Source organism: Phragmites australis, chromosome 3 (assembly GCF_958298935.1).
Source record: "Phragmites australis chromosome 3, lpPhrAust1.1, whole genome shotgun sequence".
Lineage (NCBI taxonomy): Eukaryota > Viridiplantae > Streptophyta > Magnoliopsida > Poales > Poaceae > Phragmites > Phragmites australis.
The window spans coordinates 17,697,716-17,766,557 of record NC_084923.1 but is presented as its reverse complement, the minus strand read 5'-3'; the positions used below and the strand labels follow the sequence as shown (position 1 = coordinate 17,766,557).

The following is a 68,842-nucleotide window of genomic DNA, read 5'->3' as shown; positions in this document are numbered from 1 at the left end:
GAAGCCTTCGGAGTGCTGACGAATCTGCTGGGTAGCCTCGGGCTGGGGGTGATCGAGCCTAAGGATGGCCGCACCGCCCAAGCCTAGGCTTACAACCTCCGGGTCCTTGCGGAGCACTTCTCTGCCACCCTGGCAATGAGGGGGGTGGAGGACCTTTCGCAAGCGGTGAGGACAACCACGGAGTACATCTTCCGGTGCTACCGCAGCCGTGACCCTAACTTCAACCTGGACTTGGTCCAGGAAGGGGCCATGGTTGCCGGTCCAGAAGCCGAGGAGAGACTTCAGTGGGAGTGCTAGGGGGCGGTGGACTACGTGACATCCATCTTCCAGGTGGAGGCCACGGAGGAGTAAAAAACTCGATTGTAACCTTTGTTATGTAACTTTTTTTGAAAGGAGCCCCCACGCCTTTGTTTCCTAACAAGATTGTGTCGTTGTGGTCGTAGAGTTCCCGAAGTGTCCGAGCCTTCCACCTGAACCGATCCGCCACCCACGCCGATTGTCCCGTAGACCTCATTGAATCCCCGACCACATCCGTCGACCACTCTTCCGACCGACAATCCTTGAAGGTGGTAGCCAGATGTGTGCGGGGGTCTGTGGCCGAGCGGGCGAGTATTTCGAGCAACCTTCAAGGTGCGTTGCACCGACCACTCGCACCGCATGATGGTCCTAGGTTACACCAGTAGGATTTGTCCGGCTGACACTGGTGTGGCTTGAGCTCTGTTTTTTACTAGCCTACCGAGAGGGGTTACTCAGGGTGAAGAGGGATCTGGAACAGGCGAACAGGGAAAGCGCCTAGCAGAGCGAGGAGTTCTACGACCACCTTCGCTGCTGTGGGGGAAGATTTCTATGCGATGCGAAAGGAACTCGAACGACTAACAAGGAGAGTGACGAGCAATGAGTGGCGTTCTACAACCAACTTAACCGAGCCTTCACCCCTTTCGGCTCATAGCTTCAGTCCACCGGTGTCCAGGTCCGTCCGACCCCAGGGAACACTGTGTCCGGTCATGTCGAGTGGTTTCTGGCGGCCTCCGAGGAGGCAGGTGGCCTTGAGCAGAGGATTTGCGAGACCGTTGAAGACCATCTTTTCGAGGTCAGAGTCTCTGGTGCCTGCATGGCCCTTGCCTGTGTCAGCGACCACATCCTCGACCTGGACCTCTTCCTGGCAGTCGGTGCTAGTTTTGAAGGTACTCGGATGACTACGGAGGAACTCGACGCCCGGGCTGATTCATTTTTGTATGTCGTTTGTTCCTGTCTATGGACCGTCCGGTTCGACCCTCTCAAGGGTATTTTTGGGTCCTAGGAGGAATGTTGTAGGCTTGTCTGGAACCAGCCCGCGGGCTTTGTAATGACAGGCTTTTGACCCATATGTGGGTCTTCTCTATGTTTGGATGATGAATAGCCTTCGGAGTGCCAGTATCGATTAGTGACGATCGCATTAAGCCGCTCGCGAGCCACATTCCTGTGCTGAGGGAGACCCTTAGCATGATGAGCCTTTCGGTGGCGACCAGCGCTCGACCCGATTTAGCACGTGTAGCAATGTGGTCGTTAACCCTCGGGCGCTTTTACCCTATCATCGTGCGAGCGGGTTAGCTTTTGATCTCGTCCCATCAATACGAGCGATCGGGCTAAACAAATCTCGGAACTTGGCGGGAAACCGTGTTTGTCCATAGAGCCCTGCAATATAAAGAGCTTGGTTACTTTAATTTGGAAAAACTTAAAAGTCATGTCCACGCTCGTCCGGAAGGTCCTGCAAAATAGCTAAACAGGCTTGTCTCCGACCAGCCACATACATAGAGCCGGCGCACCGCGAGTTGTATGATCGGCGGCCGACCACCCCGGCCAACCCGACTGTGTGAGGCCGGAAAACTGGAGGTCGTCAGTGACCTACGACCAGTTTCGCGTGTAGTGGTCACAGCCGTACCTAAGGTTAGGAGTTTATGGCTGCTTGGGGCTTTAGAGAACGGTCCCACGACGTCCAGCTCCCAAACAGCGAAAAGCCGAGAGAGTGGTATGTTTTGCAGTGCTCGTGCTGGTAGGTTGGTATTCTGGTCGTGGTGCTAGCAAGACCCGCACCTTTTCACATGCTCGCAAACATCCTGGAGGGCGGTGGGAGGTCCGGCCTCCACGTCTTCCTCCGAGGGTGTTAGAGAGCGTTGTGCTCCCCCCATCCTGAGCGATGTACTTCAGTAAAGGGTCATTGCACCCTTGGTGATAGAGGCGTCCCTCTACCAAGAAGGATTCTCGTGGCTAGCCTGCGTGACCTTTTCTACTGACACATCATCGTCAGGGGTTGCTTGATTCTGAAGGTAGTCCGAGATCTGATCCGTCCAGGTCATACCCGAATCGAGTAGGGCGACCACATAATGGCCACCCAAGGTCGACGGTACCGAGGGAGGCATTGCCTCCAAAGGTGTTGCCTCTGGTGTTCTGTTTCTATTAAATATTTGTGAAACACAAGGTAATAGAACTATGACATCTACTACATATTTGCAGATTATCCACCATTACTATGAGGTCTACATTTTGTCATCTTGACTTAATGATTACCTTCAACGTGTTCTTCCAAATATTCTATTTAGCATAACACAAGGTAATAGGAAGATAGGCATCTACTAATAAATGTCAGATTATGCCTCCTACTACTGTGAGATCTACACCACATTTAGTGATTATCTTTAATGTGTTAGCTACATAATTTGATGTCTACACTATGTACTTCAAGTCTCAACTTGACTTTACAAATTTTGCATCATTATTACAACATTACTATGTTAATTTTTAATTTACCTACAGTAAATTAATCAAATATATGGTCAAAACTATTTAGGATACAATAACCGGTAAAGAGTTCGATGAACTCGCGCTTGATGGTCACAATTATCCAACATGGGCAATGAACATTAAGGTCATTCTTGCGTCCTGTGAAATAGTAGCGGCACGAACATCTCCCTAAGAGGTAGAACCACCGCTATCAGATCAAGTTAAATATGGAGCTTTATACATAATAAGACACCATATCCATTTAGATCTCAAATCTGAGTATCTGATGGAAGAGAATACGAGCACTCTATGGCTACCTCTCAAAATAAGATATGAGCAGTAGAAGACAATCATTTTGCCTAATGCAAGTCATAAATAGACACATGTCCGACTTCAAGACTTTATGTTTGTCAGAGATTATAATCATGTTAAACAACATTTTTTGTGAAAAATAACTTACAGATGTAAAAAAGATAGAGAAACTTTATCTTCTATACTTCTCGTTGATACGATCTAACAACAACAATATCGTGCAAGAGAATACAAAATTTATTCTGACTTAATACATGTATTACTTCAGGTTAAAAAGCATGATAAACTTCATCTAATGAATCATCTTCAGCGTTCAATCGACACTGCTCCTTTACTTGAAGTACATGCTAATGTCCAGAACAATAAGTTCGATGGCTCTCTTAGAATCCATCCAAAGAACCTCAATGGTAAACACAAAGACAACAATAAGAAGAAGCCCTATGCACCAAATCAGGGTCAAAGCATTTCCAAACTTGACAAATATAATGTTTGTCACAAGTGTGGATGCTACAAGCACTCCACTAAGAAATGCTGCACCCTAAGACATTTAGTTGATCTGTATTTAGAATTTGTGGGACATAACTGACCTGATTAAGAACAAAGATTTGAAGCACACTTCAATCTTCAAACTAACTCCACCAAGGAGGCTAGTTGTTCACAACAAATTCCACAAGAACTAAGTAACAATCAGACTCTTCTGCAACCAGAAAATTCTATGAGCACGGAAAACATAATTGTCGAATTTGCTTCACATAACCTGTTTAGAGATCTTAAATAGTTTCCAAATTCCTTATATACCATGTTACTACATACCATTAAGTGTTGTAATACAATATTGTAAAAGCACTTATGATACTAAATAAGGTTTGTATGTATTTTATATATCTGATAAAGAATTTTATATCAAATTCTTCAATTCTATATATAGATTGTTACAGGAGTTAATCAGATGGAAGAGGAAATGTGCCTTGTGGACAAATGTACCACAAACTCTATACTATAGGGAACGAAAATATTTCCAAACTCTACTAAGAGACAAGGTAATATTTTAACAATCGCTAAGTGCGATGCAATGATTGTTAACTCTGATCGTGCCATAATCACTCTCCTTATGGGTACACAAGTCATAATCGAAGATGCTCTATTGTATCCCAATTCAACCCGTACCTTACTAAGTTATTGAGATATCTGTTAGAATGGTTTCCATATTAAAACCATGATAACGACAAAGAGTATTTTCTCCTCTTAACAAAAAATAATAGATATGGTAAGTTTCTCTATATATCATCTGGATTGTACTACACATACATCAAATCACATAGCACATGTTGCGTACAAAATAAATTTTCTATCTTGATCAGAACAAGATTTGGCATGATTGCCTTGGTTACTGTACCTTAGAGATGATAAGAAAAAATATTAACAATTCTATTGGTTACAGTATCAATTCCCAAATCTTCATATTTGTGTGCACCGCATGTGTTACGGGGAATTTAATTTTAAGATCCTATTACTTTAAAATTCATAATGTGCCACCTATTTTCTTGAACGCATTCAAGAACATATATGTGGCTATATTCAACAATATTATGGACCATCTAGATACTCTACTATGATGATTGATGTACCTATAAAATAGTCTCATATGTGTCCCTTATACATAAGGCACTATACTTTTGTCAAACTCATTGCTCAAATAATTAAAATTAGAGCAAAATATCCTGGACGCAGAATTAAATCCATTCATATGGATAATGTCGTTTCTTAATGTGCATTCAATTATTGTTTGGTTTTTAGGCACTACTGCATTAAGTGCCTTATGTGCATATTTATAATGGTCTAGCTGAATATCTCATCAAGAGAATCAATTTATTTGTATGAACAACTAAAGAATTGCAATTTGCCAACATCTTGTTGGTGACATATGACTTTACACACCGTATAATTAAACCAAGTTCATCCAACTGCAATCATACGACTCCCTCTATTGCAATTAATACGTGGAAATTTGGCCTCAACCAAGTATTTTTCATCTGCAAATCAGTTACGTTCTACACGTACCGATATATCATCACCGTACATCATATATAAAAGGGCATTTAGGATCTATATGAGATATAATTATCCATCAATTATATAATACCTCGAGTTCATCACACAAGACTTATTCATTTTTGGTATGCTCATAACATTTTGAGGACAATTCTAGGTATCATGGGTACCACAAAGAATACCAGGCATCATAAGAGAATGTCACACATTCACATTCATTCCTCAGATCTACGTACTCAAGAATCTGAACTCCAAGTTCATATAATCATAAATTTACAACATATTATACGTAACCTGCTATGTGTATTTAATGACAACAAAAGTGTCATCAAATCCTACATTCCTACTAAGAATGTGCTAAAAAGAGTGGAGGTACCAAACAAAACCACTCAACTCCCTAATCAAAATAAGATGAGAAGAAGTACGACCGCAAATGATAAAGCTTCTTGCAAGCTATCGTGGAAACAAAGGAATCACTCCTCCACAACAGTAAATACAAATCAACATCAAGTTAATAAACACCTTATGGATATTTACTATCCAAATGACTAGCACAAATGTGTACACAAATTCAGGTGATGGGTCATGGGAACATCCTAACTCTATTGTTTTGGAAAATACACGGAGTTAAATAGGATAATATTTCCATAAATTATATTGATTCCATAGAATCAATCAATACCAAAGACTACAAATTATTGATATATATTTCTCCTTAAAATAGTCATACATCTTCAATTGGATCCTAACCAAAAGTCCTAGGCAGAGTGCTTCATCACTCAACTTGGTCAAAACAAATATGGTAATTAAGGAGAATCGCTTTCTCTTAACAAAACAATGGGTTTTCATTTCATAAGGTGGTAAAATAGCGAGGCTTGTAGCACATGGGTTCATGCATAGATCCAGCATACATTACAATGCTACATATCTTATGGTATGTGCAGAAATTATATTCTCATATTCAATATCATTGATAGATTAAATTAATTGGATATATTCAGACATACAAGTCCCTAATGGACTTCATATTCTAAATCTAAATACAAATCATAATATATATTGTGTAAGTCATTTCATGACTTCAAACAATTAAGTTGACTATGGTATAACTGACTAAATAAGTTCCTTCCACATAATGGTTACTCTAACTACAACGATTGCATATGTGTGTTCATAATGAAATCCTAATTGGATTTTTTATCATCTCTAAACCATACACGACAAAGTATGTAATCATCTTATGACGGAATTTGAGATGAATGATTTGTTTACAATCAAATTTCGCTTAAGTCTACAACTTAAGCATATTCCTTCAGGAATATTTATCCATCAGTCATCATATCTAAATAATATTAAATAATCATATCCATCAAAACTTATGATCATTCAATCTCTGTATATGAATCAAGATCCATTCATACCTTAGTGACATCAAAGCGCTCATGTATCTTACAAATTATAAGAAGCTTGATATTCTATTTGCAGATAACTTACTAGCTTAAATAGCGTAGCTCTAACAACACCATTAGGTGTGATTCAAAAAGGATATTCGTAGATATCTTTATGGCACCAAATATCTAGATTTTTTTGTCAGAAAAATCAAGATATGACCATAGTGGGATGTCCAGATACTGGATATATAACTGACCCCATAACGGCAAATCACAGATTGATTTCATAGTGATATAACCTTCTTATAGGAGTCATTAAAATAGATTTCAGCGGCTAATTCCACACATCATTTTAAAATATCACATACATATGTATGACTTTGCAAAATGATCAACCACATACAATATTCATGTTGTATTGATTCCATTGAATCATCAACTATTATCTACAAAGATAATACTACTTGTGTTGCTCAGATACAAACATGTTACATAAAGAGCAATATAACAAAACATATTACCTCTAAATTGTTCTATCCACATGAATTACAAAATAATAGGGAGATACAGATCTTGTAAACTAAATCTTGCAATAATCTTACAGATTTATTCTCAAATTCCTTACCAACTTGAACTTTCTAATATGTCTATGGTATTAGTATATGACGACTTCGAGATTTATAAGGATCAGGGGAGTCTTCTGAATTTTAACATGTTCATGCATTACATTGTAATCTTTTTCCTATATGAGTTTTACTCACCAGATTTCTCATAAAATATTTTAATGAGATAATATCTACATAAAAATATATATTATATTTCCTATTTTCCCTTCCAGAGTTTTTAAAGGATATATCAAAGATATATTTGATCCACATATCATACCTATTGTTCTCTAAACTCGCTTATAAGTTTCCGTTTCAAGGTTTTCTCATATGAGTTTTTAACGAGACAATATCTACCTTATTTCTTTTATTTTACCAAGAGGTTTTCAAATGTTTTAATATGATCTATAGATCATAATTATTGTTCTCTAAGTTTACCAATAAGTTTTTTCTATCTAGGCTTCTTATATGAGCTTCAATGAAACAATAACCAATATATGCCATATCATTTTCTCCTTATATGTTCTCATTAGATTTTTAAAGGAGTTTTAATCACATATCAATATATTATTTTCTCTTCATATTTTTCCACAGTGCTTTAGAGTAGTTTTCAACAAAAAATTTATAACTGGAATAATTGATCAATTGAGTATTATGAATAGACACCTTCTAGTGTTAGTCATGTGATAAAAAAGATGAACTATCAAGAGTTATATCTTTTAGAAAGAGATCTCCTTAATAAATTATCATATCTTTTCAATATATATAAGTATATAAACACCCTCGTAAATCAATATAAACCATCACTCTCTGTTTCCTACTTTATCTCTCTAAGAATAACACGATTGTAGCTGGAGGAACAGGCCGCCCGGGCCTGGTTGGCTGCTCCCATTTATATGTTCCCATTCTTTTGCTGCTCGTACGGGCAGAAACTTTTTTGAGAGGTATCATATTTGCCATGGTAGTCGTACTGTAGTTGTCCACCCATAAACCACTTGACTCTTGGATGTGCTAATTAAGCCTCAAAATACGCTATTCATTGCATCGTAGAGTGCAACTATATGTTCACGTATGTCCATAAATTAGCTTTTGCCCCTAGAAACACATTTCTTATAGTGTAGATAGTAATTGAGAGAGACAATAGAGTAGCAAATAAATTCTTGTATTCATTGATTATAGTGTTTACATATTTATACATGATGAAAAGACATGATGAGAGGACATATGTATTGGGAAGACATATCTTCTCAATAGACACAACTCTTGGTAATTGATCACATGGTTATATCTAAAAGTGTCTATTCATAACACTCCCTCTTGATCAATTATCTTGAATGTAAACTTCTTGTTATAACTTCTCCAAAAATCCTGTTGGAAAAATATGAGGAGAAAGTAATATATTGATATGCCATTAAAACTCTTTTAAAACCCAATGGGAAAATATAAGGAGAAAATGACATATCATATATTGGTTATTGCCTCATTGGAAAAACTCATTTTGGTGAGCTTAGAGAACAATAATTATAATATATGGATTATATTAAAACCTTCGAAAACCTCTTGGAAAAATAGGAGTAATACTAGTGATATGCTGTTAAAACTCCTTTAAAACCCAGTGAAAAAATAAGGAGAAAATGGTACATCATATATTGATTATTGTCTCTTTGTAAACTCATATGAGAAAACCTTTAAAAGGAAAAACTCATAAGAGAGTTTAGAGAACAATAGATATATCTTTGATATCTCCTTTAAAAACCTCGAAAGGAAAAATAAGGGATATAACACATGATCTTGTGTAGATATTGCCTCATTAAAAACCTTATATGAGAAACCGTATAGGAAAATCTCATAAAGGAAAAGAGCGCAATATGAACAGGTTATTTCTTAGGGATAAACTCCCCCTGAACCTTGAAAATCTCGCAGTTGTCGCATACCAATTCCGTGAATGCATTTTGGAATGCGAAAGTTGGTAAGGACTTAGTGAATAGATATACGAGATTATCACATGATTTAGTTTGCAAGATTTCTATCTCTCTATTACGATGATAGAACAATTTAGGAGCAATATATTTAGTTATACTGCTCTTTATGTAACATGTTTGCATTTGAGCAATGTATGCAAAATTATCTTCACAGATAATTATTGGTGATTCAATGTAACCAACACCACATGATAGTTGTATGTGGTTTATCATTCTGCAAAGCCATACACTTATATGTGATGTTTCAGAATGATAGGTGGAAGTAGCCACCGAAATCTATTTTGATGACTCCTATGATATGGCTATATCACTATGAAATCAGTTTGTGATCTGGCGTTATGGGGATCAATTATATATTCAGAATCTGGATATCTCACTATGGTCATATCTTGATTTTTCTGATAGAAAATCTAGATGTTTGGTGCCATAAAGATATATTTGGATATCATCTTCGACTCCCGCCTATTGGTGTTGTTGGAGTTACGCTATTTAAGCTAGCAAGTTATCTACAAATACAATATCAGACCTATTGTGATTTGAAAGATACATGAGCGCATTGATGGCACTAAGATATAAAACTTCAGGTTCAATATCTTTTCATTGTCAACCTAATGTATGGATGGATCTTGATTCATATTTAAGGATTGAATGACCATAAGTATTTTGATGGATATGATTGTCCAATATCATTTGGATATTGGTGGACTGATGGATAAATATTCCTGAAGCAATATGTTCAAGTTGTAGACTTAAGCAAAATTTGGTTTTAACCCAATCATTCATCTCAATTTCCATCATAAGATGATTACATACTTTGTCATGTGTGGTTTGGAGATGATACAAAATTCAATTGGAATTTAATTATGAACACACATATGCAATCGTTGTGGTTGGAGTAACCCTTACGTGGAAGGAACTCATTTAGTCAGTTGTACCACAATTAACTTAACTGTCTGAAAGTCATGGAGAGACTTTAAGCTGTACACAATATATATTACGATTTGTATTTAGATTCAGAATATGAAGTCAATTAGGGACTTATATGTCCGAATCTATCCAATTCATTTGATCTGCCAATGATAATGAATATGAGAACATAATTTCTACACATACCATAGGGTATGTAGCATCATAATTGATGTCGGGTATCTACGTAAACCCATGTGCTACAAGCCTCGCTATTTCACCACCTTATGAATTAAAAATCCATTTTGCTTCCGTAGGGAAGATATTAGAGGTGTAGGTATTACTTTTTGTGAATACCTCTCTTTTGTGAGCGAGTGCAATTATACCTCAATTGCTTCCTTCTATTTGGTCCAGTCCGAGTACTTGAGGCACCCTGCCATGGCCATGGACTTTGGCCTGGATCCAATTGAAAATCTTCTGCAATTTTCGAGGAGAAATATTTATCGATAATTTGTAGTCTTTGATATTGATTGATTCGATAGAATCAATATAGTTTGTGGAAATATTATCCAATTTAAGTCCATGTATTTTCCAAAACAATGGAGTTAGGGTGTTCCCATGACCCGGCGCATGGATTTGTGTACACATTTGTGCTGGGTATTTGGATGTTGAATATCCATAGGTGTTTGGATAGTGAATATCCATAAGGTGTCTGTCAACTTGATGTTGATTTGCATTTACAGTTTTGGATGAGTGATCCCTCTGTTTCCGCGGTAGCTTCCAAGAAGTTTTATCCTTTATGACCGTACTTGTCCCCCCTCTTATTTTGATTTGGGAGTTGAGTAGTTTTGATTGGTACCTCCACTCTTTTCGGTACATTACTAGTAGAAATATAGGATTTGGTGACATCTTTGTTGTCAGTAAATGCATATTGGCAGGTTATTTGCAATATGTTGCAAATACAAGATTGTCTGAATAATGATTCAGATCTCAGATACGTGGATATGAGGACTGAATGTGAATGTGTGTGACATTCTCTTATGATTCGTGGTATTCTTTGTGGTATTAATCTCCCCCTAATGCCTGGAATTATCCTCAAAATGTTATGAGTATACATGCAACGAATATGTCCTCTGTGAAGGACTTAAGGTATTATATGATTGACAGATAATTATACCTCATATAGATCGCCAATGCCGTACAGTGGTGATATCGGTACGTGCATAACGTAACCGATTCACAGATAGGAAATACTTAGTTGAGGCCAAATTTCTACGTATTAACTGCAACGGAGGGAGCCGTATGATTGCAGTTGGATGAATTTGGTATAATGATGCGGTGTGTAAAGCCGCATGTCACCAACAAGATGTTGGCCAATTACAATTCTTTGGTCGGTCAGGCAAATGATTTGATTCTCTTGATGAGAGATTCAGCTAGACCATTTTGAATGTGCACATGTGGTACTTAATGCAGTAGTGCCCAAAACCAAACAATAATTGAATGCACATTAAGGAACAGCATTATCCATGTGAATGGATTTGATCCTGCGTTCAGGATTATTTGCTCTATTTTGATCATTTGAGCAATGAGTTTGGCGTAAGTGTGGTGCCTTATGTATAAGGTACACATTCGGGACTATTTTGTAGATGCATCAATCAGCATTGTAGACTACCTAGATGGTCCATAAAATTGCTGAATAGAGCCACATGTATGTTCTTGAATGTGTTAAAAAATTAGGTGGCACATTATGAATTTTAAGGTAAAATGACCTTAAAATTAAATTCCCTGTGGCACATGCGGTGCACATAAATCTGAAGATTTTGGGAATATTATGACCAATAGAATTGTTAGTAATTTTTCTCATCATATCTAAGGTAGAGTGACCAAGACAATCATGCCAAGTCTTGATTTGATCAAGATAGAAAAATTATTTTGTACGTAATATATGGTACAAGATTTGATGTATGTATAGTACAATCCATATGGTATATAGGGAAGCTTGCCATATCCGTCAATTAAGAGAAGAAATTCCTCTTTTGTTGTCATCATGGGTTTCGATATAAAAACCATTCTGACGGATATCTGTGTAGCTTATAAGATACGGGCTGAATCGAGATACTCTAGAGTATCATCGATTTTGACTTGAGTACCCACAGGGAGAGTAATTATGGCACGACCAGAGCTAAAAATCACTACATCACATCCAGCGATTGTCAAAATATTTCCTTGTCTCTTAGTAAGAGTTTAAAAATATTTTGATATCCCTAAGTATAGAGTTAGTGGTACATATGTCCACAAAGCACATATCTTCTACCATCGGATTGATTCCCGTAGTAATCTATATATAGATTTAAAGAATTTGATATGAAATTCTTTATCAGATATATAGAATACATATATACTTTATTGTAGTATCATAGTGCTGATACAATATTGTATTACAATATTTAATGGGACGTAGATAACATGGTATCTAAGGAATTGGGAGACTATGTAAGATCTCCAAACATGTCGTGCGAAGCAAATTCGACAAACATATTTTTCGTGCTCATGGAATCTTCTGGTTGCAAAAGAGTTTGGTTATTACTTGGTTCTTGTAGAACTTGTTGAGAACAACTATCCTCCTTGGTGGAGTCAGTTTGAAGATTCTAGTGTGCTTCAAATTTTTGTCCATGAGCATGTCGGTTACGTCCCACAGATTGCAAATACAGATAAATAAAATGTCTTGGGTGCGACATTTCTTAGTGGAGTGCTTGTAGCATCCATACTTGCGACAAACAATAGATTTGTCAAGTTTGGAAATGTCTTTCCCCTGTTCCGGTGCATATAGCTTCTGCTTCCTATTGCGTTTGTGTTTACCATTGAAGTTCTTTGGATAGCGTCTAAAAGAGCCATCAAACTTGTTGTTATTCTGGACATTATTATGTACTTCAGGTAAAGAAGCAGCGCCGATTGGACGCTAATGATGATTCCTTAGAAGTAGTTCATTATACTTTTCAGTCTGAAGTAATACATGTATTAAATCAGAATAAACATGGTATTCTCTTGCACGGTATTGTTGCTGTAAGATCCTATCAGCGGGAAGCATAATGGCTCTATCTTTTCCGCATCTGTAGGTTCTTGTTCGCAGAAACGCAATTTTGAGCAGATTTTATGAACAACATGGTTGTAATTTCTGACGGACTTAAAGTCTTGGAGTCGGATATGTGTTCATTCATGACTTGCATCGGGCAGAATGACTGTCTTTTTGCTGTTCACATATACTTTTGAGAACTAGCCATAAGTGCTCAGATTCTCTTCCATCAGATACTTAGATTTTGAGATCTTGATGGATATGGTGCTTTATGTATAATGCACCATATTTAATATGATCTGGTAGCGGTGGATCTCCCTTTTGGGAAGTTGGTAGTGCCGCTATTATTCTGCGGGATACAAGACTGACCTTGACGTCCATTGCCCATGTTGGATAATTGTGACCATCAAGCGCGAGTTCATCGAACTCTTGACCGGTCATTGTATCGTACACGGATTTTGACCATAGATTTGATTATTTTTTACAATAGGTAAATTAAAAATCATTATGGTAATGTTGTAATAATAATGCAAAATTTGTAAAGTAAAGTTGAGACTTGAATTACATAGTGTAGATCTCAAATTATGTAGCTAACACGTTGAAGATAATCACCATATGTGGTGTATATCTCACAGTAGTAGGATGCATAATCTGACATTTGTCAGTAGATGCCTATGTTCCTATTGCCTTATGTTATGCAAATCTTGTGTTAACACTTTAAAGGTAATCACCAAAATGGTGTAGACCTTTATTTAATTCATATTCAAATTAGGTACACACGTTGAGGATAGTCATTGTGTGCTAAACATAATGTAGATCCCACAGTAGTATTTAGGTATTACCTTGTGTATGGCCAATATGAGATATGAATCAAGGTAATCATCTGAAAAGGTGTAGATCTTTGTTTCAAATTGAACATTGGGTACGCACTTTAAGGATAGTCACTATGTGTTAGACATAGTATAGATCCTGTAGTAGTATTAGAGTACTACCCAGTGCATGGCCAATATGCAAAGGTTTGGAATATCGTGTTATATCAAGTGGAAGAGGTAGTCACCTGATTTGCATTAATAATCAGGAGAAGAATGAGAAGAATATGCGGTCTCAAACGCAGTCAAGGTTGAAAGTATGGCATCAATGAGTACCTGATGGCCTTCGTGCCTCTGTTCTAGATGGCCGGAATCGATTTCTTCTCTGTGTTGATGCAGATGAACGCCTTGTAGAGCGTGAGTGCATCGCCTTTGTAGCACAATATATATTGTCTGTCTGTGATGAACAGCGAAGATACGCACGAGGGCACCTGAGGATTGATGTCTGTGATGAACGGCGAAGATACGCACGAGGGCACCTGAGGATTGATCGCAGCAGAAGACGATGTAGTTCATAAGGAGAGTGGAATCACAGCCCATCTCGATGTCCATCTCTGTTCTTGCTGTTGGTGTTCTTCTATTGTAGCCGATGTCTCGGTGGAGAACATTCGTGCTGATAACGTGTTGTAGTGTAGATAGTAATTAAGAGAGACAATAGAGTAGCAAATGAACTCTTGTATTCATTGATCATGATGTTTACATATTTATACATGGTGAAAAGATATGATAAGAGAACATGTTTATTGGGAAGACATCTCTTCTCAATAGACACAACTATTAGTAATTGATCATATGATTATACCTAAAAGTGTCTATTCATACCAACATCTAAGTTAACTACAACACGGATTATTCCTTTGTTCTAAATATCTCATTTTTATCAGGCAGAACTCATGACGAACTTAGCTATACTGTACTGATACAGAGGATCGGAGACCTTTATCAAACTAATACCCGGTTAACTAAAAGACGCGTGCAATAATCCTTGTTCAGCCCAAATCGCAATGGTACAAAAGTGCTTCAAGAGTTGCGTGATGATTTCCAAAATTCTTTCGACGAGTAATTCGGTGTAACTCTGTCGTTCTAACCAGGAAGGGAAACTGGGCAAGTATGAAACAGTTCCGTGAGACAACACTGCAGGAATCTTATCCATAAAACATAACGGCTCAGATATCCGCCACCCAGAATAACACACTGGTTTTTACACTAGTAGGACCGCATTGATGCAACCATCATTCTCTGGATTGTTGGTAACTTGGGCATATTTACCTGCGTCATGACAAACAATGGTTGTTGAAACTGAGAAGGTAAAGCATAATAAACAGATCAGTCCAATGATATCTTACCCCAAACAACTTTTCCAGCCGGGGTCACAAGACCAAGTTCACTCACATTAACCTGAAAGTGGAAGACCACAATTAATCTCTAAGAGAGAGATGACTCTGTGAACTAGGTATATGCCACTGAAGAAAAATTATGAGAACATGATCACTTTAGTGGCATAGTGATGCTTGAAGTAAGCAAAACACACAACATACCTCGATGATGGTACCCTTTGTAATAACACCAAGCGATGTATACATTGGACCGTTGGGGTTTTTCTTTACTGAGATAATGTCAAGGTTAAAGGTGCACTTCAATTCAGGATGGGTCACATGAGCTTTGGTGAAACGCAAGCCAGTTGGCCGTATGAACCGCTCATACTTTGGAGGCTTCCTTGTAAATCCAGGTCCAACAAATGTCGCTTTGGTGACCATTCTCTTCCATTGCTTTGCTGCATATGAAAATAAGTTCACAGACATTATTTAGTTGGCTATGACCATAATTTCCACAACATTGTTTTTTTTTTAGATTTTCGTGTTGGTTCGGTGTGTCAAAGTCCAAACAAAAATTGATTGCATGGCTGTACCTGAAGAAACGATTGTACTTGAACCGTTGCCTACCATAATTCTCAAATTCACTAGGAAAAAATAGCACTCTGGCCACATAAAGAGAGGTCTCCTACCATGTTTAGTGTAGACATTACAGGCCAAAATGAACATGCATTATTGTCAATTTAGTGAATCAATATTTGCACATAGGAATTTTGTCCTTGCAGAATGCACTTAATTGAGAAAAGGAATGGTACGGAATACATGCACATGCTCAGAAAGATAAGAAACAAACTTTGCAAAAGTTACTCTACATATCATGATTTATGTTCCAATTTCCACAACATAATTTGCAAATATTGAGCAAAGTTCATCAATCGCGAGAACCATTCTGCCAATACTTACTTTTCCGTTTGCCAGTCCGAAGGACTTTGAACATCTCTTCTTCTGCCACAGGTCTAACCTGAAGAGACATTAATTGTAATTGCATTCAAGTAAATAAAGGAAATTGCAGACTGCTTGTGTACCTCTTCTAATAACATCAAGACCTTTAAGATTTTATATAAGACTATCTTGATATACATCCAAGAGTTAGTTATATTGTTTAGAAAACTGACCTTTGGCAAAGGAACATCCCATTTTCCAGCTTTTTCCTTCCTTTTTTGCTTTATAGTGTTACTAAGAACCTGCATGCCATGAAACAAAAGCGATCAGGTATCTCATAACAATCAATGAATAGGAAGAACTCCTTAAAAGGCGAATATAAGAGGACAGCAAGGATGGAGCAATTACTTTTGCCCGTTGTGTCTGATCACGATCAAGTAGATACGGCGGGAGAGCTCCTTCCTGAACATCCTCAACTTTGTTCCTCGTAGTTGACTCATCGTGCATTTTCAGGCTGCAGAGAATGAGTCGCACATAAGCGCATCAGGTAGCCAGTATTACAAAAACACACCATCCAAATTTACTCACTCCCAACCACAATATAATGACCTACGTCTCTAGCATAAATATTGCGCACATCAAACAGATTTGAATTCAAATTAGTACCTAGAATATGAGCCTGGCCCTAATAGAATATGATATCATCAATCACATCATTGCATCAGCTCCAGACTTCCAGTAATCACGCACATATGCAAAACTATATAGTGATATTCGAATGGCATCGGCAGCTTCAAGCACACATTGAACTTTAAAACTAAATATTTTGTGAGTTGCTGCACATAGACTCAAGGCTCCATCTCGAGCAGTTTAAGCCCATCAAATTCTCAGATATTTAACTCCCTATTCATAATCACAAAAGAAAAATAGGAGAATCACTTACGTCTTCTTCATCTGCGCCTTCTCAGAATACCGCTTCTTGGCAAACCTCTTGCCCTTGGCACCGAGCAGCTGCACGGCCACAAAATCAAACAAACACACTCGCAAGCATGAACCTCACTATCCCAGTACCATATAGAATGCCACAAGAATGACAAAAGAGGGGGGCACAATTTCTCCAATTGGGGGCCACCCGCTACCCACCTTCCGGGCCTGCTGCGAGCGCTTGTGCACCTCGCGCGCCTCGCGCTTGCGCTTCCGCTCCTCGTAGTCCGGCCGCCGCCCATGGCGCTTCTGGTGAAGATCTATGTAGTCTCCCTGCGGCTGCAGCGCGATTCCCAGCACAGAAAATTCAGCGAAGATTCGGTAAAAGAACACCAAAAAAAACAGAGACCCAATGCATTCAGCGTTGGGGACGGCGTGGCGCGGGAATCGGGAGGATTCCGGTCCGAGGCGGGGATGAGAGGACTCGGCACTTACCATGGCGGCAGAACCCTGGCGACGGCCGGGGCAGGGGAGGGGGAAGGAAAGGGAGAAGAAAAGGCGGCCGTTGCGGCGTGGCTATTTATATTCGCGTGCACAATCTGGCGGTGTGCGATCGGCTCGTGAGAGCCGCGTGATGCGATGCATGGGCCGGGCCGCGCGTGCTTTGGTCAAGGGCGGAGCAGCTTTTTCGCTCAGCCACCCAAACTAGTTCGGTAAATTGCAAAACCATTTCGTCCTCTCGCTCCAAGAGGATCTATTTGCAATTTCGTAATCTTCTTAGGGAAAACGAAGCATCTTGCTTCCGTCTGTCTCCCCCTTCTCCTCTCCCCGCCGGTCGCCTTCTCCCTTCTCTTCTCCCCTCCCTCCCCGCGAGCGGAAACCAAACCCCTACTAGGGTTTGCGCTCCGGGCATGCTCCCCTCCTAGCCACCACCTCTCTTCTCATGGCCCTGTCCACCTCCTTCTGGCCATGACCGCCACCGCTGCCGATTTCTCCCGCAACCACCGCAAGCGCCACATCGACTCCCCCCTGCCCCGCCACTTCCACGTCCCGCAGCGCCTCAGCCGCCTCCGCTTCAGCCCCTGTGTCTTATTCGCGCCCCCTCCGGAGGCGAGGTCTTTCGCATTCGACATGGGCAACTATGCCTCCGGCCTCTTATGCGGCCGGCGGCCCAGGGATGATGGGCGGGAGGTGTGCGGGCGCTGGGTCGGCGTGTCGCGGGATCTCACTGTGGTCACGGAGGAGGAAGCGGGGACGACGGCGCACTTGGTGAACAGGGGGGTTGGGGATGCGAGGAAGGCCGCCTTGGAAGCGTTGCCGCCTCGTCCACGGGAGAAGAGGAAGCCGTTCTACTTGGAGGCGCTCGAGGGGGCGAGGCAGCGCGACCCGAGGTTGGAAGCATTAGGGTCCGAGGTGAGGCTCCAAGTGGAGAAGCTTGCTGAGATACGGAAGTCAGACAAGGCTCCCAAGGAGGTAATTTTTTTTTTTTTTTGTTTGCTATACCTTCTTTGTAGTTTGCTATTGTCATTCTGGGCGAATGTTAATTGGAAGAAGATTGGTGATAAAGTCTGCTTCTTGTATCGAATTAGTGGGAGTTTCATGTAATTGGAGCTCTGGAACAGAAGCTTCTTAAGTGGGTTGTGAGATTGTCTCGAGTGCAAGCTTAAACAGTTTTATGATTCCTGACTTCATTAGCATTTTGACATTGAGGGAACTAGTGTCACCCAACTTAGAAAAAATGTTTTGAATTGTTAACAACATAGGGGCAGGACTTAAAAGAGCATCCTTAAACCACATGTATTTGAATTATTAAACCTCCTTTTAACCGGAAATAAAAATGGAATAGGCATCACTGAATGTAAAAGTTTTGTGGCAAAGAAAATGCATGCCAATCTAAACAGTTTTTCTCCTTTTTAAGCACATGTTTGACTAACCTACCGTGATGGCAGCTCTGTGCCAATTTTCTATGCTTTATCTCACTGCTGGTTTACTTACATTCATCTTTCACTATTCTAGGATCTGTCTGAACTCTTTAAACCTCTCACCACTGAGGAGGAAAATGAAGTTAATGATTGTTTGTACAGTAGAGGTCCAAGGTATTATTGCCAACTCTCCTTGCATGTCGTTTGAAGCTTTCTATACACCTTATAAGCTCAAGAGTGCCTTCTTTTCCATATCAGTAGCATAGTCCTAGTGCTGCATGAATCTTCTAACATCGAGATCAGCAAAGAGAAGTTCCGGTGCTTGAGACCTGGTGGCTGGTTAAATGATGAGGTAATATTCATGCTTGATATACTAAACAGATTTAATTTATCTCTATCCTTTACACTGATGACTGATGGGTCCATATTTCTGTACTTAATGATGATAATGATGTCTCTTGCATGTAGGTTATTAACCTGTACCTTGAATTGTTGAAGGAGAGGGAAAAAAGAGAACCGAAAAGATTTTTGAAATGCCATTTCTTTAATACATTCTTTTATAAGAAGGTTGGATGATATGTTTCTGTATTGTTTACTTATTGTGTCTGCAGAATTTTACATCTCTTTTCTGTACATAAATTGGTATGTTTTATCATTTGTTCTCCCCTGGAGTACTTTTATTTTGCTTCTTACAAGCAATGTAGATATGATGGTCGTATTTTAATATTGTAGTATGTACATGTATCACGTCAAGTATTTGTCTCTCTGTTTGTAATCGTGTGAATATTGCAGCAGAGAATTAATTGCCAAGGTTTAGCTTTGATCGCTAATTTCTACATAATTATATTTCAGTGAAAAGCTTGCAATATTATAATATTTTATGGTACTCTTACCGCAAATAAATTTACTGATATAGTTTTCATGTGGCCAATCTAGATAGTTCTTTGGTAGTCACAATTAGAGAAGTTCAATTGCATGAATAACTGTATACTAGATGTAGGGATTAGCTGCATAATGGCCCTCCTGGATTTCTGTGGTTGTGTTGTACCTTTGATGTTGGACCTTTCTCATATAGATTAGGTAGTATGACACTATTTATGGCATATCTATTGCTACCATTATTCATGTGGGCCATCTAAATGGTTCTATGTATATTAATAATAAAATTAGGAAAGTTTGGCAGAAACATTTTAAACGGGGATTAGTTCTCTGTTTGCCTTCTTGGGTTCCTTAGATTGTCTTATCACTTGATTTGGACCTTTTGTTGGAAATGAGTACAGATATATTCAACTCTTTTCATGCTCTGCTCTCTTCATATTTTCTTTGCTTCTATTGATTGGTTGTAACAAACACATTTAAGGAAATCGCATTGTGGGACTCTGTATGTCTTAGCTACATTCACTTTCGCACTAGTCAATCAATGTCTTTGTTACCTTTAAGTGGCGATGTAGGAGTGTGAAAAATACTAATTTCGTTTTCCTGTCAATGTTTTATTACTTCCAGTCAGTTGGAATGCTTCTTGTTATTTTTCATTCATCTTAATGCACTTGTGTCAATCCTTTCTTATGCATTTATGCCTTTGATTTTTATTTGTGAAGAAAATTGATCACCATTTAAATGTTAATCGTTATTGACTTTCTGAATTTTTCTCAGCTTGCTTGTGGAAAAAATGGGTATGACTACAAATCTGTTAGAAGATGGACTACCCACAGGAAGTTGGGCTATGAGCTCATTGAATGCGATAAAGTAAAGTGGATGTTGCATTCTTTATTCTTTTTGTTGTTAGCTGTTTCCACCCTTTTCTCTTTGACATGCCTGTTTCTCATGATTCTTTCTGATTTTTTTTTGCAGATCTTTGTCCCTGTACATAAAGATATACATTGGTGTTTAGCAATTATAAACATGAAGGAAAATACATTTCAATACCTTGATTCTCTTGGAGGCATGGATCGTGATGTGCTAAGAATACTGGTAAGCATAACTTATGCCTCCAATATAAAATTCCAGTTTGTACAGCCAGAAAACTGTGCCCATATACATCTTTGCATGCTAATATTAGTCTAATGAGTTGTTAGCTTCACAACTATTAAACTCCAATTCTTGTTTGATTTTAGCATATCTTTTGGATTGATATATCTCTCCAATTCTTGTTATATGAATATTTAGTGAAAGAAAACACTAGATGGAAATGGACTTTGGCACATCTGTTATGCCCATTCACATGGTCCTGAAGTCCTTGTTCTCTAACCCAGTCTGTCCTAATGGAAGTAAAAAGTAGTATTGATTAAAATAACGGTCGTAGCTACTGGGCAACGAAATGATTTTGGAAATTGACAGATAGGTATGTTGGTAGGCTTGTTTAAATTCAAACATTTTTAGATTAAATGGGGCTTACTGGTGCTATACTTTTTGTGTGATCCATATACAGGCTAGTTATATTGCAGAGGAAGTGAAGGACAAAAGTAACAAAGTAATCGACACTAGTTCTTGGCATGAAGAGTTGATTGATTATATTCCTTTACAGCAGAATGGGTATGTCTTCTTTATACAAATTATTCTTATCATTTAGTAGAATAATTAGTATCCCCCCCCCCCCCCCCAATTAGATAACTTCTACCATATGGTCCCTGTATGCAATTCTTATGGCTCCATCCCCTGCGTCTAATTGAAAAATGAAAATTAACAAAAAGGGAAGTTTTAAGTGAATAAAAACTTTTTCCCTTTTCCTTTTTTTACTTCCAATTTGTCATTGGTCATATACAAACTTGCTTGAAACCCATTTTTAGTTGGATGGTCATATGCAGAGTATTTTCTGTTGCCCAAGTACTATTAGTGATATTTATGACGATGGCCATGTAACCATAGCTCATAAGTGTTCTTATTGTAGCAAGTAGTATAAATATAACTGACACAAGGATCTTGTCATGCAGGTGGGATTGTGGTATGTTTATGCTCAAGTACATTGATTTCCACAGCAGAGGATTGAGCCTGTCTTTTAGTCAGGTGGGTAAACTTATGCACCAAATTTTAGCAGGTCATGGCTAGCACCTATATGAAGATGATTGTTCTAGTCATCATAATATAATCATGTGTTAGCTTGACCTGGGTATAAAAGTGGTGCAATAATCAGTCTGTTTCGGCTGATTATACATTACCATGCTTATCCAAGAGATTTTTTTTTGCAGGAACACATGGAATATTTTAGGAAGAGAACAGCAAAGGAAATCTTAAGATTAAGAGCTGACTGATGGATACACATCCTTCTCTTTTTGGAATAGAAGCTGTTTTTTTTTATTGACAATTAGAATAGAAGCTGATTGAGTCATGCCAATATTCCTTGTTTGGCATCGTTCTAACCTGCAAATCCATTATTGGACGTTTGTCGCGATGACAGGATCATATGTTCTCCCTTAGATGCTGGATAATATGGTCTGCGACCTGAAGCTGCTGAACGATGGCGTCCAATGATGTAAATGCTACTGATTTTCTGCAAAGCAATCTTGTCTAGGGATTTGAGTGGCAGGAACAGTGAGGTGTAGCTGCACTGATATTTGTCTTTGGTTGTAGTTTGTTTCAGATTAGTTTGTGCTAGGATAATTCTTTTTCTGCCATGGTTCTAATCTTGTACTTTAATTTAAGGCCTGTAGGTGTGGATCTGTTGATTGCGAGTCGGCAGTCAGATGGATGTGCTTATATTTGATGGTTCCCCACAGTTTAACAATTTTCACTCCTTGTTTTTTGTCTTCCCTTTTTGCTCTGGTCGAATTGGAATGAGGTCATAAAAGATGGTCAGTTGCACCGAGCCGAAGTGAAAACAAAACAAACAGATATACCGGTATATGTGTTGTTTTTCTTTTTCCTCTCCATTTTGCCTTTCATATGTTGCCATTTGCCCTCCGAGACTCAGGTTAACCATGCCAACAAACAGCTTTATTCAGGACGCGGACGACAGTCTATGCCGCCAAACTGTATGCATACAAAGCAAACATACGAAAGAACAAGTGCATCACGAAGAAGGATAAAAGAGGGGACGAAAATTGAACGGCAAAAAGATGGAGATGCGGGGTATCGATCCCCGTACCTCTCGCATGCTAAGCGAGCGCTCTACCATCTGAGCTACATCCCCAATTAGTGATGGAATGTTAAAGAATTCATCTTGATGCACTATCACTGACCACTCCAATCTGTCTAGACGTCCCGGTTTCGCGCCGTGCAACATGCGACGATGCTCGCCTAGTTTACAAGCTTTTCAAAATAGTGTTAATTTTTCAGGATAATAACTGCTAGTGTTGAGAGTCTTTTCTTAAATAAAATTATACGAAGAATAAGCTAGAAAACAAAATGAGAGAGAATAATTGAACGGTTGCCTGGTTATATTTCTTGAACGAGTATTTTTTAAGCAAGTGGAAGATGATGCTACCATAACGCGCGAGGGATCGTAGAGTTATATTATAAATTTATTATTATTTTATAACCTTTCTAAATTATTTGGACTCTTATTGTTATGATCCTTCATATTTTGCATCGCTATTGAATGAATTTATTTTTTTAGAAAGTTCCAATACCCATCCTTAAAATCCCGACTCCGCCATTGATTTAAGGCCATCTCCAACAGAATCCCTAAAACTTCATCCTCTAAAATACTATTACAGAATCCCCTATCACTATTGCAGCATCCCTTATTCCCTTCATCTCCAACAGAATCTCCTTTATTTCATCCTCTATCTTCTCTTTCCTATTTTGGTGTGTACTGAGCATCGTGATGACATATACTGAGCATCCCGTTGCACTGGTTTGTTGCAACGTAAATATTAGGGTCTTGCAGTAGAAGGAATCGTGTGGAGGAAGGCTGACGGAAGCTTGCGGGGGAAGGCGCCGAGAAAGTGGCTTGCAAGGGAAGGAGCACAAGTGGCTTCTCTTGGAAGGTTCGGCCTGGCACTATATATAGGTGCAAGAGGGGCTCTCATTTGCAAGCCACGAAATGGAGCCTCGTGCTGCATGGAAGCAGTACATGAGAGAGTTATGCTTCTCCACCGAGGAGTCCGATGAGGAAGATGAGTTGGTCCTAGCGACGCTTGCCGCATGGCATGCCGACGTCGAAGCGTCGCGCAGAGGGCCGTGGGGAGGCTCCGTCCCCGGGCACCGGCGCATCCGTAGGAATCGTCAGGAGGGACACAATCGATTGTACAACGACTACTTTGCTGAGTCCGCAGTGTACCCCGACTACATCTTTCGGCGCAGGTAACACTATTCTATTTTTTACGAAAGGACGAGATATGAACTAGTTCTGATCCATCGCCGTGCAGGTTCCGGATGAATCGCGATTTGTACTGCAAGATTGTGAGGGAGGTGGAGGAACATGACCCGTGGTTCAAGCAAAGGAGGAACGCTGCCGGAGAGCTTGGGCTGTCACCCTTGCAAAAAGTAACTGCCGCTTTCCGTATGTTAGCTTACGATGCTCCTGCAGATTCTCTCGACGAGTGCCTCCGTCTAGGGGAGAGCACCATCATCGAGAGCATGCGGCGTTTCGTTCGGGCCATTGTCGAGGTGTTCGGTGACGAGTACCTCCGGGCGCCGACCGAGGAGGACACAACTCGATTGCTGGATATGAACCAGCGTCGAGGGTTCCCCGGGATGCTTGGAAGCATCGATTGCATGCACTGGAGGTGGAAGAACTGTCCCACGGCGTGGTCCGGTTCGTTCAGGGGCCATGTCAATGCACCTACTATCATTCTAGAGGCTGTGGCATCGCAGGACCTATGGATTTGGCATACCTTCTTCGGGATGCCAGGTTCATTGAACGACATCAATGTGCTGCACCGGTCTCATCTCCTTGACAACCTTGCTGGGGGAGTAGCACCGAAGGTACAATACACTATTAATAGCCACCATTATACAATGGGGTACTATCTTGCAGATGGGATCTACCCAGAGTGGGCGACATTTGTGAAACCCATACCATCTCCAGTAGGCCCGAAGCATCAACACTTCATGGTGCAGCAGGCTGCTGCACGAAAGGATGTTGAGCGGGCATTTGGAGTGTTGCAGTCCAGGTTTCCCATTGTCCGTGGCGCGGCGAGGTTGTGGGATCAAGAAATCCTCAGCGACGTAATGACCGCGTGTATCATCATGCATAACATGATAATCGAGGATGAGAGAACGGAAGGTGCTGTCGACTACATCTACGAGAGTTCGGGCGAGGACGCGGTGCCGTCTCACGAACCAACCCCCCCGCTTGAAGCATTTATGGAAAGGTACGGGCAAATTAGAAGTCGACCAACGCATCGTCAACTCCGTGACGACATTGTGGAGCACCTGTGGCAGGTCGCAGGAGGACAATAGACCTCATGGCACCTTAAATAAATGTAATATCGTATCCTGTTTCATCGTGTTCAAATAAATGTAATCTCGTCTCGCATTACATCGTGTTAAAAAAATGTAATCTCGTCTCGCATTTACATCGTGTTAATAAAAATGTAATCTCGTAACGCATTATATCGTGTTAACAAAAATGTAATCTCGTATCGCACTCATGCACGTTGGAAATGAGACCACAATGTATTAGTTCGGTCCACAATGTTATAGTTCGGTCCAAAATATGCAATCGGCCAGCAAACTTCATAGCACTCAACACTCGGCCACAATGTAATAGTTCGGTCCAAATTATGATTAAACAGGCAATTAATACAAATTGTAGGTACTACATAGTACTCAACAGACAAAACTGAAATTCATGTTTGCTTGAAAAGTAAAAGTCTGTTCGCATGAAAAGTAGAAGTCTGTTTGCATGAAAAGTAAAGCACCAAAACTCAGGGGGCAGATTCAGCTCGGCGTGCTACGATGATGCTTCGGCGAAGGCTCTTGTAATATGCCTGCTGGTCCTCGTCCATTTGCGAAATGTCCATGCTCATGATCTCCCTCTCCTCCCTGATTTTTTGTCTCTCCTCCTTCACCTTTTCCAGTTGGACACGCTCCTCCTCCAGGCGCAACCTGTGCTCCTCAATCCTCAACAGCTCTGCAAAGCGATCGGCGCGTTCCTTCTCAACTTTCTCTTTTACCGCAAGTTGCCTGTCGAACATCTCAAGCACTGGTTTTGTGACCGATGTTGATGAAGCCGAACCGCGAGCGAGGTCCCTTGCCTTGTTTCGGCCTGCTGGCCGCTTCTGCCGGCTGCTCCCGCTGGTATGCGTCGGCGTCGCACCGTCACCATCGATGCAGCCGGGGGAGGTCTCTCCCTCCTGTGTAGATGGCGCAGTCCTCTGCTTCTTGCGAGAAGACTCTGATTGCCATTTCGGATGGTGGTGTAAACTCGGCCCAGCATGGCATCAGTGTGAACTCCCTTTTCTCCGCTGCCTGGAACATCTGACATGCAGCTGCAATCTGAAATTTGGCCACAACATATTAAATGGCACAGTACATATATTGAATGGAAACTACACATGCGCATTAAATGATGCATACCGTGTCGGCCTCCGTCATCCCACTCCGCCTAGTACGAAGGGCTTTAGCATAGTGCCCGCAGAATCGCTGCACCATGCCGTTGACGAATGTCCACCTACCCTGAAGAGACTTCTTGTTCCGAGTGGTAGGGAACTCCTTGTGCTCGTGGTAAAATGTCTCGATCCTCTGCCAGAAAGCCCCCATACTCTGGTTCGTGCCCACCACGGGATCCATACTCACGTTGAGCCACGACTTGACTAGCAGAAGGTCCTCCTGGATAGTGTAACTGCTTCCACGACCACATGCCGCTGGCAACTCGTTCTGTTCATCGGACGTAGGAATCTGCGTCCCGATGAAGTCATCCTGAGTGGGCGGCACAACATCGTCCCACGGAATGTCATCCTCATCACCTCGAAGAAAAGGGGCATACTCCATACTGCTCCTGAAATATGGGACAAAGGCTATGAAATACATGAACCATTCAGTTTATTCGACAAAGACAATACACAAAGACAGTAAGGAACATATGTTTTCGTCATATCAGTACAGCACATGAAATATGAGACAAAACTGAAATACATGAACCATGCAGTTTATTCGACAAAGGCAATACACAAAGACAGTGGGCGTCATATGGTTTCGTTATATCAGTACAACACAACACTACGTTTATTACCACTGCATTAAACCCTACTACATAGAGCAACTCACTGCATACGCCACGACCTATCGGATTCTACTGACATAGAGTCCGCGGAATCTCCACACAACAGCTCATCGCCGCTCCAATCCACTGGAACAATGTCGTTGCAGTCGACATCCTGTGAACCGGACCCATCCTCGACCAAAGTGGTGGCCTCCGACACTTCCTTGCGGCCATCACCAGTCTGCATCGCATCTTCCACTTGGAACACGAGCATCTCCAGTTCCCCGGCAATGTTCTCGACCTGAAAGAGAGCTCGGTTCAGGTCCACATCGGCGGGGGTGCCCTCCGTAGTCAAGTTCTCTTTCACGACTTTCTTCAGTTCTACCGCCATTTGTTCGACGTGGTCCTGCATTTTGGAGACAAGGGCGGCGAGCGAAGCGGCGTCCATCTACAACCAATGACACCGATGGCTCAACTGAGAATCTGTTACCTACCAATCATGCATGAAGTCTGTACATGTACCTAATGTTCCTCTTCATGCAGTCACAGTACAGTAGGAACACAATGCTTACACTAGCAGTAATTAAGCAGAAAAGTAAAGAACCAATAAAGGACCATTAATTCAGGTGCATGACACTTGGTTTGGACCATTATTTACTATCTGAAATGAATGAAGCATTCTGGTTCATTGGGTTATTGAATATGCCTGACACAAACAGCTCATATGGACGAAATCAACAGGTCCCAGCATGGTATTTGCAACTGGATATCATTACTGTGGCCAACATGTAGGAATAGCTATGTGTATATATACCAAAGGCAGTGTGTATCCTCAAAGGAAGACAGTGTTGAAGCATCAATTATATATAGTGTGTCCATATATGAAAAACAGTGCCTACATAAGAAAGAGCAGTGCATATAGCTCAAGCAAAGGCACACTAGCCACACCAGCTAGGCCAGGAGAGCCCTTTATTTCATCTCAGGTTTCAAAAATAAACAATTAGGTTTCAGCCGGGGAAACATTTTGCACACATTACCAAACATAGTTTCCACAATATTTGCTATGTGTATATAAACCAAACATAGTTTGCACATTTTTAGGGGCAAGGGAAATGTCAGTGCATACTACACATAGCTCAATCAAAGCAACAGTTGTACTAATACACAGACCAAAGCAACACTTTCACTTATCAACTACACAGCTCAAATGCAAGTGTACCACCATTTACAAATCTTCAGGTCTACCACATGAATGCAGAGGGCCAAATATCAATTCAACTACATTGCTTAAGCTACATTGTCATCACCAAAGCAGGTCTAGCACATGAATGCAAAGGGACCAAATACCAATTCAACTACATTGCTTATCAACTACACAGCTCAGATCCACAGCTCAACTACATTGCTTATGAACTACACAGCTCAAATGCAAGTCTTCCACAATTTTACAAATATTCAGGTCTACCACATGAATGCAGAGGGACCAAATATCACTTCAAGTACATTGCTTAACTACATTATCATCACCAAAGCAGGTCTAGCACATGAATGCAGAGGGAGCAACTATCAATTCAACTACATTATCATCACCAAAGCCTTCACTGGCTGCTTTCCAGATCAACCAAAGCCTTCACTGTGTGCGCAACTGTTCCAGTTCATGTGCTAGACCAAACCTTTCCAGATTAAAACCAAGCACGGTCTCAACTACCTGTGGCACGCCCTGAACTACCTACGGCCACCGTGAATCGCCGTCGAAGCTACATGCTCTGCGTCTACGCGCTTGCCACAGGCACAACCGAACCGAGGCGCCGTGGACAACCCAATCCCTAATGCAAAGTGAACACATCGCAAATCCCTAACGCTAAAGTGAACAAATCGCAAATCCCTAATGCAAAGTGAGCAAATCCCTTAGGCCAATCCCTAGCGCCGTCGACTACCCAATCCCTAACGCCGATGCACCCACCTCGCCCCCCCCCCCCACCAGCGGCCACCGCAGGGTCTCCAGTAGCGCGAGAGGACTTACGTTGCTGCACTGGAGGTCTTCCTTGGTGCTGTAGCCGAGCCGGCGGACGGCGGGGACGATGGAAGTGCCTCCGCCGGATCTGCTCCCCTCCTCTCCTCCTCCGCAGGGACCGCCGCCGAGGGCCCCGATCTTCCGCGCTTCCGCCCGAGTCCGCCCCCGCCGAGGGCCCCGACCTCACCGCCGCGGCGCCTCGCCAGATCCCCTTCCGCCGCGTCTCGGGAGCTGCTGCCTATCCTATCCGCTCGCCCGAATGCCGGAACCAGCGCCATCGGGTTTTGCCGACCGCGTCGCACACCGCAACCCTGTGGAACGCGAAACCGACTCTGTTGGAGCCGCGTCCGGGCGCCCGCCATCCGCAACAGTCGAAATGCCGACCCGATACCGATTCGGTTGGAGACGGTCTAAAGGGTGATTACAACGTTCTGTTGAACACACGATCGAGTCGCAACTTCGGTTACTTACAAACTTGTATTATGAAAAGGATGGTGGTAATATACTTGGTATTTGCTCATGCAGTAGTAATGCACTGTGTATTGAATAACTGTTAGCAAATACGGCAAAGAGCTGTCACCTCGTTGGTAATCAATCTCCTTTTGCAAGTCGGTATTGTGAACGTAACTGTCAATGACCACCAATCAAAACATGCAACTTAGCAGTATATATTTGCGTCGCGAGTACTATCGGCCCTCTACATTACTGATTGAATTGAGAAAAGTCATAGAAGCAACACAACAGAACATTGAACACAGAAACAAAATCAGTATCCAAAAGCATAAACCAGCTTAATTTTTTCAGTAATAACATGCTTGTTACTCCCAGCCACTACAAAACCAAGAATTTACAACCTAATTGAAGCTACGTACTAATCCGACTGCTAATGACGCTACAACTAACGTAAATATATCTAGTTAACAAGGCCGACGTAATCGAGCTCCACTGACCCCAGCCACAGCTGGCCGTCCTTCTCCGCGACGTCGCTGAGCGTCACGCCCTTGGCCGCCGTCAGCTCCTCGACCTCCACGCCGTCCGCGTCGAGCCGGACGCCGACCAGGTGCTTGACGGGAGCCGTCGTGGCGTTGAGCCGCATCTTCTCCTGGTTCAGCGCGACCCAGTAGCCACCCTTCGCGTCGCGCCTGACGTTGTCCGGGTACCCGGGGAGGTCGGCGAGGAGCTCGTACTGCCCAGCCTTGGCCCCCTTGAGCCAATACCTGAACGCCTGGCACGGCACGGTGTGCGCCACCACGACGTGCGTCCTGTCGCCGCTGACCGCCACGCCGTTGGGGTACGGCAGGTCGGCCTTGAGCACGGTGACGTGCTTGGTCCGCGCGTCGTACTTGAGCAGCCGCCCGGTCGCGTCGGCGTTCATCATGATCTCCGTGTTGAACCTGCGCGGGTAGGTGGTGCTGCTGTCGGTGAAGTAGACGTCACCGGTGGCCTGATCGACGTCCAGGCCGTTGACGAAGTGGAACGCCACGCCGTCCGCTTGGGTCGCCAGCACCTCGGCCTCGCCGCCGTCGGGCCCCACCTTCATCAGCCCCAGGTACGCGTCCGCGATGTACAGGTCGCCGGTCTTGGCGTAGAACTGCAGGCCCAGCGGGCGGCCGCACATGCTCTCCGTCTCTTCCGACGGCACCGCGGACGCCGTGCACAGTGGGATCTTCCGGTAGTTGGCGCTGTGCGCGAAGGTGGTCCAGCCGAGGGCGCTGCCGCCCCACTTGAGGACGCGGCCGTCGGAGACGCCGGCGTAGGGCCCCTGGCCCCTTCTGTCGAAGGCGAGGCTCTCGGGGCCGCTGACGCCGTCGGGCAGCGGTAGGTGGAAGCTCCAGTGCGTGGGCGTGGTCTTCATCGGCTCGGCCGCGCAGGGCAACGGGAGTAGAAGCGTTAAGGCGACGACGAGCAGAAGCGAGGTCACGAGGTTGCGGTTGCGCGCCATCCCGATCGGTGGAACAGCTTTGGTTTGATCGATGGAACGCCATGCTGGGCAATTTTATAGGCCAGCGCGTGCGGCGGCCGCGTCAGACTCGAACGCGGCCCGGCCCGGCCTTGCATGGCAACCGGTGTAGGACTCGTATTGTTTTTGCCGAGTCCGAAGCTTACTCGGATCGTGGGAGTCCAGTTGGGGCCCCGTTTGTTCGATGAACGAGTGGTGCGTGGTCTGAGCGCGGACGCTTTTGCTTCCCGTGCTGGATCCGACCCGGAATTGTGGATGAGGTTTGCTGAAATTTGGGCTGGGGGAGGCGAAACGGCTTTGCGCCGCAAATCGGGACTCCATCCTTCCCGCGCGTGATGCCTCGTAGTTCTGCCTCCGATCCGAGTCGACCAAGGTCTCTTCGCTGTTCGTATCTGTGCCACACCCGGCGTATTTGAAATTCGCGCGCGCAAATTGATTGAGCGCCCTACTTAGGGTTGTTCCTCAGTCCGGCACCAAAGCTCTGCGTTCTCATGCTTATATGCCAACAATGCAAACCATGCTTGAAGAAGTGCGCCTGAAGTTATTGGAATGAACATCTGCAAACCAGTTAGTCATATAAATCCTGAAGCAGTGCATGCTTCACTACGTCAAAACAGCACATTAGTCATGAAAATCCTGAAGCTTTGTTGTGACGCTCTTACTTCTCATGGACCTGGTGGTCTGACCGCAACGCGGTGAATGCATGTTGCTTTTGAGGTATTGGTGCAGAAACGGGCAGTCGAGTTTTGGGAATGTTTCAGTAAGTGGAGAACCGCTAATCGTGGTGCTACTTTGAGGTGGAACCCCCCCGGAAGATGATTGCATCAAGATTAATACTGGTGGTGCTTTCTTGAGCAGCCATAGCCCTGGTGGTCGAGGCTTCAGCAAAGTTTTGTACTTTTGGGTTATTCGGTCGGCCCAGTTTTCACTAAGTTGAAATAAAGACACACTTCCACCTACTTAAACTGAGAAAGTAATTGAACTATGTAGTATCCTAGAACCCATTGCCAGGTTCTAAAAACGGCGGTGACAAGTTCAGCGTATGATTCGGCCCGTGTTGTGTTCAGGGAAATCAAAAGTCTACTTGCCCTATCGTTTTTTGATTATCTTGTTTGTTTTAGTCCAAGGACTTGTAATAATGTAGCGCATGCGCATGCTTTAGCTGTTGCCGGTGTTCAGGAGAGAGTGATGTCTTATGGCTAGATGGCTTTTTCAACTTTTGTAACTATTGCGGTGGCCGGTGATTTAGCCGTGCGCACTGGTTAATGGAAACCACGAGCTCCAATTAAAAAAAATGCAAACCATGCTGAGCTCCTGATGTTGCAAGTTCAGCGCTCCAGCTATTTTTTAAAAAAAAATACCCATGTTTGTAATAATTCAAACAATACGAGCAGCTCCTTTCTCGTGACAATATGTTGAGCTCCTCGTAGTGATAAAACAAAAGAGCGGCACCTCAGCTTAAAAAAATCGTTGGTGGTCAAAGTTCAGACCAAGAAAAAGGGCACCTTGTTTTGTCATGACGATGTGACGAGGAAAAATTCTCAAGGCAGGTACTTATACGCTTTTATCGATTGTAAAATGTGCCCGTTATAGTAATTTCCATTTCTAGCTTACAGCTGTTGCGCTTGGATGAATCAGCTGCGCCGTGGCAAGGCATCGCTTTGGAGTGTTCCCAGATCCTGAGAAATTGAATTGTTTTCTGCGAAACTAATCTCAAACGCGGGTATTTTCCCAATTCCTGTGAAAAATGAAATATTTCCTACGAAACTATTTGCGTCCCAAACTGTGAAAAGCAAGTGGTTCACTACAACTTAAGCAAATATTTGCAATAAAAAAAAGGTGGACGAAAATCCACAAGTATGGCAATAAATCAAATGTTAGCATATGTCAAACTTGCCTAACTTTATAATGTCAACGTCGTGCTAAACCAAACACGACCTAACTCATTTAGCAAGGGCGTATATACATGAGCGTGTACTAGTCCTCAAATTTGGCATTCTTGTTTGAAAATGATGAGCAATCCAACAACAGAACTATTTGATTCCACTTTACCGACTTGAAACCATGTTCACCTGGTAATACAAATATCACCCTTCGATGAACTTTAATTCAAAGAAACTTGAGGGTTACATCAGTCCTTGCCTGTACCGAAGGTGAGTTACTAAATAAGGCCGCTCTCATAAAAAAAAAAATCATGTAACTACTGCCTCCTGAAAGCGAAAGAGAGGGTCAGCTATAAACAAGAGGAAGTAGGGGCGGCAACTTAAGGTCTTAAGCCACCTCCTGCCAGCTACTAGTCGTCAGAATTTCTGTTGTTTTTCCTCGCTATGTCCTATGATGTATAGACCCCTGGGATTAAAGTTGTTAACCCCCTGTTGGTCAAAATCAAAATCCATTAACCCACCAACACCGCCTAGCTGCTAGAAGCAGCTGCCAAATCTGAGCCTATTTGAATTCCTGTTGTACTTCTTCTTACCTAATCCACTGTCGCTAAAACTACCACCCGTAGCATGATCATGAGCTTCTGAAAATTCCTGTGACCATGGTTCCAGGGGAATAAGATGGCTATCATCCTTTGCCTTCCTCTTGTGCTTCTCAAGCTGCTTGACATTTTTGGAGATTTGATTAATTGTCTTATTTATCTTTGTAAAACTCCGCTCCATAGGTTCCACGACATGGGAAACTGTATATTTGACATCATCAACCATCTGAAAAGGTGCAAAATAAGCAAATGAGTCAACAGTGGATGGATACTATATGTGTCATGTAGGAATAGCTAAGTATCAGAAGCATACAATTTCACCGCTTCCTAACACTACATCACGAACGCTCTGTGGAAAACTCAACCGCCTGTCTTTGCCATCAGGAGGAGGGGTTCGCAAGAATGTTAAGCTGTGGATCCCTGTGTCTTCTTCAGGATCTGGAGCTCCCAGAGATGCATAATCAGACATGACAGCAACACTGGGAACACTTCTTTCACCAAGCCTGTAAGGTTTAGCTGGAAATACTTTCAAATGGACAACCGCCGCAACCCCCATCTGTCACTCAAGAGATGCAGAGTGATACAGGAATGAATTTAAACATAACATTTTCCATCAGGAACTAGAGAACAGACTAGGATGAGGGAGCATCAAAGGTAATTATCCTCAGTTCTGAACTGAGGTTGAAATTTGAATGTACACATGTGAACAAAAGTAAAAAAATTCCCACTACCATGACAAGCAGTGTATTCATTAATACGAAGATCCACCAAAATCCCAACAACAGTAGCATGTCCAGCTAATACCAGGGTCCATGCAAATAAAGAGTAACAAAATATTACTACTTCAGATAATTCGGTATAATATTTTCTGTCTACGGTAAATAGGAAAAATGGCATAAGCATAAACCAATTGGACGCAAAGTTCAGCACTATTCTAGAGTTTTTCACAAAGCTAGCTAAGGATACAAATGACTTCCTAAGAAAATAAAGCATGAAATGATCTACAGCAAGGAAAGCTAGCACTAATTGTTGCATCAGATGGATACAAAGTCAAAGCATTCAAATCAACCAAGAACGGTCATAAAGCAAAACCATGATAGTGGACAGAAAATGGCAGATAAAACACACCTCAAGGCATATAATGTAATCCTGGATACGTGTTTGCAATCTTTGTGCCAAATGTCCTTTAAAAAGCCCAGTTGAGAAAAGAAATGCAACAGCAACACCTTGCCACCAGGTCAAAAATACAATAGATTTGAAAGTTAGAAACTTGGATAGGGGCTTGATAGGTTCCAGCTTCTCCTTGGTAACAGTATAGAACTGTATAAGGCAATATAATGCCCATGTCTGGCTGAAATTTAGGACAACAGCTAAATATGGATACCTGCAAATGGATCGATAAAGTTTGTGAGAATGGAAAAACTTTAAATCTTTTAGTCATCGTCCATGCAGAATCATGGAAAATTTAAGTACAAAATGACTAGGTATTAGTGAAATATACAAGGACAGAAGTAATGGAATGTGCAAAATAACTATGGAAATAAATGCAATGCACTCCTACCCATATTTCCATGCAAACTTTCTCTCTCCATAGATTCCCAGAAATTCCAAGAAAATTGCCAAGACAGCACAAATAGGCTTGAGTATCATCTATAGAAATTAGAAAAGCACATAATCGATCAGAACGATTAAAAAGGATTCAGCAAAGTAGACAAAGGGCACCTTCATGTGTACTTACATATTGCACAATCCCAATTTTCACAGCATGGTAGAAGTCGGGACCAAGGTACCAATTTTGCATAAAGCAGCTCAACGGGAAAGGATGCTTCACAATGCCATAATTATAATCAACATCTAGCAAAGGCGAACTCTCACTGATATGAAGCTGACCCTCCATAAACCTAATGGTACTTTCCTCCCCACCTTGAATGACAAAAGAACTTATTGTCAAATAAGTATCATAGTTAGAGAAATAAAGAAAGATGAACGATAACTCCTTAGGCTAGAGGCCATAATAACCCACATTCAAATTAAGCAGGCCCATGCACCGACCAAACTAAAACATCGAATAAATGAGGTGTTTCATCAACTTCTATTCTTCTTTATAATCAAACCTTGATATCATGTAACTCCATCAGTTAAAGAGTGTAAAATAATATCAGTCCACATAAAAACTTGATTCAGTCATATTTCTTTGTGATCAGATATATTGATAAACTACTTGACATAACATTAAGTGACAGATAAGACAACACAATGTTTTACATAACGTGTACAGGAAGCGTAGAGGTGAAGTGACTTCATAGCAGATAACAGCAATATAGCAGGTGAAACATGCTCAGCTATATTTACTTTACAAAAACATGAAGCTAATCTATCAATTTCGATGCAAAATAGCTTATCTTGTATTATGATAACTTGTTGCGATGCATGACTTCAAACTATTGGTGAATTAAAAATAGTTTTACTTATGCAGAATTTCAACGGAGATCAAATAGTCACCTAAGCATGCTATCAAATATCTCTCAAAGCAATACATGGCGAATGCCTCATAACAGTCCCGCATCAGTTCACAGATGAATGCAACATTTGAATTCAGTAACGAGAAGAACTGCAAAAAAATGCAAATGTTATATAGATCACATCGAAACTGAGGAAACAAAACATCATATAATAAATTCAAGAGACAAAGGTGCGAGAAGGGCATAAAAGCATTAGAAGGTGGTATCAAAGAGAACATATTTCAAAAACAGAGTTGCAGGTGGCTGAACATGAATGTAAAAGTTCACATGCTTGCACCATAAAGATTATCCTGGACTTTGTAGCGTTCCAAAAATCAAGAGTGATGCATCACAAATAACGATGATCAGTTGAGAACAGAAAACTAATTTCTCAAGAAACTTCACATTATAGGAAGACAGTCAATAGAAAGTATATCACTTTCCTACAAATATTCAGTGTTTTGATTTTCATTCCAAATATAATAATTATGTCAAGTACACTAAACTAATTTAGGAAGTGCAGTGGCAACTCATTGCACAGAAACACCAGGATAAAAACAAAAGCATCTGGGTCAACTTACTGATTGGACAGCATATACTGGAACCATCAGAATAAGACCAGTCAAGAATTTCTGCTCCTGCAATGCGCGAAATCAATTAACTGAATCAGAACAGTGGGATGGTTGAAAATACGAGGATGTAGTTGAAACTCTAGGATAAATGTCACTGACATCCATATAAAATATTTCATATATTATAAATCTAGTAAAATTAAACCAAGGAATGAAAGAAAAATACCTCAGGTTGATGATATGCACAGAGATGCTCAAAGATTAGAAACAGGGACAGAACAAGTGCAACAGTTACAGATGTTCCTGCACTCAAAATCGGCCAGCTTGGTAATGACTTTGACACTGAAACAAATCCAGGAGAAAACATAGTCCCTGATCGACCCAAACAACTGCTCACATGGATCAGCACCAAAATTAAACAGATCACATTTTTCAGTGCCATACTGTCAGAGAGAGTAATGGGGCTAAAGTTTTGTGACTGCTCTTTAGCCAAAACTCCTGGCTTGGTTCTTCAACAGGCTAGAGGATTGAAGGATTCAGAAACTGAGGGGAAAATATTGTATTGTATTTTGTAATACACCCAAAATCCTTTTAGTCTTCTGCAACACTTCTATGTAGAGCATGCTGGTCCTTCCCTATTGAAAAAAATATATATATTTAATTAAAAATTCTAAAGCATAACAACAAAGAATGCAACATACATAGAATGTTTTTGCTTTTTAACAAAATCTTCGGTAATTCTCTACTGTAGAATTTGAAACACATGCAGCCAATGAAATTGTCAACAATATCTAAGGCACCAACAAAAGCTTATATTCCTTTGGTAACTCCAGCATGTTCCCTAATATCTGAACATAATTACTCTGATGGATTATGGATTTCTCTCAAATAACAAAAGGTTGGCAGGTGTGCATCACCAGTCTCCACAAAATAAATGCAAGAATGAAGCATAACCGTTTCCTCTTTTCAATATTGCAACAATAGGCCAAGTAAACACTATTGGACTCTTCCACGGATACAACTAATAACTGAGGTAACGAGCAACTCCTTCCTACAGATAAATCTTCCCAATACTCCGTAAACAAAGTTTTCAGACAACATTAACTGGCAAAAAATTCAGCATTTATGGGACCAATTTTACTACAAGGTCATACAAACAAAATCAAGTGCAATATGTCTATTATTGCTAAGCAAAAGCGTGAAACAATGAACACCCACTGATTAGCGCAAAACAATGAACAACCACTGGAACATTGCCAAAACTGAAGGACTGAATAGTTGAAAGATCTAATTTTCCAGTTACCAAGAGTAGAAAAAAGAAGAGATAAATAAGACCCTGCAATCAATGTGTTCTACAGACGTCGGGCAGCAAATACCAATCACACAAAGTCACGAACACACAACTCGGTGTGCGAACCTCAACAGCTCCTGTTCTACCTGTTTTCTAGTCTCTGATTCTTCCTGAAGATGAATAGTAAGAATTGAGTCCTTGTCCGATCTTATCTTTTCAATTCAAAGTTTCAAACTAACCATTGACTGCTAAACTACGACCTCCTCAACTTCGAGAACAACATGATACTAAAAAAATGCATTGCCAATTATAGGATATCGTGAAAATCAACAACTAACTGCCCCTGCGGATATAGCGTGGGACATGTGGGTTCCATTAAACACCTTATTTTTTAAAAGAAAAGGTAGTAAGTACGAGTTTAGGGTAATGGCACCCAAATCGGCGTACTCGAACACTGAGATCGACCTTGCGCTGAAGAAGAACAACAAGAGGCGAATCGAACCACGGATGGATCAGATTACTACTCCACACCGCAGCAAACAAATAGAACGATCCATGTAAGTCAGGCCTCACCAACGAGTCCGGATGGATCCCCACTCAACGCCGTTCGGTGGACGGGCGGAGAGGGTGTAGAGTTGGTAGGGGAGGACGCCGAGTCGCCGAGCACGTGAGACGGAAGGGATTCGAGGTGGCGTGCTTGGGTGGAAGGGTACCTGTGCTCTGTTCGGCGGAGCGGCCCGGCAGAGAGCGGGTGCGTGACTGGTAGTAAACATGAGTTTTACAATGGAATATAAGTCATCTCATGAGTTATTTAACTATTTATTATTTTTATCGTGTACTAATTTCATCTTTTATTAACATATGAGGCTACCTATATATACACGGAACAAAACTTTTTATTATAGAATAAAGATAAAGTTTATTTCCTATATTGTGTCCCATTTATGTGATTGTTTTCTTAAGGGATATTTGGACTACACTGATAGCAGTGATTTCTCAACAGGTTATCAGCACGAAGCTCTGCCGGAGACCAATCTAACAGAAAGAATATGCATGCGACCAATCTGCATTGCATCGATATCATCGTCAAGCAGGCAAGTCATAACCTAGCCTATATGCCCTACGCGGCACAAATCTGTTCATAAAAATTGAAAAATATGAGATTAGTCTGGTAGGTTTTCTTGCTGCTACTATCTTTGCGTCAAAATATATTTACAAATCATATGAACAATAGCTTGAATCGTATAAACAGTACCATAAATAGCATCGCAATGAACATGGCGTAGAACTGATGGGGCCCGCAACCGCAACCACGTCGTCGGTGGGAATTCGGTGGCCATCCCTCTGTACAAGAATGTGGTGGCTCGAAGGCCATCATCACAAATTGAGAAAAAATAAGGATGAGGTCCGCCCGAAGCGGCGCCATCGCTTCACCGCGTCGTGGGGCCACCGACGCTACTGCCTCTTCACCACCTAGAGCGTCGCCGCCGCATCACCATGCGCTGCCACCCGATGTCGAGCCGCCTGAAGCAGCACTGTCACGCGTAGCCACCCGATGTCGAGCCGCCAGGCCGCCCGCCGCCGTCCCTTAGTACATCAAAGGCGCATCCACTCTGTGCGCCGGCCGATGCACGTCGCGCCGACGCTTGACCTCTCGAGCAGTGCCCCGCTCGAAGACGGCGGCCTGCCCCCGCCAACGCTGTTGCTCGCCTCCACTCCGACCACTGCATGTCGCTCAAAGGTGACCGCCTGCCGCCGTCTTGCTCGTCGTGCGCCCGAAACCGCCCGAAGCACACACCGCTATAGCCCCGTTGGAGCGCCGCACCGCCACGTAGAGTCGTGCCGGCATCGACCACCGTAGACCTCCACGAGCCATGCAGGTACCACCCTTGCACGGGCACTGTGCGCCGCTAGCCACTACTCATTCGAATTGGGAGGTGGCTAGGGTTTCCGCCCTATATATGTGTGGCGAGCGGGCCAAATGGGTCGGGCCGGCCCAATAAAAAATAAAACTGTTGGAAATAAGAGAAAAGAAAAAAAGATAAAGAAAAAATCCAAAATTTTACTTTTTAGCCCCATGGTTTTTCTTTTAATTGAGCATAACCTCTATATTTTTTGCATTTAGGTCCTTAGTTGTTCTGAAAATTATCCAGAGCCTCTATTTTTGCATAGAAGCACCTCCAGAATTTGAATTTTGCATCTGTTTTAGCAATTATGCAGTATTTATTTTTATGTTATTGTTACTGTTTAAATTGCCTATTATACCTTTAAATTCAATAATATTCATATAATATCATAGAAATATCAGAAAATTTGCAGCAATCCTATTTAGCAACACGATGCAACCTTACTAGTAGTAATGCTTACATCATTTAAATATGAAGATGGTTGGTATCACGAACAAAGAGTTCACTGAGCTAAGTGCAGATGGCTGCAACTATCTCACTTGGACGTCGGATGTTAGGATTATACCTGGGGTGAAAAGGCTCGGAGCTACTATTGGCCTTGGAACAAGTAGTGTAATAGTTTCCACGGAGGATGGGAATGATAGGCACTTCATTTTCTTCGCGACCAGGTCTCCCTCACTTTGAAGGACAAGTACATGGCAATGACCAGTGCTAAGGCGCTATAGAACGCACTGCAAGAGTGTTTTAAGCGTCTTAAGTACACCATCAACCCTCTTGCATAGTAAGAATGGGTTCGACTCCATTTATGTAACTACAAGCATGTCAGAGAGTACAACTCTGCATTGCACTGCATTTGCACACTTTTGTGTCTCTGTGCGAAAGAGATCACAAAAGAGGAGAAAATTGAGGAGACTCTCCACTTTCCACCAAATGCAGTAGAATCCGCACGCATTCACCGTTAATCAAAATACAAGAAATATTATGAACTGATTGACGTGTTGTAGCTTCATAAAGTTCATGACGAAGTCATAAATAAGAACTTCTTATCCCAGCTGCAAGGAAAGAGTAGTGGCCTAGAAGTCAATCACATCTCTTTCAAAGCACGCAAGAACCGTAATAAGAAGCGAGGGAAGGGAGGAAGGAAAGTGGTGGCAGACAAGGTCAAGCATGGTGATAATAATGGCAAGGCAAATAAAGAAGTCAAACCATATGGTGTGCAGAACCAGAAACTGCAAAGTACTAAAGCATATTGTGGAAGCATAGCAGAAGAAGAAGAAGTAAGAGCAGCCAGAAGCACACCTCACCATTGCAACGGGGATGGAGGTGGACAGAGTAGCCACAATTAAAAGGGTAGCATCTCGCATGAAAGTTGATGATGCTTCCACACTGGCAGTAAAAAACCTCACAATGAAGAATGTAGAGGACTCTACTTTGCCCTCCTCCACTACCATAGAAGATGACATAGAGGATAAAGTGGGAAAGAAAGCCATGGAAGAAGAAGTGGTTGAACATTCACATACTCTATCTAGGATTAGAGTAATTTGCCATCCATTTAGTTACTGAATTTAGAAGGATTGAATGAATAAATGGCTCTAGAAGAGCAAGCTTAGCTACAAATAATATTTTCGGTGTTTATAAAATATGTGTGGCGCCCGTATGGAGAAATTGTGCATTATGGATAGTGAAACCGCAAACACTATCTTAAGAAAAAAAATTGTATTTTTAATCTATTAGAAATAGCTTTAGAAATATGATGACTGTCACTGGTAGTGATAATTGCATAGTAGGTTCTAGAAGAGTCATAGTCATACTACATATGAGAGCTACTTTGCACATTAAGGAAGTATTGTTGTGCCCTGAATCTTAAAAGAATCTATGTCTATTATCTATCTGCACATTAAGGAAGTTTTAAAGATATTCGTGCTAACAGATTTTATGTAGAAACTAGTGAAGAACATAGTAGGGAGCACTTACTCATCACTGAGCGTGATGGTGAAGTGAGAATACTAGAAAAACTTCTCTCTATGGGTAGTTACTTGCATAATTATTCTTCCTATGGCATGATAGATTTGGCCACTCTGGTCTTCGAATAATAAGGAACATAATTACTAACTCACAAGGTCATGGCATAAATATAAAGAATTTCTCGAATCATGAAGATTTTGTATGCCCTGCATGCGCTACCAGGAAATTAATAATAAGTTCATCTACCTTGAAGGTACAAGATAAAATCCCTGCATTCCTAGACCGAATCCAGAGGGATATTTGTGGTCCTATTCAGCCATTTTCTAGTCTATTCCAGTACTTTATGTATTGATAGATGCATCCTAGAATTGATCACATGTATGTCTATTATCTACCTACAACCACGTCTTTGCAAAGTTGATCTCGCAAATCATACAAATCATAAATAACTTTCCTGGCCATCGGTGAAATCCATTAGAATGGATAATGCTGGAGAATTTACTTCTAAAGTGTTCGATGATTATTGCATTGATATGAGAATTGAAGTTGAACATTCCATACCGCACGTCCACACTCAAAATGGACTAACCGAAGCACTGATAAAAAGAATAAAATTTATTGCTAGACCTTTGTTTCCGTACTGTAATATATCTGCTACATGTTGGGGACATGCAATCTTACATGCGGCGGCTCTCATTAATTATAGACTATCCCCGTATAACATCCATTCAACTATGCAACTAGTGCAAGGGGTAATTCTGAAAATTTCCTATTTATACGAATTTGGATGTATGGTTTATGTGACAATACTGTTGTCATATCGAACCGCTATGGGACCTTTGAGAAAAGTTTGAATATATGTCGGTTATAAGACTACATGCATAATCCGATATTTAGAACCAATAACTGGAAATTTGCATACGACCCGCTTCGCTGATTGCATATTTGATGAAAATAATTTTATATCATTAGAGGGAGGAAATATATCCTTGGATGAAAAATATCGAGAAATTATTTGGCAGGCGGAAGGAATTACAGCACATGATCCTCGCACCAGTGAAGCAAATGATGAAGTACAGAAATTTATCGATTTGTAGAAATTAGCAAACAATCTGTTGAATCATTTTTGTGATTTGAAGAGCATGACTAAATTGCATCTGCCTGCATGCAATGCACCGGAGAGGGTGAAGTACCAAAAGAAGGTACCCCTTATCTTATCCTAGGAGCTCCGAAAAACAGTAAAAGAACAAGAAATTTGGTTCCTCGAGTCCCAAGTAGTTAGAGACGTCTGGCGAAAGTGAGAAATGAGAGCTTACCACAGTCGATCATAAAAATTCTTCAAAGGAAGAAGAAGGGGAGCCAGTTGAAATCTGGTGATGGTATGGAACCTAAGGAAATAAGCATACCAGTTTTGAATCTTCCCACGCAGGAAGAAACCAGCAAAAATGTGCATGTTGAAATCGACGCCGATAAACTAAAGGACCTTGATCCCATATTAAGAAATAATTAAGAAGCACTTGAAAGTGCACTTGAAATAAATAATGAACAACAAGATGAAGAAGCACCTAAAAGTACAACCTATGATGAAATAGCAATGAACTATGTGAAGTCAGGAGAATCCAGGAACAAAGCAACCACAATTGTCATGAAAGTGCATCTAACCATTATATGTGGTTTTGGTAATTAATGGAAATACCTATATACTAAGAATTATATTGAGAATTGTTAGTATGTTGTTCTATAGGTGATGCATGAAGAAGAGATATGTATCAAGATGAATGGGCTCTAAGTGATACTCAGGCAAGTCAATGATGATGCCTATGGACTAATAATTATATTGAGAATTGTTATTAGGTTATTCCATAGGACATGCATAAATTATGAAGCATGAATTAGTTGAGAAATGCTATGAGTTCAAATAATTGCATCAAAGTCATTAAGATCTTAGTGATGCTCATAAGAAGAAGAAGCTTCAAGAATGAAGGCTAAGTTACTTGTGTATATCAAGTAATTAAAGATATGTCATTGTCAATAGAGTTTTATGAACTAACTCATATGATATGTGCTTGAAAATAAGTTGAGTTTGGTTCCATATCAAGAATGAAAATAAGAATAAATACTAAGTTACTTGTGGAGATCAAGTAACTTAAGGTATAAAGTTATCAATTACGTTTTATAGACTAACCCATATGCTTTGTGCTTGAGAGTGAGTTGAGAGTTAGAATCCATAAGAAGGCATAAGCTGAATTGAAATCCAATATGCCAAGAGTGAAGAACAAATATTAGACTATATATCAATAAAGTGAATTTATTGAAGATGCAGGTTACAAAGTTTTTTTCTATAGCAAAACAGTGAAAGACAAGCAAGACTCAGATGTGATGGACCATCCGGTGGTGAAGGGCAAGCAAATAGCTTGACACCGAAGGACCAAGGTGGTGATGAAGAGCGAGTGAAGGCTTTGCGCCAATATCATGCGAGGCTATGGGAAGCTACGAGTGATATACATCAATCACATGAAGAATCAAGAAGATATGGAGTGAAAATGATATAAAAGTTGGCGACACTGTAAGTTTGAATGAAAGAAGCGGTACTTTAAGGTATTCAAAGGCTTAAAATGGTTCGGGTAAGGTTGAGGTGATTCTCCCATGTTCCTAAGCAATAAAATATCACAAGAATTTAGTAGAAATCCATCCAAGAAAGCATGAATAGCGAGAAACGAGTTCACCTAGTGGTCTAATTGTCGTGCACGTGCTCTTGTAATTGGACCTTGTATGATTTGAGGATTATTAGCGGTATTGATTGTATCCGAATGAGCCATAGACTCATCACATCTATTGGTATCTCTTTCAATTGGTATAATTTGGATTTTCAATTGGTATCTCTTGTAGTCATTCAATTGATATCTGTTGAAATTTTAATTGGTATCTTTTGCTATTGCTATTGCCTTTGAGGATATATCTTTCAATTAGCATCCTTTTGAAATCTCATTTGGTATATCTTTAAATCCCTTTGTTCCGTTGTATAGTATGATCTCCTCATATAGTTCACAATTGGATAAATGTATTTGAGTTCACTCAAATTATGAGAAATGCATGTATCATGAGGAGTTTATACTATACATAGTCATGCACTAGCTTTCGATGATTTCCTCTTGTGGGATAGGGCTAATGTGGTTTGGAGCATTTCCCTTTGCCAAATCAAAAGATTTTGGGAGAGAATTTCTCCTTTTAGCAAGTCCTCCAAAATTCTTACCAATTTGATGTCAATTGGGGGAGAATTTATTTTGATGATTCTATTTTAGTATTGATGTCAATTGGGAGAGAATTTAAACCAGATGTTATATTTTGTAAGAGTGCTTTACTTATGGGGTAGAATTTATAATAGATGTTATATTTTGTAAAGAGGATATCAATTGGGGAATTTTAAAAGCAAAACCATACAACTCTTTCGTTGAAAAGTTTTTCTTTGTATGAGCATATTCATTTTCATATATAATTTGTCATGCTTGCTTCATATGTATAAAGGAAATTTTGTCTAAAATTTGAGATAGACAATATATGCAATGATATTCAAGATTTATTTACACATGTATAAATTGTAAGGGAGTTTACTATATACATATTGGTTTTAGTAACATCAAAACTTTTGTGGTGTTTGATGCTAGTAAAACTAGTTTTGGTAACCTCAAATATCTTTGTGATGTTTGAAATTTCTAAAACTTGTTCTTTGTATACATTCATCTTCGGATTAGACGTATACTTAGAACTTTAAATTTGTTTTCAAATATAATTATCTATTTATATTGTCATCAATTACCAAAATTGGGGTGAATGAAAGTGCATCTAGCCCTTATGTGTGGTTTTAGTAATTAATGACAGTACCTATGAACTAACAATTATGTTGAGAATTATTAGTAAGTTGTTTCATAGATGATGCATGGTGAAGAGATATGCATCAAGATGAATGGGCTCTAAGTGATGCTTAGGTAAGTAAATAACAATACATATGGACTAATAATTATGTTGAGAATTTTTATTAGGCTATTTCATAGGAGATTAATAAATAAAGAAACATAAATTAGTTGAGAAATGTCATGAGTTCAAAGAATTGCATCAAAGTTATTGAGATCTTAGTAATGCTTATAAGAAGAAGAAACTTGAAGAATGAAGACTAAGTTACTTGTTGAGATCAAGTAACTAAAGGTATGTCATTATCAATAGAGTTTTATGGACTAACTCATATATTATATGCTTGAAAATAAGTGGAGTTAGGTTCCATATAAAGAATGACAATAAGTATGAATGATAAGTTACTTATGGACATCAAGTAACTTAAGGTATAAAGTTGTCAATTATGTTTTATAGACTAACCCATGTACTTTGTGCTTGAGAGTAAGTTGGGGTTAGGATACATAAGAAGGTATAAGAAGGGCAAAGAACAAAGATTGGACTCCATATTGATAAAGTAAATTTATTGAAAATGTCAGATACAAAGTTGTTTTCTATGGCAAGACGGTAAAGAGCAAGCAAGACTCGACTGTGATGGACTATCCGGTGGTGAAGCGCAAGCAAATGGCTTGGTGCCGAAGGATCAAAGTGGTGGTGAAGAGCGAGTGAAGACTTTGCGCCAATACCGTGTGAGGCCATGGGAAGTTACGAGTGATTCACATCAATCACATGAAGAATCAATAAGATATGGAGTGAAGATGATATAAAAGTTGGCAACCCTCTAAGTTTGAAAGAAAGAAGCGGTACTTGAAGGTATTCAATGGATCAAACTGGTTCAAACGAGTTTTATCTTTGAATTTGGATATAGGTTTGTTGCACTATTAAGAGGGATACAACATAGAGCTATTTGCTGTGTCTCAGTGCTCAAGAGTATCTAACTAACCTAAAGTGAACACTCACGAACACCAGGTAGTGCTAACTTGAGAGTTCGCTTTAGAAGTTTGGTACCGAAAGTGTGGAAGTATCTGAATTGGGTTTCGAAGTGTTCCTAGTTTTGATAAAATGCATTTAAGATCATGATTTTAGTTGGGATTTGTATCCTTTGAATAAGCTTTCCATAGAGTCTGAAATTGTCAAAATTGGACATCAGGATAAATAGTTATCGTCATTTTTCAGAGGGTCAACTGTGCTAAATCCGAAAGTTCAAGATTAACTCAGAAGTTCCAGATGAATTCCAAATTGGGTTCTTGATTGTTGTTTGAATCTGGAAGTTCCAGATTATACTGACTTTTGAGCATTACAGCTAGTTTTTGGGGGTTAGGTATAAATACTCCCTCACTCTATTTTGAGGGGGCTACTACTTAGGGCACAAAAGAAAAACATTCTAGAGCCAAAAGAACTCATTACCACTTCGATTTATTGTGAGATTTGAGAAGAAAAGTGAGTTGAGTTGAGGGATTGGAAGATTGAGTACAAGTGAGCTCAACTCTATTCTTCAGCACACGAGTCATCGGCAAGAAGTTTGTCGTTGCGTTTGTTACTCTCGGAGCTTGAAGCTTCCAAGGTTGTGGTGTGTCGTGAGAAGTTTGTGAAGATTTAGATTTCACCTCCGCAAGGGAAGAAATCAAGAGTGAAATTCCAAGCTCAAGTGTGATCGAGCTTGGTGAGAAAAATAGTTGAAGGAGATCTGGCTCAAGTGTGATCGAGCCCCTTGACGGAGATATAGGAACCTCAAATAGAGGTATCCGAACTTCAGGAGACAAATCGCGTATCTCCTGTCTTTGTTTGATTGTTCATGAGTTCTTGCTTTCTATTAGTGCCTATTTGCTCGATCTACTCGGTTGCGCGAAATTGATTGCAGGTACTCCGTGGATCTACTTGGAACTATCATTTGAAACACACGACTTCATTTGGTTTGAGCTAGCACTCATTAGGCGTACTTTAATTTCAGTTTTGAGCTCTTCCTTTGTCTGAACTCAAAAGTTCCCGATTGAACCCGGAACTTCTTATGAACAGTAATTTTGGAACTTTTGGTGAATAGTATTTTCAGGATTTTCAATTAGAGTTTTCTTGCATATCTTTTGCTAGATTTGAATAATTTTTGTCACCCTAGGATTATAACCTTCACACCTATTTATGGTGATTGTGCACTAGTTGAGCCTAGCATATTTATGTTTTCAATTGTGAAAAATCTATTAGTTTATTTTCGCTGCAAGTTTAGACCAAATAGTAAAAGAGATCGAAGTTTTGTTAAAAAACCTATTCACCCTCCCCCCTCTGGGTGACATTATTATCCTTTCAAGTCGACATATACTTCGTAAATAAAACTGTCACAGTTATAGATCATGACCCTGAGCCTGCATCACTCACTGAATATAGATTGTGGTCAGATTTGGAAGATTAGCAGAAGGCAATAACAACTGAACTATTGTCCCTGAACAAAAGAGATGTTTTTGGTCTAGTATGTCGCACACCGCCCCACATCAAACCAGTGGGATACAAATGAGTTTTTGTTCGTAAGAGGAATGAAAGGAATGAATTCTGAGGTATAAAGCACGACTAGTTGCATAAGGTTTCACTCAATGACTAGGCGTTGATTATTAAGAAATCTATTCTCCAGTCATGGGTGGCATTACCTTTAGATATTTGATCTCAATGGTAATCAACCTGGAGTTGAAAATGAAACTAATGGATGTTGTGATCGCGTATCTTTATGGGAGCCTTGATTTGAACATTTAGATGAAGGTACCAGAAGGAATATTATTACCAAATCAGGATAGAAGAAATAGACATCTTTATAGCATATAATTAAAGAAATCGCTATTTGGGTTGAAACAGTCATGTCCTAGAATGGATGTTTGTATATGAAGATGATCTGAATATCATCGGTACAGAAGATGAAATTGAAGAAGCAAGCTTGTACTTGAAGTCTGAATTTGAAATAAAAGATTTGGGTAAAATCAAGTTTTGCTTAGGCCTACAACTAGAGCATGTGATAGATGGAATTTTCGTACATCAGTCAAACTAAACCCCGAAGGTGTTAGAGCGGTTTGGTTTTGAAAAATCATTTCCCTCTAGAACCCTCATGGTCGGAAGGTCATTGCAAGCAAATCAAGATCCCTATAGACCTAGAGAAGAGAGGGGAAAGTATTGGGACCAAAATTCTCATACTTAAGTGTAATAGGTGCGTTGGCATATCTAGGTAATTGCACTAGACCAGACATAACGTTTGCAAAAAATCTAATTGCATGATACAGTGCAGAGCCCATTAAAAGATATTAGAAGAACATGAAGGATGTTCTGCGTTACTTGCAAGGTAGCAAAGATTTAGGTCCGTTCTACAGAAAGAATCAAGACCTAAGTCTATTTGGATACACAGATGTTGGGTATTTGTCAGACCCACACACAGTGAAATTATAGACTGGTTATGTTTTCCTATGTGGTGGAACTGCAATATCCTGAAAAATCGTCAAAGTAAAGTCTTGTATCTATATCAATGAATCACTCGGAAATAATAGCTTTATATGAAACCGCACGGGAATACGCATGACTTAGAAGAGTGATCAATCATATCCAGCAGTCATGTGGTTTGAATACTACTAACACCTCCACCATTATCTATGAAGATAATGATGCATGTGTTGCACAAGTGTAATCGGGATATGTGAAAAGTAACTTAACGAAGCATATCAACCCACAGTTCTTTTATGCTTATGAATTGTATAAAATGAATGAAATAAAGGTAATGCATACCAAGTCATGTGAAAATCTTACATATTTATTCACTAAGTCTCTCTCTGCATCTAATTTTGAATGATGTGTTCGTGACATTGGGATGATGATGCTTAGAGAGTTGCACATTTCAGAGGGAGAATTTTCACATAATACCGATATGAGGAATTAAATCTTAGTCAAGAAGATTAAGTGTACAAAGTTAATCATGAAGATTATATAAAACATTTTGGGTGGATTGTACTCTTTTTCCCTTAAATGAGTTTTAGAAGTTTCTCTTTTTAAGGTTTTTGATGAGGCAATTCATGTGACCATGTCGTAAGCTATATACTCTTTCTCCAATTTTTCTCACTAGGTTTTTGAGGAGTTTTGATGAGACATATGTATTTCACGAGAAGTGCTCAAAGGGGAGTGCTATGAAACATGGAGTTTTAAAACTGAATGTGGGCTCGTCTCGATCTCTTGAAAGATTTGATTCTATCTCTTAGGGGGTTTGTAGCACTATATATATGGGGCATAACTCCTAATTGTAGAACACAAATAAATAAAGAACAGAAAGTTTTTTCTCCTTCATTGTGTCTCTTTTGTGTGATTGTTTTCTTTAGAGATCTCTAGATTACATTGGTAGCAGTAGTTCCTCGACAGTGATGATGGTGGTGCGGTGTGGGGTTTTGAGAACAACCGAGAAGGGAGAGGTAACGGTGGTCTAGGTGGGCCATGATGGGCTTGGCCCCTGGGCCTAGGGGACTCTCCCTCCAATTAGGTCTGGCAATGGGTCAGGTTGAGTCAGGTCCAGGGGAGCAAAACCATATCCTACCCAAACTTAATTACCAAACGGGTGAAAATTGAAACCTAAACCCGAACTCGTCGGGCGCTCATTGGGTTCTGTTCAGTGGTGCGACAACTGTCAGTCGGCCAGGCACGTGGCAGCAATCGATCGACTACTATCGGGCGGTGGTGGCGGCAGCCGAAAGATGGTAGTCGGACAAGCGATGGTTGTGGGGAGGTGGCGGTCGAGAGATGACAGCCGGGCAGGTGATGGTTGCGGGGCAGCGGCGGCCGAGAGATGGTGGTCGAGCGGGTGACGATTGAGAGATGATGGCAGCTGAGAGCCCGAGAGATGGCGGCCGGGTGTGTGACTATGTGATGCAGTGATGACTAGGAAGGGAACAATGGCATGGGCTTGACTGCAAAGAGGTGTGTCGGCTACATTGCATCTAACATCTCGGGCGACTCGTGGTCACCCAAGGGCAAATTTTAAAATCTGAGACTGACTTGACCCATTTTGGGTACTCGACTCGCTAAATCAGTGGGCAAAAATGTGGACCCAAATCCAGACCCCTCGGATGCAAATCTCACGGATACCTAAACCCACGGGTCCAATTGCCAGTCTTACCTCCAATGGTTGTACGAGTTCCTTCCTCGTCTCCTTCGAAGCCGATACAATCATTATTAAATGAATAGTTTTTTCCCAGAAAAATGAATGCTTTTTTCCAAAAAAAAAATGAATAGTTTTATTTTGCCAATTGATGATTCAGCAGCGGGAACAAGACAGATTAGCGCAATTTATTGAAGTACTCAGTGCACTGCTCCCCCTTTGTTCCCTAAGACTACCCCCAACCATATTCCCTTCATTTCGTTCCCTTCCCGATTCCCTTTTCCGTTCCCATTCCCTTTATTTCCTCTCATCTCCAACAGCTTCTCTTCGAGAGGAATCGCGAAGGGAACGGAGAGAGAATCCCGTCCTGAAGGGAATGACCCTGGGAATCCTGTCGTGAAGGAAACCGTGAAGAGAAACCGTTGGGAGCGCTGAAGGGAACGGGAATCCCTTCACGACGGGAATCTGGGCCGCGAAGGGAACCTGTTGGGTTTGGTCTAACATAAATCCTAGAGCCACATGTCAATGAGTCAATTGATTAGCATATGCAAAATCATCGTGAATGCACTTCATCATAGCGGTAAATTCTTAGTTTGTCGTATCTTTTTATTTAACTATGAGTACTCTCTCCGTTTCATTATGTTTGTCAATGACATCAGAAGAATATATTTCAAAATATTTGTCTATTGAGAAAATCAAGAATATAATTATTGCAATGTTTCCAATCTATATCCCTAATTAAATGCTTTGTGAGAGAAAAAAAATGTTTGTATCATGTCATTTAAAGGGGTTTGGATGATCATTTCATATTGTTTTTTCCTTATATATAATACTTGGTTAGTGCGTATAGTGTGGGTTATGGACAAATATATTGAAACGGAGGTAGTACCTGTTACATATATAATGAGCAAAATTACGGAACTGCGAAAGCATCTAAAAACAAGGGTAGTAATACACACCCAATTCAGAATTCAACGTACGCTAATAGACGATTACAGTGATACATTGTTTTAAACCCAACCTATGAATAATGAAACCGTATCCGCCATTGCAGACTACCGTAAGCACCAACCATTCTTCTCAACCACTGGTGCACTGCCCACAACTACCAACACCGTCGTTTTCGCGGGCGTTGGTCATCACCATCGCCATTCTCGGGTGAGCGTGGGCTGTGATGGTGCTGTGGTGCCGTGTTGGAGGCTGGAGAGGCCCCAGCCCCAGCGTTGAGCATTTTTTCGCCAATGGCAACGTGAATTGAGCGGACGGGACCCCGCTGCTGCTTCGTTGGTCGTTAAACTTGTGAAGATCGCATTTGCCGCTGATGCTGAACTTCATTTCCAACTACGCAGCTCGGATGGTTTCCAATTCTAAGCCAAGCTACATGCGTCACATACATGACTGATTTCGCAACTACCACCATCATCCAGTAAACTGGAATGGCAGCAAGTTAGTCTAGCAACTGTTGTCTTCGGATTCGCCTTGCATTGCGTCAATTCAGAGCGTATATTGGCACACGCACCAGAACAGGTTGAAAATGGCATGAACACGGCAAATAATTGGGCAGTTAGCCTGGCTGCCGAAGTCGGTGCAACGCCACAGCCGGCCAGCAATGGAGCACTCAGCTCAGCTATTAATTCTTTGGTACGAGTATATCGTGCCTAAAATATAGCAACCATCCACCCATGATCATCGAATCCTTATTCTCCAGGCCTCCAGATTCGCCGCTGAAACTAAAGTTAATGCTGCTTCTGCCGAGAAACTAGCCTAAGCATTTCGCAAGCAAACCGTGTACCATTGTTAGGCATGGGCCAAAAAACACAGGAAACGAAGAACCGAACCGAACCGAATCTAAACCACCAAAATTATCGGTTTTTTCGATGTTAGATGGTCAGTTTGGTTTATGTTTCAATGATGTTCGGTGGTCGGTTCTCGGTTCGGTGATCATGTGCCCAAAACTGAAGAACCTGAAGAATTGAAGTCTCTTCCCGGACTCCACCTGGCAGCCCAAGGCCTACTCCCCTCAACTCGATAACCCTAGCACTAGCCATGACTCCTTGCCCCCGACCCCGACTCCCTAAATCGCCAAGCGGCAACCCTAGCCACCTCGGAGCATCGCCTAACCCTAGCGCCAGCCCACCACGATGTCAAGTCGCCCGCCTATCCCTAGCGCCTAGCCACCCACCGTCAAACTGTCGCCCGCCTGACCCCTGTATCTAGTGCTCGGATGTCAACTGCTGACATGCCGTCAAACCGCCAAACTCTGCCTGACACCCACCCAGCAGAGAGCAGACGAGTAGGACTGCATGAGCTATCGAGCTAGCCGGCGCCCGAAGCCCGAGCACGTACAGACCAGGCAAGCTTTCCGACGGGGACTAGAACGGTGACAACAACACTCTAACGTATATTCTTTCAATCTTTCCTCTACTGATATGGTATATTGCTTCTTGCTATGTTTGTGTTTGGAAACGTGAAACCTTGCCTGGTGGATTCAGTACACAAGTTAGACTTGATAAATTGACAATTGTAGTTTTCTCTTGCAGCAATCTTTTGAAGCTCAGACTGGTAGGAATCTAAGTCCAAAGATGACATATGGTTGATTGATAAGAGTACCACACTTCCATATTTCAGATTGTCACAAATTGTCCATAGTTCATGCTGCATTGCTCCTTGCTGCATCAGGTCATCAGCACTTGTTCCAAAATAATGTTAAGTCCTATGTGTCATCAGTGCAAACATGCTTCATCTCATGTATGGCAGGGTTTTTTTTTGTCCCTGTTTGAATAACCATTTTATATAGGTTAGTGATCCATTCAATTGTTAACTAGGTATATTCAGATGTTTTTTAAAAAAAACTAGAAGGCTGATTTACATCTGGAAGAAATTAAGATTATTTAGGTTGAAATTTTGGTAGCCATTGCACACCTATCCATAATCAGTACCCTGTTGTCAAATTATGCCTTTCAGCTTCACCACCTATCTGAAATTCGCTTAAAACCAAAAAACGAAACTTAAAACCAAAACCAAACTAGGCGATTTTCCAATATTTTCCATCAACTTCGGTTTGCATATTCTTAAAACCGAATTATCCATACACCGAAAAAACCAAATGCCCAGGCCAAACCATTGTGCAGCAATGATACCGCAGTAAACAAAGAAAGGACGAAAACTGGCATATGGTCCACAACAATTCAAAACATGAGCTTTAGTCAAGACAATCCACATAGCATTCAACAATCAATACTAGTCAAAGTAAATATGCCCTTACACAGGCTAGACAAAAATAACAGTGCATTAGTCTGGAGTTTCCATCGATACAAGCTGATAGTTAATATCCTGGAATCTCATTGCGCAGTTGCTCAGATACTGAGATCAGGACTCCATCCGCAATTCCTCATCAGCACAGCAGTTCTATTCAGGTTTGGCCTGAAAACAGGAAATGAATTAGTGTCAGATCAACCACGTAGTGATCAACGGTTTACAAATGCTGAGAAGCAGAATCATTTTACATCGGGAGAACGTGAGCCAGATGGGCTCCTGCTGGGGCTCTGTTTCTTGGGACTTGCTGCTTCACCATTTGCTGGCTGTGTAGACATTTTAATAGATAAAAATTACGCAAAAAAATAGATTTGTTTGCATATGATGACAGAAACTTACAGAAGCATTAGGAGATTTGGATCTTGCTGGTGATCTGCAAAAAGGTTCCACAAACAACTGAATTCAATATCCCAAATGCAGCTTTAACAACTTGATTCCAAAAGCCATGGCGCCTCGCCCAGCCGAACGAAAGCGATAAAAGCTCATTGAAGATAGAAGCATTCAGTTCCGTAAGTCCAAAGCATGTAATAATGTAAAGTTGTCATATTAAATGCAAACAGTGCCATTGAACTACAGCAACCATCCGAAGTATGCACGAGGTAGGAAGAAAACTCATTTCCCGAGCATTGAATTCCAAGCACATTCCTAGCAATTGTACCACCATAATCCAGATCATCAATCCTTAACGCTCTTATGTCCAGTATTCCAAACAATGCGCTATGCCCAAGCTCTGATGGTAATCAGTTACAGTACATTAGGTAAAAAAATTGGATGATTTTAGCTTTCCATAGAAGCTCAATTAACAAGCATACCTCATACAACCAACTGAACTGTAGCAAATTGAGAAAATCCCATCCTCAATATCCTAATGCGCAATCCCCAGATCGCCGCACAATCCCAGATAAAATGACCAGATAATCGAGTCTTCAAAAACAAAACACACAAAAGACTAAGCAGTTCATATTGTACATATGAGAATCTGAGCACTTGAGAAGAAAATTCCCAAGAGGCCAAGAAGTCAAACTGTATAGCAAGGCATCAGCAGCGCAGATATGCTTGGGAGCACTTAACGGATGGCACCAGAGTGCTGACATGGAAGGTTACAATGTTTATTACAGAATGATTGGGTACTAAATGAAGTATTCTATTGTTGCAGTAAGTCAGCAGCTTTCCTCCCAGGCCAATGAATATTGGCTAACAGAGAAACATTATTTGGATAATGTACATTAATCACTGTTTTCAAATAACACAGCGGATTTTTTTTTTTAAATGCCGCCACAATACGCAACAAGTAATTATGATACAAATGTAGGCATATAAGATCGCATATTTAGGAATGTATATCTGTTGTGCTTCTCGAAAATTAAGTAGATAACTACTTGACTTAAGGGTTAAAAGCTCAAAAATGGGATCAGGGATCAGTGTATGTTACCTTGATGGGGAACGTCCTTTTGATGCTGACCTTGAACGGGAAGAAACAGACCTCGAACGGGATCTAGATGCTGAACGACGAGCCCTGGGAGATTTTCTGCAGAGCATATTCATAACCAGTTAATTGTCAACAAGGTTACCCAACAACATCAAAAATGGCAACATACGATGGGCTCCTGCTTCTGCTGTAGCTACGACTTGGGCTTCGGCTACGTGATGAGCGGCCACGTTTGCCGTCATATTCCTTCACCTGTAGATAATGCACGGTTAACAACAGAAGAGATTCCCAGGACTGAACCAGAAACAAGAAACACTGCTTACCCTTATATAAGCTCGACCAAAGGCATTCCTGAATTCAGTATCATCCAGTTTCTTTATCTGCAAGTGGTTGTCAAAGCCAAGAGGAAAATTCAAAGCATCAAAACCACAGAGCTAGGGATAAAATGAAGAGATAGAGCGAATGGTGACAGATAGCGATACAATCAAAAATCAGGTATTGAAGAAGGTCAAACAGATTAAAAGGGACGAGAAAACACTACAGAATATAATGCTTCGCACAAATTGGTCAGCCAATGCAACAAGTCACATGGAAACATATCAAATATGGACTTACAGCATATTTCATATCATCATAGTTTGAGTAGTCCACAATCCCTAAGGTGCCTGTAACAACATAGAAACATAGGTGAAGAACTTGTGACAAAAATTGTTAAGAATTATTCTCATAGATAGCTTTACAACATATTCCTTAATAAATAAAAAAAGAATGAACATGAAGCAATCACATGAGACCCAGTACTTTTTTTGGAACACATCAGACATGGAAAAACCGAGTAAAAGGTGTTGCTTTTAAGACTGGATATGGAATCATCATAATGATATTGTCGGTATTCCAGGTTCAAGGGGGAAAGGGACCATATGAGTGGATTTTTATGCCAAAGACTGTATTGCTTTTAAAAGAATTAGCACCAGAAATATATTTTCATGACTGTGCTTCTAAAGATGTCTGATGGAGATATTTAACAATTTGTTACTCTTATGAGGTGAGCGGCAACAGATTTGCCACCCTAGCCCACGGTCAATGACTCAAGTGACTGCACATGTCAATGAGAGCGAGAATTGCCACTTCTTAAGAGTGGCAAAAAGTTAAGTACCCCTGTCTGATGAGCATCTCGGAAATGAAACTAGACTAAAAGCGGAAGCTAATTCAGAATGCAACTTACCACCGCCTTCACGGTAAACTTCAGAGAAACAGACATCACCTGCTTTCCTCATATGGTCCTGGGCAGAAATTATTAAGTGTTAATGTGATGAAAGCATACATTTTAAGGGAAAAAAGGAAAACGCCTCGAGGGAGAAGGTATTTGCTGCAAACCTTTAGATCTTGCCATGATGCAGAAGAAGGCAGTCCACTAACAAGAACTGTAGCAATGATTCAAATTAAGGATGCAAACAGAGAATTGAAAAATAATGATTTTCAACATGAATACAAGCCATACCACGATAGTCTGAGTGCCTAGACACACCACGGCGTGCTCCGCCACCAAAGCCACTTGAACGATCGTTCGAGGAAGCATTACCTCTACCACCATGTGCAGGTTCCACCTGCCCACAGAAGTGGGCATTAGACAAACAAATTGAAGACAACAGGTGTAAATATGAAAGTCATCGAAGCTTGATTAGCTTACTCTTAGACGATTTCCATCAAAGTTGTAGCCATCCCTTCCAGCAATTGCATCTTCGGCATCACGAGGATCTTCAAACTACAAGATTAGCAAATTACCTTAGATTTGCCATTTGTGACTCAAATCATCTATCAAAATCAAGGTCTTCTTTGAGGGAAAAGGATAACGATGTCCTAAAAACATTCAGATGTATCCGACCTCAACAAAAGCATAACCAGGCGGCCTCGGGGGGATCTTCAAGTCAATGTCAACAATTCTCCCATACTGCATTAACAAGATTTATAATATTAGACCTCAACACACAAATCATACTACCTTAAAAATGCATGGCAGCTGAGAGTACATCCTCGAGCACATATCATGAGATTATACAGAGTAGAAAAAAAACGTAGGCAAACCCCAAGGTTTTCCAAACAAACAATCTTCTGCAGTCTATTGGCATGACCATATCAGCACATAGATGCATTCCATTATATTGCGAAAGTAAATCATAGGATACAAGATGGTGGAAATCTAACAAAACACATAGTAACTGTCTAACGGAGCCCAGCCAAACACAGTAACACAGCTTACTTTATTTATTAAGACTATAACGCAAATAAATAAATAGAAAACTTCCGACCTTGTGGAACAGATCTTCCACCTCCCTCTCCCGGATGTCGCCGGGGAGGTTCCCGACATAGATCGTCCGGCTCCAGCGCCTGCTCATCCTCCCCTGCTGCAACCTACCAACCAAGCAAGCATCAGTCAGTAAACCACCCATCGACGCATCCGCATCCGCATCTCCCCAACCCGACAGAACATAACCCAAAACGAGAAGACAAAAACTCAAAACGAAATCGAGGGAATCAGCGTGGTGCGGCGCATGAATCGCGAGGGGAGATAGGAGGCGGAGATTTGTACCGGAACACGCGGTGGCTGGAGGTGCGGGTCGAGGCTAGGGTTTGGCTTCCGCGGCTGCGAGCTCGAGGGGGGCGGGGATGAGACGGGAGCAGGAGGCGAGGGTTTATGACCACCCGAAGGAAGTCGCGACCCGAAACCAAGGATCCGGTCCGCGCAGGCTTGCAGAAGCGGCGAGCCCGTCCGTGTCTTGTGGGCTGTGGCCGTCGGCCCCGTTTACGTTTCGGCTCTACTTTTTGGATAGACGGGAGAGATCCCGACCGGGAGATGGGATGGGCCTTTTGTTGCTTCAAGATTCGCGCTCACCGATCCAGGAGGCCCGTAGCTCTGGTGATCCTGGAGGCTCCTACTAACCCCGTTTGGACTAGCTTTTTTCCTAACTTACCCTAAAAAAAATCAAAAGTTATTTAAATAGTTGGTTTTTAGTCTTAGTTTTTTATTTTTGGTTGGCTAAGTTGAGATGGACTTTTCTGATTTTTTGTGTGTTGAGAAGCTAAAAGTTTATTCTAAAAACCAACCACCAAAATTTAACAGCTACAGTCACTTTCTCAGCTAATTAGAAGCCCTAAAATCACAGCCTATCCAAATAGGACCTAAACTCCATAACTGACAAAATTTGACTACCAATCACTCTTAACATAGGCCTTGTTTGGATAAGCAGAGCTCACTGGCTGACCAGGGAAGCGGTTGTGGCTGTTGGGCTTCTGAGCTGAGAAGAAAGCCATTTGGATATCTGGCTTTTGGATTGGTTGGTTGTATGATGTAGCTGTGGCTGAATGATGAAATGTCTAAAATGCCCATGGTTTAGCCGATTAGTTGTAAATATGATGTTAAAGCGTAATTGGCATGTGTAAACCCTGATAAAGCTACAACGACATATGTACAAACAATGACATCAAACAATACATGCATCGATCACAAAGAATTTTTGACAAATAATAGGTTATGTGACATTACAATACCAAAATCTTATTCGCCAGATAGTAGTAGTAGCATGTAATGAAAATATTCCAAAATTCTACTTGCCATCAAAGAGGTAGCAATACTGTCACGAAACTGGTTCGTGTCTTGTTCATCTTGCGCCATAGCAGTGTCACCGGCACCTCCCACTTGATGTGGTTGAGCATCTCACGGAATGTTGGCGCCTCCCACTTGATGTGGTTGAGCACCTCACGGAATGTGGTCCTCATCAGTGTCATATTTTTCAAACTCCTCTTGGTGTGGTTGTATATGGATCCTAAAGCATCACTAACCACTTAAAGCGCAGCGAAGAAATGTGTGTTAAAATCTTACTGTCTTACCACCCGGACTTGTAGGTCGCCATGCTCTGCAAATCCACCTTAACATGCATACGAAAACAGAGTTCAATGCACTTGTAGATACAATACAAGTTCGAATGAAAAGCATAATAGAGCACACAACTGCAGTGGAGGCACACGATGTCGGCCCGCACCCGACGTGGCCACCCACCCCCACTGGCAGCAACACGCATGCTCCCCCACCATTGCGGATAACACAATGTCCGCAAATCAAAACGAATCCAGTAGCAGGCAATACTCGAGCACGCTATTCATACCTCAGGCGCATCGGGAGGTGAGGGCGGCAAGGTTGGCTCCACCTGCCAAGCGCGTCGAGCGGCGACTGTTGTAGGCTGACAAGGTGGTAGATCGACGGTATGGTGACGACTCACGGTGGTGTAGTATGGTGACGGATGATCGGTCCTGCTGCCAGATCTAGCCGAGGAGGGGCGATGAGCCCGCCCAAGTAGTGCGCCTGGTGAGTAGGAGCGTCGGGGGCCGGGGGTAGGTAGGATGCTGCAATGGGGCCAACGGGGAGGGCGACAGTGAGGGCAGATAAGCGAGCAGTGGCACTGCAGGTGAGCTAGGTGAGCGAGAGCAGTCTAGTGAGTGGGGGAGAAATGAGGCCGAAATCGAACGGGAGGATGGTGGTAAGCGTATTTATATGATGGCAAAGGGTGGATAAATACCATGCAACTTTGAGGGCATTTTGGTAAACACGATCGGTAAAAGTTCTAGAAGCAGGTTTCGAGCGGCTTCTGCATTACATGGAAAAATGTCGGCCGTGTTTGGATAAGCATGTTTGAGAAGCTACACGTTTGGATAGGCTTTCGGCTTTTTTGGGAAATGTATCCAAACGGGGTCATATTCAGTTTAGAAATATGAAAATTATATGTGCAGATTTGTCGTTAGATTTTATAGATATATTTTGGTATAAAATAGTGGTCAAAGTACATATTAGATATTGTGAAGTCTAAAATGTTAAGTACTTTTGACTGAAGGGAGTAACCGAGTAAATGTGTGTTTGTTAGATTCTGGTAGAAGAGTCGGGGACAATAAATTGGGGATGTTTAAATGAGCATCTTCTTCGCATTTTAAACTAAAAATAAAGGTATAACCTAATTTTTTTAGTTTACAAACTCTAAATCTAGCATAAGTTAGAGCTTTATCAAATAAACTCTAAATTGCATCAATATCAAATTGAGTGAGAAATGAGTGGTGGTAGGAAGGTGAAGTGGAATTGGTAAAAGGGTAGAATTGTAGCCAAATCGGAAACATCGAGAGATCGATCCTAAATAAACCGGGTGCAAATCTACCGAGATCAGTGTCCTTATATCATTGGGGCATTTGTAAATATCTCCCTGTTTTTTTATTTTTTGCAAAGATGTCACTCGAATGACAATTTTAATAGTATTTTTGTACTTTTCTAATGATAAGCTTACAATAATATTAGAAATAGCGATTTCTTTGTAATTGTTCCTATATCATTTGATGTTCTAAATTCGACTCATTAGTGATGAACGATGCATGCGCTTCATCCCCTTAATCAAAGAATATTTTTTTCTGCTATTGTAATTTTTTACAATTCATTATTTGTGACTGGCAGTATTACACGTGGGCCTCGTATGTCATTGGCACAAATAAGGGATGAATCAACTGCCCTCGTACTTGGAGATTGAAACTTTGGATACTCGACACCAATTCAACAAAATGCCGCATATACACCATCTCAATTACGTGTATTGAACTTGTCAGCTCATACGATCGATCATGCATCAAATTAAATTTACACGGCAAAAGTTTCACGCAATAAACACTGTTCATTCAGAAGCATACGGAAAAGTGATCGACCGCTCTCAGTACATAGATACACACAGCCTAAGCCGATCATGGTCACGGAGCAGCTGGCGTGCGACGCGTAGGCATTCAGCCCCGCTTGACGGGGTCGAAATTGGAGACAGCGACGACGGCGCCGACAATGGCGACGAGCACGACCCCGCCGGAGACGATGCTGAGCAGGAAGTTCTTGAGCGACGGCGACAGCGCCGGCTGCGCGGCCTCCGCGACCTCCGGCAGCACCAGCACTGCCGCCACGGCCGCCGCCGCCGCCCACTCCTTCGCGGGCTGCTTCTGCGCCGACGCCCGGACGGCCATCCTGCAGGCCGACCTCGTCGCCCCCTGCGGCGAGGCGCGCAGCGACGACGCGTTGCCGACGCACAGGGGCTTCCCGAGCGCCTGGGCAACGGACAGAGACGCCGCGACGGTGGTGGCGGCCATGGATCTCTAGCTCAGCGCTTGCTGTCGTTTGGTACTTGGATGGGTTTGTGTACTTGTGATGGCAAGAGCGGCTGGCCGGGACTAGGGGAGAAGGATATGTAGATAGGGTAGGGAAGGAAAAGCCGGTTGAAGTGCCAGGTCAGTGCACTCGCCTGACGTGGAGGGCCCTGACGGCACCAAATGGCCGTCCCGGATAAGGTCTTATCTTTGACAGCGAGCTGGTGGCTCTAACTAGCTGTAGTGTGGCACTGTGTCGGTGTATGTCGTATGCGTACGTGAGCGTCAGGCTACTGGGCTGTTTCTGGGCTGGCGTGCCACAATCTGGGCCGCACCGCATGATATAGATGATGGCCGGCCTGTGGGCTTGAATGGGAAGCAGCCTTGGTTTCCGGAACCGCGGGTCCCAGTCCAAAGTTGCCTCAGCCTGACCCTCTGCATATATAATCTTGAAAAGATATCCGTTTAGTTGGTTATATCTATTTTGTAGTTTGATTTAGCGGGTGTAAATATGTATATTGATATCTATTGGAAACATTGATCCAAAAAATACATGGAAAGACAACTTTTTTTTTGTTTTGATTGGATGACTGTAATCTCAAATATGATTATCAAGATTACATTGTTTATATGAACTTGCATGATAGGGAAAATCAAAGCTATTGCCCACAAATATTTACTTGTATGTACTATTCTTCCTTTCATGCTATGTAGTTTTGGATCCTAGATTTTATATGACATATTTCATAGCTGCTTACTAATTAATTCTTAGACAAATATTTAAGAAAAACATCAAATGATACTCTTTTGGGAATCTTTGGAGAAGCTTTCATAAATAACAGTTACAAAAGATGAGCAAAAACATAATGATTATGAAAAACTACTGTCAGCAGCGAGCGAGGGTACATGCTCCGTTCAAATTCTTGTTTTTCAGTGGATTGAACTTAGCTTTTTTTTTTCTCATAAAGTTACAAATACCCAATTGTCCCACTCATTTTCGCTTGTATCCGCCCCTGGCCCAGAAGCAAATGCAGGCTTTTGGGCCAATCGTCCTAGGCCAGAAACAAATGCATGTTTTTTTCCTGGTAAAGTTGCAAATACCCAATCGTCCCCACTCATTGTTGAACCAGCTAAGGATCATGAAATAGCATCCTAAAAAAAGGATGGCTAGGATTTATTGGAAATATAACTAGAGGAGTTTTGCACGTATCTCAGAGGAGAAAATTGAGGAGGGAGACAGAGGGGGAGGACGTGCAAGGGGACCAGAGCTTTTCCCAACTAGCGTAGGTTGGCCAAGCTTTTCCTGTGCATCGTGACATGGTGAGCACATCACCGCTGCTACTGCTGCTAGTGCGTACCCACAGTGCTCACGGCTCGTCATCTCTCTCTCAGCGCCCACCACCCATGACCCATGATGCCATGCTTCCGCCTCTGCTCGGCACGGCCGCACCTGCGCCACCGACAGCAAGCGCTGGCCAGTCCAGCGCCACGAAGTGAAGCGATTCTCGCAGCATGCCTGCTCGGCTCGCAGCGCGGGGCCATTCTCGCCACGAAGTGGAGCGATTCTCGCCGCGCTCGAAATGATGCACCGCGCACGTATGAGTGCGCGGCTCCAGAAACCGTTGTCCCCTGCACCGCGACGCTCCATCCGTGCCTAGCTTTCGCTCCCTGCTTCTACCGATCGTATGCAGCTACAGTAGCGGATCCCGTCTATGCTAGGGGTGCTGGATCTCTGTTTCTGGATTTCATAAGCTGAGACTGTGCTATATAAAAGTATCAAATGGATATATAATATAATTTTTTCTAAATTTTTCTAATATTTCTCCTAAGCTTCTGGACTAGTCCCGTGCTGTAGCCCCAAACACGGCTCCTGGATCAGCCCTGGGCAGCTACCTCTTTTCCTTTTCGTGTGCGAGGAACAGAGGGAGGAAGGGAGGGACAACATGATGGCTTCGTCGCTCCTAGTTATCCCGAGGGTAAAGCACAAAGCACACGACGGCATGATTGATCAGAGTAGACCCACATCGATCGGTGCACGCGATTCGAGGCGGAACAGTACTGCCATTTGCATTTTCGCGGCAGGTCCGTGATCGTGGTTAACTAAGTGGCAGTAGGCTCACGCAGCTTCGCTGCAGAGAGGTGCCTCCGTCCTCTTTGCATGTTGCGCTCACGCACCAACGAATGAGGGACCGGCGGTGCAGATGCTGAGATAAATAGAACAGAAGACTACACAGAGGAGAACGAAATCACGAGTAGGCATGAAGTCGTCGTCGTCCTCTAGAGTGACGGGTTAGTTACTGCAGTACTGCTCATGGGGTAGGGTAAAATTAGGGATGGCAATCTTGTTTGCCATCCTAGATAAAATGGTGTAGTGAAACAGATCCCACCGACGAGGATCTTTGTTGTACTCTTCTGCAGTACCCGTGACTTCCGCTGTGACCCGTTGGAAATGAACGGACAGGATCTAATGCTACAGTACAATCAGTAAAATACTTTTATATACGATATCGAACTGCATCCTACGACGGCAACCTTGCAGAAGAGTACAACAAAACACATGGCCCGAGGCAGCACAGAAGCTTCAGCAGTCCTCATCACAAACCGACGAAACAAACATCATATTACTAGTAGTAATTTGCTCCGATTTACACATGCACTTTAACACCCAAGCCCCTAGCAAACCTCACATTACAAAAACAACACCACGACGCAGCCCCAGCGAAAGCGGTAAAGGCAGCCGGCCGGAGATCGATCGAACCGATCTCTGCTGCTAACGCTGCTACTCGTCGTCGCCGCCGTCGCCGCCGAAGAGCGCCGACCGGTAGTAAAGCAGGGCGAGGATGAGGAAGAGCATGAGCGCGACGCCGACGGGGGAGCCCCCCACGCGGTGGACGGCGTCGGGGGACCCGCCGAAGGCGAAGACGTCTGCGAGCGCGGCCGCGCCGCGGTCGGAGGAGAGGAGGCGGATGAGGAGGAGCAGGCACACGGGGAGGAGCAGCAGGCCCACGGGGCTGAGAAGCTCCGCCACGGCCTCCGTCAGCGCCTCGCCGCCGTCGCCCAGGAACAGCGGGCCCGCCACCACCAGCCCCACCACCACCGCCAGCAGCAGCCCGTGCGGGGCACCCCGCGGGCCCGGGCCACCGTAGTAGTACTCGTCCGCCGCGCCCGCCATTGCCGATGTGACGCCCAGCAGCAGGTCGCACCACTCCTTGCTCGAGCGCTGTGAGCTCTCTCTCTCTCTCTCGTGGGGCGGTGATGGGAGAGGAAGTTTTTGGAGCGGCAGGGATGGTAGGGGTGGGAGTGTGTGAATGAATAGCGGCGAGTGAGAGTGTCACGTGGGAGGAGCGGTAGGCCGGTAGATGCGTAGATCACACATTCACACGACTACACGAGGGGAAGGGGTTGGTTCGTGGTGCCGTGGTGGTCACTGCTGGCGGGCTCCATGGGTTTGGCTGGTTGTCGTACAGGGCCCCACCCGCAGTGAGACTGCGTACAGCGGTGGGAGCAGCATCAGATTGCCACTCCACGTGAAGCTGCCCATCTGATGACGAGGGCCAGGCCTAAGGGCGGCAAGGATCGGATCCGGTCGGCGTCGAGTGGAGTGAGAATGTATCCGTTTTGAAATTTGAGATAGCAAATTTAATTTAATTCTAAAATACTTATCGGATGCAAAATTAACTCTAGCTTCGGTCTCAGCACTAGCAGAGATTTGATGGGGGATCCGAGATCCTAGAAGGAGATACCTAAATCTAGACTCATGGTAGCTCGTCTTCCCCACGCTGCTTTGTCCCTCTCTAGCGTTGCCGTGCCCTATCATACCATGCCGCACTGTCCCTCATCGTGTCTAGCCTCCTATCGTAGGGCTTTGACAATGAAGGTGCGATGATCTTTGTTAAGATCTATAATCTCACTTCATCTTTGATCTTCCAAAAGAACGATGATAATGGAGGTGCATTACGCTCTTTCTATACTTCCTCTTAGGTGATTAGCATGAGCATGGTGGCCATCGCTTTCTTCAGTTGTTTTGAGTGTTCCATGGTGGTTGTCAACCATTCAGCAAAGGAGGATGTAGATCACGATGAAGGGTTTAAGTTCTGAACCTTGGTCTATTGGGTCACCAGCAACTGATCTTAAGGAGATGTGGGAGTGGCTTAAGCCCTCTACCGGCTACCACTGTCATATATCCGCTTCCCTCCTTAAAAAAACTCTCTCTATTTTTTGCAAAAGAAGAAGAGGAAGATAAGATAGAGGAGGAGGAAAAAAGATTTGCGCCCCCCCCCCCCTCCACATAACTTCGCTGTAGAGTTGCCAAATCGGGGAGGTGTAGCAGCACTCCGTGAAGAGATGTAGGGCTATCTCCGGTTGTTGCTGTCGTAGACCTCCGAGATCGAAATTGTGCAATGCAGTCCAAGCACATGTTGAAGTAGGTTGACAAAGAGGACATTTAGGTGCCTGATTCTCCGTCCATGGAAGTCTAAGAGGATAAGTTTTGTGCTTGCCGATAGAAGTAGGGTAGGTAGCGCCATTGTAGCACTGACCATGTAAAGCAGCTAACGAGGTTTTACGTTGCTACTTCGTTTTCCTAATCGATCTCTTGGGTTTTTCTCTTTCACCTTGGAAACCAGAGATCGATTGCACTGCACTACCACCCAATGCACACCGAGGGTTGCACTGCATTTCTTATTTCTTGCGGACAGTCCAAGCTCAGAATATTGAGAACCTACTCATTGCCTGCACAAGCACCAGTGGGAACTATCCTCGTCTGTCAGAGCCGACACACGAAGTTGGGACTTGGGACTAGAAAAATGAACATGGGAAGGCAGTTCAGATCTACACAGCCAGAGAGAGGTTATCACCTCATTATATGCGTCTCGGTGTCTCCCCGGCAAGATCTTGGGTTCTACCGGATCCCCCATGTGATTCCTGGCAACTGCCAATTGGCCACCAAGGCACCAGCCCTCGTCAGAGATCGAGCTGATGGAGCGAATCATTCCTCTTGCTGCGGACGGCGACTGGAGTGATCACACGCTGACCAAAATCGACAGTGCATCTTTGGGGTTTTCACTATGGAAAATGTCGTTTATCATACTCAGGAGTCGAGAGTCAACAACACTTACAGAGCTCCAGCTGCTGATTGTGCAAATCGGTTCTTTAGTTTGTCACTTGCCGCACTGCAACTGTTCGGTTTCGTTCGTGATGATCAGATTCTTCGTAGAAGGAACCTTTATTTCTCTAAAAAAAAGTCGACTTAGATGTTAGAACGAAATATACTTATCTTCTGCGAAATGAAAACCATTACAGCAAGTTACATCGTGCGAACGATGACATGTTAGGGCAGGCTAGCTGAAATCAGCTTGTTGGTGTATCGAATATTTTTGCTTATTTCTGTGCTCGTTAAGTTAAGCAGCTGCAAAACAGCAAACCTAGTATATTTTTTAGTACTTAAGTGTTTGAAACCCTTGACAACTAGACCCCTTGACAATGACAACTATACCAGTAGGGGATCATGTCTATCAATAGGAATTTGGAATTTCCCTGACGACATTACGGAAACCAAAACAATGTGCGAACACAGGTCCTATCTCGCGAAACCATTCACAAAACAATATTCAATTTTATCGCACCTCTGCAGCTAGTATTCAATATGCACCTCCAACAACAAAATTGCCATGAATATATCATGTTGTTACCGCACTCCGCACTCAGAGCACGTTGATTCAGCATGAAACATCCATAATTGTCTCTGCATGTGCTTCTTCTCAGTCGTCACCATTTCTTCTGGGGATGAAACCAAGCTCCGTTTTATCTTTGCTGCAAGACAGCAGTGGATTCACATTGTTGGCTATCCTTATACAGGTGGTCAGTGCTTCGATACGATGACCTTATCTATTCCTCTTCCATCTCGTCCTCGGACCCATCCTCTGGCTCAGCTTCTTGACCTTCTATCTCTTCCCCGGTTCCTTTCCCCTTCTTTCCACTTTCCTTTCCTACTGTATTATCGAAAATAAAATATCAGCAAAGAAAAAAGGCAATGGACATTTGGGCTGAATTTAGGGGGGATATCAAAGCATCAAACGGAACTCACCATATTGAGGGTATAAGACATCTCCAGCACATAGCCCTAATTCAACTTTAACTAAGCGCATGGTCATCCTTGGTCCGATCTCCTGGAGTCTGACAGCACTTTTTCTTGATGCCCGGTTTAATTTGTCAACATCACTCGCTAGGCTTACAGTTGCTGCTTCATCTGCTTCACTTTCTGACCCATATCCAGCTCTGGCAAATGTGAACATAAATGAAAGGGCATATTACACAAATTAAATCCTAGCAACAATTGACATCAGTGGATTACTTATAAAAAACATAATATCAGACAATAGTATTTGCACAGTTATCTAATCTAAAAGATGCAATTCATTGAATGAAATAATTTGGAAGCAACAAACTAGCCAATGAAAAGTCGAGAAGGACAGGTTTTATAGGGCCCTCACAAGCAGGGACATTTCAGGTGAAAAATGAGACAGAAGCTAGTTTCCTACACTTCTGAAACCTCTGACCATGCATTGTTGACTTTGCATGGCTCAGGTTGTAGGCCTTTTTTGCACAAGCCAAATCTTTGAAGGATGCAAATGAAGGTGCTTTTACTTATTACCCATTTCTCCGCCACACTAAATCCATTATCTAGAGTTCAGTACCGGCTGAGTGTTATATTTACTTCTTAATTTGTTTCTTACATGCCTGTAGTCTTTTCTCTTTGTTTCTGGTTCATTGACCATTGATATGCTTAAACATTGTACATAGTTTAGCTAGCCATGTGATAACTTCATAGTCTCCCACGTATACACTGATGGAATCCTGCTCTCAGTGTTGTGACATGTCTAGATCTAAATGTGAACTATAGGTGCCAATTTGCCTCCACTAAATTGAGTGGTTACATTAACTTCACTACTTTGCATCATATTGATGATAAGTTTAGTTCCTTTTTTCCTGCTTTCTTGATTATTCCTCTGTTCTTTAATGAAAACAAAGCATAATACATTTCCTGAAAGTAT

At 42.0% G+C, this 68,842-nt stretch overlaps 11 protein-coding genes and 1 non-coding gene across 19 annotated transcripts in view; 2 read left to right on the top strand and 10 right to left on the bottom strand.

Annotated features, from left to right (window-relative positions):
• Positions 1-14,806: 14,806 nt before the first annotated feature.
• On the bottom strand, positions 14,807-17,768 carry LOC133912493 (uncharacterized). Its single transcript, XM_062355252.1, has 9 exons — positions 17,625-17,768; positions 17,349-17,468; positions 17,149-17,216; positions 16,614-16,719; positions 16,439-16,507; positions 16,227-16,284; positions 15,489-15,724; positions 15,297-15,348; positions 14,807-15,219 (listed from the first exon to the last, which is right to left on the bottom strand). Exons 1-9 carry the CDS (start codon positions 17,625-17,627, stop codon positions 15,152-15,154), a joined length of 780 nt encoding a protein of 259 aa, XP_062211236.1. The 5' UTR covers positions 17,628-17,768; the 3' UTR covers positions 14,807-15,151.
• Positions 17,769-17,919: 151 nt separating this feature from the next.
• Positions 17,920-22,798, top strand: LOC133912492 (putative ubiquitin-like-specific protease 1B). Its single transcript, XM_062355251.1, has 9 exons — positions 17,920-18,602; positions 19,146-19,225; positions 19,310-19,403; positions 19,520-19,618; positions 20,705-20,797; positions 20,903-21,022; positions 21,480-21,583; positions 21,982-22,054; positions 22,237-22,798. Exons 1-9 carry the CDS (start codon positions 18,099-18,101, stop codon positions 22,297-22,299), a joined length of 1,230 nt encoding a protein of 409 aa, XP_062211235.1. The 5' UTR covers positions 17,920-18,098; the 3' UTR covers positions 22,300-22,798.
• Positions 22,799-23,104: 306 nt separating this feature from the next.
• On the bottom strand, positions 23,105-23,177 carry TRNAA-AGC (transfer RNA alanine (anticodon AGC)). The gene has a single exon. It is a non-coding gene; the product is annotated as a tRNA-Ala (tRNA).
• A 624-nt stretch (positions 23,178-23,801) lies between these two features.
• LOC133910549 (uncharacterized) lies at positions 23,802-25,393 on the top strand. Its single transcript, XM_062352905.1, has 2 exons — positions 23,802-24,292; positions 24,358-25,393. Exons 1-2 carry the CDS (start codon positions 24,033-24,035, stop codon positions 25,391-25,393), a joined length of 1,296 nt encoding a protein of 431 aa, XP_062208889.1. The 5' UTR covers positions 23,802-24,032.
• A 467-nt stretch (positions 25,394-25,860) lies between these two features.
• LOC133910548 (uncharacterized) lies at positions 25,861-27,094 on the bottom strand. Its single transcript, XM_062352904.1, has 3 exons — positions 26,513-27,094; positions 26,259-26,431; positions 25,861-26,119 (listed from the first exon to the last, which is right to left on the bottom strand). The coding sequence occupies exons 1-3, from the start codon at positions 26,963-26,965 to the stop codon at positions 25,861-25,863; spliced, it is 885 nt and encodes a 294-aa protein (XP_062208888.1). The 5' UTR covers positions 26,966-27,094.
• A 25-nt stretch (positions 27,095-27,119) lies between these two features.
• LOC133912491 (uncharacterized) lies at positions 27,120-29,269 on the bottom strand. The gene is made up of 2 exons (XM_062355250.1): positions 29,161-29,269; positions 27,120-27,585 (listed from the first exon to the last, which is right to left on the bottom strand). The coding sequence occupies exon 2, from the start codon at positions 27,583-27,585 to the stop codon at positions 27,199-27,201; it is 387 nt and encodes a 128-aa protein (XP_062211234.1). The 5' UTR covers positions 29,161-29,269; the 3' UTR covers positions 27,120-27,198.
• Positions 29,270-30,064: 795 nt separating this feature from the next.
• Positions 30,065-31,093, bottom strand: LOC133910547 (protein STRICTOSIDINE SYNTHASE-LIKE 10-like). The gene has a single exon (XM_062352903.1). It carries the CDS (start codon positions 31,091-31,093, stop codon positions 30,065-30,067), a length of 1,029 nt encoding a protein of 342 aa, XP_062208887.1.
• Positions 31,094-33,126: 2,033 nt separating this feature from the next.
• On the bottom strand, positions 33,127-38,725 carry LOC133912490 (protein LAZ1 homolog 1-like). Of its 5 annotated transcripts, none has more exons than XM_062355245.1 (9): positions 38,423-38,725; positions 36,893-37,301; positions 36,676-36,732; positions 36,096-36,204; positions 35,332-35,516; positions 35,155-35,243; positions 34,722-34,977; positions 33,907-34,149; positions 33,127-33,819 (listed from the first exon to the last, which is right to left on the bottom strand). In XM_062355245.1, exons 2-9 carry the CDS (start codon positions 37,106-37,108, stop codon positions 33,532-33,534), a joined length of 1,443 nt encoding a protein of 480 aa, XP_062211229.1. In that variant the 5' UTR covers positions 37,109-37,301; positions 38,423-38,725; the 3' UTR covers positions 33,127-33,531. The 5 variants fall into 5 exon arrangements, with proteins under 5 accessions (XP_062211229.1, XP_062211228.1, XP_062211231.1 ...); XM_062355244.1 differs by having other exon boundaries at positions 38,531-38,725; XM_062355247.1 differs by having other exon boundaries at positions 38,460-38,519.
• A 15,336-nt stretch (positions 38,726-54,061) lies between these two features.
• LOC133912488 (serine/arginine-rich splicing factor SR34A-like) lies at positions 54,062-58,382 on the bottom strand. 3 transcript variants are annotated; one of them, XR_009908810.1, is made up of 15 exons: positions 58,222-58,357; positions 57,941-58,043; positions 57,517-57,582; positions 57,322-57,396; positions 57,133-57,238; positions 57,009-57,055; positions 56,857-56,914; positions 56,247-56,296; positions 55,955-56,011; positions 55,801-55,883; positions 55,635-55,730; positions 55,015-55,126; positions 54,542-54,932; positions 54,394-54,468; positions 54,062-54,310 (listed from the first exon to the last, which is right to left on the bottom strand). XR_009908810.1 is itself a non-coding variant. In XM_062355242.1 (14 exons), exons 2-14 carry the CDS (start codon positions 58,025-58,027, stop codon positions 54,296-54,298), a joined length of 849 nt encoding a protein of 282 aa, XP_062211226.1. In that variant the 5' UTR covers positions 58,028-58,043; positions 58,222-58,382; the 3' UTR covers positions 54,062-54,295. The 3 variants fall into 3 exon arrangements, 2 of the variants coding, with proteins under 2 accessions (XP_062211226.1, XP_062211225.1); XM_062355242.1 differs by lacking the exon at positions 55,015-55,126 and having other exon boundaries at positions 54,542-54,575; positions 58,222-58,382; XM_062355241.1 differs by lacking the exons at positions 54,062-54,310; positions 54,394-54,468; positions 54,542-54,932; positions 55,015-55,126 and adding an exon at positions 55,143-55,396.
• A 2,835-nt stretch (positions 58,383-61,217) lies between these two features.
• On the bottom strand, positions 61,218-61,876 carry LOC133912487 (uncharacterized). The gene has a single exon (XM_062355240.1). The coding sequence runs from the start codon at positions 61,791-61,793 to the stop codon at positions 61,443-61,445; it is 351 nt and encodes a 116-aa protein (XP_062211224.1). The 5' UTR covers positions 61,794-61,876; the 3' UTR covers positions 61,218-61,442.
• A 2,511-nt stretch (positions 61,877-64,387) lies between these two features.
• LOC133912489 (uncharacterized) lies at positions 64,388-65,140 on the bottom strand. Its single transcript, XM_062355243.1, has one exon. It carries the CDS (start codon positions 64,960-64,962, stop codon positions 64,570-64,572), a length of 393 nt encoding a protein of 130 aa, XP_062211227.1. The 5' UTR covers positions 64,963-65,140; the 3' UTR covers positions 64,388-64,569.
• A 2,159-nt stretch (positions 65,141-67,299) lies between these two features.
• Positions 67,300-68,842, bottom strand: part of LOC133912486 (peter Pan-like protein) — a 4,314-nt gene continuing 2,771 nt past the window's right edge. Inside the window, exons 6-7 of one of the 2 annotated variants that reach the window (XM_062355237.1) lie at positions 67,876-68,066; positions 67,300-67,780 (exon numbers count right to left, since the gene is read on the bottom strand). In XM_062355237.1, the coding sequence (XP_062211221.1) occupies positions 67,677-67,780; positions 67,876-68,066 (295 nt within the window). In that variant the 3' untranslated portion in view covers positions 67,300-67,676. The remainder of the gene's footprint in view (positions 67,781-67,875; positions 68,067-68,842) is intronic. The other variant, XM_062355239.1, reaches the window with a different exon arrangement.

Coding starts and splice junctions, on each gene's coding strand:
- LOC133912493 (XM_062355252.1), bottom strand. Junction 16,508..16,613: donor ATCAGACACAACGGGCAAAA/GTAATTGCTCCA, acceptor CATGGCATGCAG/GTTCTTAGTAACACTATAAA. Junction 16,285..16,438: donor GGGATGTTCCTTTGCCAAAG/GTCAGTTTTCTA, acceptor ATGTCTCTTCAG/GTTAGACCTGTGGCAGAAGA.
- LOC133912492 (XM_062355251.1), top strand. CDS start 18,099: ATGACCGCCACCGCTGCCGATTTCTCCCGCAACCACCGCAAGCGCCAC. Junction 18,603..19,145: donor CAGACAAGGCTCCCAAGGAG/GTAATTTTTTTT, acceptor TCACTATTCTAG/GATCTGTCTGAACTCTTTAA. Junction 21,023..21,479: donor GTGATGTGCTAAGAATACTG/GTAAGCATAACT, acceptor ATCCATATACAG/GCTAGTTATATTGCAGAGGA.
- LOC133910549 (XM_062352905.1), top strand. CDS start 24,033: ATGGAGCCTCGTGCTGCATGGAAGCAGTACATGAGAGAGTTATGCTTC. Junction 24,293..24,357: donor GACTACATCTTTCGGCGCAG/GTAACACTATTC, acceptor ATCGCCGTGCAG/GTTCCGGATGAATCGCGATT.
- LOC133910548 (XM_062352904.1), bottom strand. CDS start 26,965: ATGTATTTCATAGCCTTTGTCCCATATTTCAGGAGCAGTATGGAGTAT. Junction 26,432..26,512: donor GGATGACGGAGGCCGACACG/GTATGCATCATT, acceptor GCCAAATTTCAG/ATTGCAGCTGCATGTCAGAT. Junction 26,120..26,258: donor CTCCCCCGGCTGCATCGATG/GTGACGGTGCGA, acceptor GATGTTCGACAG/GCAACTTGCGGTAAAAGAGA.
- LOC133912491 (XM_062355250.1), bottom strand. CDS start 27,585: ATGGACGCCGCTTCGCTCGCCGCCCTTGTCTCCAAAATGCAGGACCAC.
- LOC133910547 (XM_062352903.1), bottom strand. CDS start 31,093: ATGGCGCGCAACCGCAACCTCGTGACCTCGCTTCTGCTCGTCGTCGCC.
- LOC133912490 (XM_062355245.1), bottom strand. CDS start 37,108: ATGGCACTGAAAAATGTGATCTGTTTAATTTTGGTGCTGATCCATGTG. Junction 35,244..35,331: donor AAATTGGGATTGTGCAATAT/GTAAGTACACAT, acceptor TAATTTCTATAG/ATGATACTCAAGCCTATTTG. Junction 33,820..33,906: donor TGTTAGGAAGCGGTGAAATT/GTATGCTTCTGA, acceptor GCACCTTTTCAG/ATGGTTGATGATGTCAAATA.
- LOC133912488 (XM_062355242.1), bottom strand. CDS start 58,027: ATGAGCAGGCGCTGGAGCCGGACGATCTATGTCGGGAACCTCCCCGGC. Junction 56,297..56,856: donor AGTTTACCGTGAAGGCGGTG/GTAAGTTGCATT, acceptor ATGTTGTTACAG/GCACCTTAGGGATTGTGGAC. Junction 56,012..56,246: donor ATGATGATATGAAATATGCT/GTAAGTCCATAT, acceptor AACCACTTGCAG/ATAAAGAAACTGGATGATAC.
- LOC133912487 (XM_062355240.1), bottom strand. CDS start 61,793: ATGGCCGCCACCACCGTCGCGGCGTCTCTGTCCGTTGCCCAGGCGCTC.
- LOC133912489 (XM_062355243.1), bottom strand. CDS start 64,962: ATGGCGGGCGCGGCGGACGAGTACTACTACGGTGGCCCGGGCCCGCGG.